Source organism: Macaca fascicularis, chromosome 1 (assembly GCF_037993035.2).
Source record: "Macaca fascicularis isolate 582-1 chromosome 1, T2T-MFA8v1.1".
Lineage (NCBI taxonomy): Eukaryota > Metazoa > Chordata > Mammalia > Primates > Cercopithecidae > Macaca > Macaca fascicularis.
Window position 1 is genome coordinate 194458222 of NC_088375.1, and position 72089 is coordinate 194530310.

A 72089-nucleotide genomic window follows, 5' to 3' on the forward strand; every position below is an offset into this window, starting at 1 on the left:
AGCCTCAGGAGTTTGAGGGTGTAGTGAGTTACTGCACTTCAGCCTGGGTAACAGAGTGAGACCCTGGCAAAAAAAAAAAAAAAAAAAAAAAAACAGAAGAAGGAAATATACTTCAACATTTTATGAACTCCTACTAAATCATGTTGTAATGATCCCAGTACTCTTGTGAACAAAGTATGCCTCAAGACTTTGGTGAAGGGAACGTCTTCAGGATCCTGCCAGGCAGGGATAGGTTGGGAAAAGGGATAACATAAACATATTTGGTAATTTGTTCCAGAATTCTCTTAAATTCCTTTCTCCACATTATACAAAGGCATTTCTGTCATCTCAGCTTTTAGAATAGATAGGCCAATATTATGTTCAGCTTTCTCTATGAAAAACATGCCCAGCTGCTAAACATAGGACATGAAATCCAAAATCTGTGGTAGGTGCATTCGTATCAATAAATACTGCCAGACCTTAAATGACACCTTTCTCTTCTTGATTGAACACTCAGTATTTTCCTAAGAATTCCTCATGTTTTTTCTGATGACTGTGTAAGTCTCCTCCTCTGTGTGCTTCCTGTTTGCTTCCTAGTGTGATATGATGTACCCAAAATAAACTGATAAATTATTGAGAAAAATATTTAACTTCAACCTAATCAAGTTTCCAGACCTAACTTCCAGCTTCCAGGAAGATTAAAAAACATAGAACTTTCTACCAACGAATTGGCTTGAGCCCCTCAAAAAGTCATTGTCACGAGGAAAAAAAAAAAAGTGAGAGACACTGTTCGAAACTAAAGGAAACCGAATAGACATAATAACCAAATGCAATGCATAAAGCTACACTGTATCTTGGTTTAAAAAGAAAAGCATCAAAAGACATTCTTGGGATAAATGGCAAAATTGAAAATGGACAGATTTTAGGTGATATAAAATTTCAGGGTGCAGGCTGGGTGCAGCGGCTCACGCCTGTAATCCCAGCACTTTGGGAGGCTGAGGTGGGCGGATTGCTTGAGGTCAGGAGTTTGAGACCAGCCTGGCCAACATGGTGAAACCTTGTCTCTACTAAAAATACAAAAATTAGCTGGACGTGGTGGCGCACACCTATAGTGCCAGCTACTCCGGAGGCTGAGGCAGGAGAATTGCTTGAACCTGGGAGGCAGAGGTTGCAATGAACTGAGATCGCCCCGCTGCACTCAAGCCTGGGCCCCTGAGCGAGACTCTGTCTCAAAAAAAAAAGAAAAGAAAAATGTTTTTCAATCTTCCTAGAAGTTGGAAGTTAGGTCTAGAAACTTGATTAGGTTGAGGTTAAATATTTTTGTTAAGAATGTCACAGTTTATTTTGGGTACAACGTATCACACTAGGAAGCAAACAGGAAGCACACAGAGGAGGAGACTTACACAGTCATCGGAAAAAACATGAGGAATTCTTAGGAAAATCCTGAGTGCTCAGTCAAGAAGGGAAAGATGTCATTTAAGGTCTGGTGGTATTTACTGATACGAATGCACCTACCACAGATTTTGGATTTAATGTCCTATGTTTAGCCACTGTGCCCGGTCAACTGTAGTTTGATCATTCCCATTACTGTATAGTATTCTATTGTAGGAATATACTATAATCTATCCATTTTCCTGCTGATGGGCATTTGGATTGTTTCCACTTTGGAGCTATTATGAATGCTTCCAGAACATTCTTGTGCATATCTTTTAATGCTCAAGTACATCTATTTCCACTTGGTATATACCTAGGAGCAGAATTGTTGGGTCATAGGGTTGTCTATCTAGCCAATGATACAATTAAACCATTCTCCAAGTAGTCATGTCAATTTACACTCTTACTAGTTTCTGTTGCTCCACATTCTTGCCAACACTTAGAATGATCTTTTATTTTAGCCATTCTGGTAGGTATTTCATGATGTCTCGTGTTTTGTTTTGTTTTGTTTTAATTTCCCTAACTACTAATGAGATTCAGCATTTCTTCAACGTTAGTCATTCTTCAAAGTCTTCAGTGTTAGTCTTCTTGAAGTGCCTATTCTGGTCTCTATTGCATATTTTTCTAATACATTGTCTTTTTCTTATTTTGCTGGCATTCTTCATATATTCTGGATACAATGCCTTTATCATATGTGTTTCAAATATCTTATCTTACTCTGTGGCAAGCCTTTCTGCTCTCTTAGTGGAATCATAAATGTTCTTAATTTTAATCTAATCAACTTTATCTATCTTTCCTGGAATCATAAATGTTCTTAATTTTAATCTAATCAACTTTATCTATCTTTCCTTTATGATTAGTGCTTTTTAATTCCTAAGGCTTCTCCACACGGGCATGAAGATAGTCTCTCCTATTATCTTTCAGGAGCTTAATTTTTTTAAGTTTCACGCTAGATCTACAATCTATGTAGAATTTATTTATTTATGTATTTTGTTGATTTATTGAGATGGAGTCTTGCTCTCTCGCCCAGGCTGGAGTGCAGTGGTGTGATCTCAGCTCACTGCAACCTCTGCTTCCTGGGTTTAAACGATCGTCTCGCCTCAGCCTCCTGAGTAGCTAGGATAACAGGTGCGTGCTACCACACCTGGCTAGTTTTTGTATTTTTAGTAGAGATGTGGTTTCACCATGTTGGCCAGATTGGTCTCAAATTCCTGGCCTCAAGTGATCCATCCTCCTTAGCCTCCCAAAGTGCTGGGATTACAAGCGTGAGCCACTGTGCCCGGCCTAGAATTCATTTATTGTTATGGTATGAGGTAGGGGTCAACTTTCACTTTTTCTCTATGCTTATCTAATGTCCCAGTGTCTGTTCTTAAAAAGACTACCCTTAATCTATTGCATTGCATTGCCCCCTTCATAAATCAATATGTGCCTGGGGCTGTTTCTGGGTCCTGTATTCTATTTCAGTGGTTTATATGTCTATCCTGCACTGATTCCACACTGTCTTAATTACTGTAGTTTCATAAGAAATTTTAAAATCTGGTAGTGTAATCCTTTCAAATGTATTCTTTTATTTATTTACGTATTTATTTATTTTTAGATGGAGTTTCGCTCTTGTTGCCCAGGCTGGATTGCAATGGTACCATCTTGGCTCACCGCAACCTCTGCCTCCCAGGTTCAAGCAATTCTCTTACCTCAGCCTCCCGAGTAGCTGGGATTACAGGCATGTGCCACCATGCCTGGCTAATTTTGTATTTTTAGTAGAAACGAGGTTTCTCCATGTTGGTCAGGCTAACCTCAAACTCCCGACCTCAGGTGATCCACCCGCCTCGACCTCCCAAAGTGCTGGGATTAGAGGTGTGAGCCACTGTGCCCTGCCCAAATTTATTCTTTCTTTTTCCAAGATTGTCATGGCTATTCTAGATCCTTTGCATTTCCATATAAATTTTGGAATCAGCTTTTGAATTTCCACACACAAAAAAAAAACCTGGTGGAGAATTTTCACACAATTATGATGGATTCTTTTTCCATGAAGTTCTATAAATTTGTACTATGAGGCTTTAAGAATGCATACTGGTTTAGAACTGTAATATTTTCCTTGTGCATTGAAGATTTTATTACTACATAGAGTTCTTTTCTAATACAGGATGAGTATCCCTTATCCAAAATGCTTGACCAGAAATGTTTCAGATTTTGGATTTTTTCATATTTAGGAATATTTACATATACATAATGATAATGAGATATCCTGGGAACAGGACACAAGTCTAAATATAAAATTCATTTATTTCATATACATCCTATACACATAGACTGAAGGTAATTTTATATAATGTTTTAAATAATTTTGTGCATGAAACAAAGTTTTGACTGTGACCCCATCACATGAGGTCAGGTGTGGAAGTTTTCACTTGTGGTGTCATGTTAGTGCTGATATTTTAGAGCATTTCGGATTTTGAGTTTTCAGGTTAGGATGCTCAACCTGTAATGCTTTTTGTCTGAAAGTCTATTTTGAAAATATAAATATAAATGATATAAAGGATCCCCATTTACTTTTGGTTTTGCATTTGCCTGATCTTGCTTGTTCCATTCCTTTATTTTAAACATTTTCCTATCCTTATGCTTCAGGAACAACTCAAAGAGACCTTCACTAAAGAAACTTCCAAAGGATCTACTTCAGGTGAAGGAAAGTGATCTTTTTTTTTTTTTTTTTTTTTTGAGACGGAGTCTCACGCTGTTGCCCAGGCTGGAGTGCAGTGGCGCGATCTCGGCTCACTGCAAGCTCCGCCTCCTGGGTTCACGCCATTCTCCTGCCTCAGCCTCCAGAGTAGCTAGGACTACAGGCGCCCGCCACCGCGCCCGGCTAATTTTTTGTATTTTTAGTAGAGACGGGGTTTCACTGTGGTCTCGATCTCCTGACCTTGTGATCCGCCCGCCTCGGCCTCCCAAAGTGCTGGGATTACAGGCTTGAGCCACCGCGCCCGGCCGGAAAGTGATCTTAAAGAAAGGTCGAGATGCCGGAAGGAATGGATTTTTACTTTATTTTAGTATTTTATTATTTTATTTTATTTTATTTATTTGAGATAAGGTCTCACTCTTTCACTCAGGCTGGAATGCAGTGGGGAGATCTCGGCTCATTGAAGCCACAACCTCTGGGCTCAAGCAATCCTCCCACCATAGCCTCCCAAGGAGCTGGGACCACAAGCACACGCCACCACATTCAGCTAACTTTTTTAGAGAATGGTTTTTGCCACGATGCCCAGGCTGGTCTCAAACTCCTAAGACTCAAGTGATTGGCCTGCCTCAGCCCCCCAAAGTGCTGGGATTACAGGTGTGAACCACTGCACCCGGCTAGGAATGGGTTTTTAAATTTAATTTTATTTTATTTTGGGACAGAGTCTCGCTCTGTCACCCAGGCTGGAGTGCAGTGGCGAGATCTTGGCTAACTGCAACGTCTGCCTCCCGGGTTCAAGCGATTCTCCTGCCTCAGCCTCCCGAGTAACTGGGACTACAGGCGAACACCACCCCGCATAGCAAATTTTTGTGGGTTTTTTTTTTTTTTTTTTTTGAGACGGAGTCTCGCTCTGTCGCCCAGGCTGGAGTGCAGTGGCGGATCTCAGCTCACTGCAAGCTCCGCCTCCCGGGTTCACGCCATTCTCCTGCCTCAGCCTCCCGAGTAGCTGGGACTACAGGCGCCCGCCACCCCGCCCGGCTAGCTTTTTGTATTTTTTTAGTAGAGACGGGGTTTCACCGTGTTAGCCAGGATGGTCTCGATCTCTTGACCTCGTGATCTACCCACCTCGGCCTCCCAAAGTCTGGGATTACTGGCCCGGCCTTTTTTATTTATTTACATTTATTTATTTTTTTATTTAAGATGGAGTTTCGCTCTTGTTGCCCAGGCTGGAGTGCAATGGTGCGATCTCGGCTCACTGCAACCTTCACCTCATGGGTTCAAGCGGTTCTCCTTTCTCAGCGTCCCGAGTAACTGGGACTACCACCTGCCACCACGCCTGGCTCATTTTTGTATTTTTAGTAGAGACAGGGTTTCACCATCTTGGCCAGGATGGTCTCAAACCTCTGACCTCATGATCCACCCGCCTCGGTCTCCCAAAGTGCTGGGATTACAGGCGTGACCCACCGCACACAGCTAGGAATGGATTTTAAAAGTGCAATCTGACAATGTCAGTATTCCAAATGTATTTATTCCATTTACATTGTATTTTTTGTATTTAGACTTGTTTCAATCATACTACTTTTTAATTCAGTTTAGTCCACTTTTCTGAGCTTTAAAAAAAAAAAAAAAATTATTACCCTGCCTTTTTCTTCGGGGACAAGAGGATGGTTGATATTTTTGCTTATTTGCATTTTCTAATTTTTCCCTCTTTATTGGCTTGGAATTTACGTACTCTGTTTCTGTTCTTAAATCTTACGAGGTATATTTAATTTTATAGCGCCTGTTTCTCTACTTTACAACTGCTTCAATTCACCCTTCAACTTGCTATAATCTGGTTTCTGGCCCTACCATTCCAACTGTAGTTTACCGTTTCCAAATGCTAAATTCAGTAGTCGTTTTACCAATCCTTATCTCTCTAGATTTTCCTGCTGATTTGATGTTTGTGATCATCCCTTTTCTAGATAGTATAGTTTCTAGGGTTCCTTGACATTGTACTTTCCTAGAGTTTTGTTTTGTTTTGCATAACTTTCTGACTATTGCTCCTCATCCCCATTCCACCTCCTCTCCTTCTTGGGCCTTTCCTCCTTAACTTCTATTAAAAATAAATATTTCCCCACAAATTGTCCCAGCCCACTGCTGTTATTTTACAAACCCACCTTATGTGATTCCCATCCATCTCCTATGGTATCAGTTACCACCTCCATGGGCTAACTCACAAATTAATTTCTCCAGCCTGCCCTCTTCCTTGAACTTCAGACTCTTAAATCCAATTTAAATCCAGGTCAGCCAGACCTGGATATAACACAGGCAACACAATTTCAACAAGCCTAAAACCAAACTCCTAATTATCTACTTCTTCCTTCCTAGAGAAAAGCCAGCTTCTCTTCCTTCTGTAAATTCTTTTACACAATCTAGAAACATGGGAGATTTGACTGCTTCCTCCCTCTCCATCCCACATCTTATCCAATACTGACACCTCCCAACTCTACCTCCTAAAGCACCTTGTCTAGCCCTCGGGCCACAGTCTGCATGCGGCCCAGGATGGCTTTGAATGAGGCCCAACACAAATTCATAAAACATTATGAGGGCCGGGCTTGGTGGCTCATGCCTGTAATCCTAACACTTTGGGAGGCTGAGGTGGGTGGATTGCCTGAGCTCAGGAGTTCGAGACCAGCCTGGGCAACACAGTGAAACCCTGTCTCTACTAAAATACAAAAGAAATTAGCCGGGTGTGGCGGCATGCGCCTGTAGTCCCAGCTACTCGGGAGGCTGAGGCAGGAGAATTGCTGGAACCCAGGAGGCAGAGGTTGCAGTGAGCCGAGAGTCAGCTGGGGCGACAGAGTGAGACTCCATCTCTACAAAACAAACAAACAAAACAACAACAACAAAAAATTATGTTTTTTTTTTTTCTTAGCTCATCAGATATCACATTTTATCAGTATTTTACATGTGGCCCAAGACAATTCTTCCAATGTGACCCAGGGAAGCCAAAAGATAGGACACTCCTGTCCTAAAGTATTCTGGTTGCTTTTCCCCAAATAGTATTCTATGGTTATTAGATATACCAGAGAAATTGACTCCATGGTAAAATAAGTATTGGTAAGTGCTAGAAAACTACGAAAAAAGTCTACTACAGGACTTTTCAAAGAGATTACTTTGTAGATATTATATTCTAGATATGAAGTGATATAACCTAGTCTTTTCTAAGACAAATAAAATGCTTATTTTATTTAGCATTTCTGTGGAACACCTTTTAGCATCTCACATGCCTCATGATCAATCATTAACTGCTGCTCTAAGCCCCTCCATTCTCCCCTACCCCCACCACCACAGCCCTAGGTCAGCTCTTGCCATTTCTGGTTCCCTACCTCTGGTCTTGTTTCCTCAAATGTGCTGTTCACAGTGATGCAAGAGTGAGCTATCTAAGACTCAAATCTACCAAGTCTCTCCACCACTTACACTTTGGGCTAAGCTCCTTCATAGGGTGTGGAAAGGCCCCCCAACCTAGTCCAGCTCCACCTCTCCCACAGCACACCACACTTACATCATACCCTAGAAATACGTTTGTACCTCTCAAAATGTTCCATGCTCTTGTAGGTTTCTATATCCTTATTCACATGACACTATTTGTCTGGAATATTCTTCTCCACACCAATTCACTGGTTAACTGCTACTTCTCCCTTTAAGACTCAGCTCAAGTGCCACTCTCTTTAGGAAGGTTTCCTGAATGGGCTAAGTCCCCCCTCACCTCAGCTCCCATTATCCACCTGTATAGGAAATTACAGGCCGGACACAGTGGCTCACGCCTGTAATCCCAGCACTATGGGAGGACAATGTGGGAGGATCACAGGAACTCGCCTGGGCAACATAGGGAGACCTTGTCTCTACAAAAAAATAAAATAAAATTAGCCCAGTGTGGTGGTGCACACCTTTGGTCCCAGCTACTTGGGGAGGCTGAAGTTGGGAGGATTGTGTAAGCCCAGGAGGTCAAGGCTGCAGTGAGCCATCATCACACCACTGCACTCTAGCTTGGGTGACAGAGTGAGACTCTGTCTCAAAAACAAAAATGGAAAAAAGAAATTATAAATTTGCTGCCCCATGAGACCAAGAGCTTCTTAACCAGAAACTATCTCAGATTCATCTTATTCATCCTTCTCAACCTCTAAACGCTGATGGGTTCCCAGACTCAGTTCTCTTCTATGTTCTCAAGTGACTTCAACCACTCTCATGGCTTTACATAACACCCGTATCCTCACGACTCCCAAACTAACGCCCCCAAACTATTTCCAACTCTTTCCAGATCTCTACGGACTGGCTGCGTATTCAGGTCTCAGTCCAAATGTAACCTTCTCGTGACCACTCCATCCAAATGGCCCCATACCCACTCTCTCCCCCTGTCTTATACTGTCTGAATTAGATCTATTTGTTTATTATCCATTTCTCCTACCACATTACCCTATGAGATTGGAGAGTTTTTATTCACTGCTTTGTCTCTAGAGCCTAAAACAGTGTTTGGCACATTACTGACACTTATTAAATGTTTGTCAAATGAGCTACTGCCTAACACAGATCTGGCATGCAATACCTGCTAATACCTGAGTGCTTACTAAGTGCCCAATAGTGTGCTAAATATACCACAGGAACTGCTTATTATCCTAACTATTACCATTGTCCCCATTTTACCCGGAGACACAGGAGTTCAGTAGTTTGCTCAGCGTAGGAAGGGATAGGAACACTGGCAGCCTGACCCAGAGCTGACTTTCCTAGTCACTGAGCTGTCCTCCCACTTACATCTGTAAGGACTCAAAGCGTGTACTCAAAGGAAAGAAGGGAGGAAGGGTCCAAAGATCACATCTGTTGAGAGCAGAAAGGGAGTCAAAGGGAGAGAAGGAAACAGACCAAAGACGGTCTTCTTCCTTTTGTATTTTGTACTGCCCCCAGGAATGAGTGTCCTGTTTCTCATTCCTGACACTAATTTGGAAAGCCCAGTTCCGATAGCTCAGAGAGGGGTGAGTTACCTTTACCAGCTAAAGCTACTGCTCTCTCGGCAGAGAGGAATTTCAACTCACTACTTAATTGCCATGGCATAGGGAAAGAACAAGGGGCTGGAAATCCAAACACTTGCGAGGCTACTGCCGGCTCTGCCCAGGGTTCCCTAGTGGACATCAGCCAACCATGTCCTTTCTCCGTGTCTCAGTTTCTCCATCTGTGGGGGAAAGGCATGCCACTCTGATGTTCTGACTCTAGCAGGTGCCGATCTTCGGAGTTCCCTCAGTTCACAGCTCTAGACGCCAGTGGAGAGAGGCCCCCTTTCTGACTGCTGGAGCCTGGGCCTCGCCCTTGGGTATGAGAAGTACAGAATTTTCCAAAATACAGTAAGTGAAAGAATTGCCTTTGGAAAACAGAAAACCTGAGTGTAACGCACCCTCCTCCAAGAGTGACGCACAGTAATGGCCAAGCAAACAGTCCTTCCCTGCAATATTTATTAAGGAATTTACACATACACAGGAGAAAGGCAGCCAGGAACTGTAGTTCCCACACATGAAATCTTTTAAGCAAAGTTTTCTTGTCTGAATTTTCAAGTGGGGTGAACAATGACTGAGAGGAAAGCTGTCCCGGCCTCTGCCTCGTACACCTGGGAACGGTGGGGAGACAGAGCACCCGGATACACAGGCATGAAAGAGTCATCAGCAGACTGGGAGAAGGGAGGGGAGAAAGGGAGTTATCAATGACATGGCATTTTTTAAACTGTAAGAAAAACACAACAGTTTTAGGCTGCTGATAAATTAACTCCTCTCTGTTGTAAACCTAAAACTAAACAAAAACAAAAATACCCAGAGCAGATGGGGAGAGGATGGGAGGCGGAACACACATACACACACACACACACACATACACACACTCTCACGTGCACACACAAGCAGTACACGTTAAGCTCTGCATTCCCACTCTAGGGGTTTGTCCTCCAGCCACGGAGCCAGATCCTACTGAAGGCAGGTGGGAGGCAGGAAGGGATGTGTGTCTGTGTGTGGGATCTTCATAAAGTCTTTGGTGCTAATAAAGGCTGACTGAAGCAGCAAGTCCTGAAGCCCCAGATCCGGAAAGCAACTCAGGGTGAAGAGAGTAGAATTTTTGCTCATCCTCATAGGAGGGGGCTTGCCTCACCCCGGGGCTAGGGTCAAACTGACCCAGGGCCCAGGGAGTATTTAGTTTGATTTCAGTACTTGCTTCATTCCCATAAATCATGAGAACATGATGCTTCCCCTTCAAATTTAAACACTTAGAAACAGCTTATTAACATATATAGAAGGACCTCTAAGCTTTCCCGTTTGCCTAATACACAACACCTACAGACCCTTCTGAGAGTCTGACAGGAGCTTTAACCTTGAGGGAAGGTACTCAAAGGTGTGCACGTTTCTCCCACAGTTTAAGTGCCTTCTGCCAACAACTTCTAAGGTGCTGGTGCCAGGAGAGGACTGGGGAGGACGTTGGGATGGCTACGGGGCATGTACAACATAAAGCAACAGAGAGGTCTTCATGTTTGGGAAGTGGCTGGGCAGGATGCCAAACCCCAAATGACTTATTGAGCAATTTCTAAACCAAACAGAGAGGTAGGAAAAGAGGATGGGGGTCAGGGGTGGAGGCTGTGGAAAGGGGAGAGCGAGGGCTGAAGAGAATGGCAGCCATACAGGTGTTTTGTTTTTATTTCCACATCTGAGGACTGAGAGTCTGATTTGCTGCCTGTCCACTTCCGCCGCTCATTGACTGTCCATAGTTCATCATGCCATTGGCTCCATAGAAGTTCATCCCAGCCATCTGCTGGGTCATCTGAAAGGGAGAGAGGAGACTTTCAGACCAGGCCGTGGGCATTCTGCCAATTAGTGCAAAAGGCAGAGTGGGAGTCCCTTTCTCTGCCAGGATGGGGAGAATGAGACAAAGGGAAACTGTTATGGACAGTAAACCCTGGACCTTCGCAGTCAGATCATTTCAAGGCCATGTACATGAACGACTGTTTGGGAGTGCAATGTTGACAGAGACTAGAGCTCAGGGAGGGAAAGAAGGCATCCTGGCATCTGGATCTAGTTGACAGAAAATCAGCATGAGTTCCTCTCTTTTTCCTTTCCAGTTCCTCATCGTAAATAAAAGGGGCCTATTGTTAACTTGCCTGGCCAATCCTAAAAGCTGAAAGGCAAGCCCCCTCCCCAGTGCTCCCGCCTCATCTTCAGTACAGCTATTACTGTCAGTGTCAGGGAAAGCGCTTGAGCAGCCTCTTTCATTTGCAGAAGGGGGAAAAAAGGAACAGGACTGTTCGCAATGAACAAAGGCAGGGGGTAAAAAAGACTAATGTGTCTTCGGTGTATGAGAAGGGAAGGAGCTGGAAGAAAAGTCAGTGGAATAAGGCCTCGGGCAGGATAGGGCGGGGGTCCTTCATGAATTTGATGGAAAGACTGGCCCCCTAGCAGTGAGCAGAAAAATACTTTATGGAGAAAAATGCCTTGAATTTCCTGAGCCTAGTACATTTTCTATATAAATTCTTTTTCTTTACCAACTTTTAAAGTAAATTTCAAACTTACATAAAAGTTGAAAGAATAGTACAATAAAACCCATATATCTTCTTCCTTAAATTCACCAACTGTTAACATTTGCCATATTTTCTCTCCCTCCTTATATAAAAACTTACATTTTTTTGATGAGCATCAAAAGCCGCAGATTAAAAAAAAAAAAAAAACTGCAGCTATCGCGACACTTCACTCCTAAGTCAGGAGACACTTCATAAGAATGAACACTTTAACAGAACCACAAAACCATGAACACACTCCAGAATTTTAACATTAACACAATATTCTAATGTACATGGCATTTCATTTCCAGATCTCTGTAGTTTCCTTTAATCTAGAACAGTTTCCCTACCACTTCCTCCCATTTCTTCCTGACACTGACATTTTTAAGAACCCAGGACAGTTATTTTGTAGCATATCCCACAATTTGGATTCATCTTCTCATAATTGGATCCAGGTTAAATATTTTTGGCAAGATTCTATGGAGGAGATACGATGTCTTTCTTAGTACAAAATATCAGGAAGCACATGGTATTACTTTGTTCCATTGCCAGTAATTTGATGTTTGATCACTTGGCTAAGGTAGTGGCTATATTTCTTTCATTATAATTAATAAATAATCTGAAGGGCATTTCTTTGCAAATGTGGGAATCCTTTGTTCTTTTTACAATTACTATCATTCTTCTGTAAAGAAAGCTTTTTCTCCTTCCATTCCACACCTGGTTTTTAAAAAATATCACCATGGACTCATGGGTTGTTTTTTGTTTTTTTTTTTTCCATTCAGTGTGTCATAATCCATTACTATTGTTACTCTTTTTGATGTTCAAAGTGTCTCACATTTGGCCAGTCAGAGCCATTGGAAGCTGGCTCATGTGTCTCTCTGACATATTCCCATCAGACTTACAGCATTCCATTACTTATGTAAATAAAAACGAAACAATGAAAATATGTGAATTAAAATCTCCACTACAAAAACTAGAAAATAACAAAGTAAACCCATAGAAAGCATATGGAAAGATACACCAAAAATTGAGGTAGAAAACAGAAAAATGTAGCACCAATAAATAAAAATCCTGGTTCTCTGAAAAAAATTAATGAGACTGCTTGGCGTAACTTTTGATAAATTTGAAAACCTCGGTGAAATGGAAAATCTAGGTAAATACAGTTTTCCAAAATTGACTTCCATAGAAGAAACAGAGAAATGTATCAAAGATTTGCTACAAAGGAAAGCAATAGGGACCACAAACTTCACACAGGAATTCCACAAAACCTTCAAAGACCAGTACTACGTAAATTATTCCAGACCACAGAGAAACAAAAACATAAAAATACTTTTTATAAATAAGTATAACCCTGATAAAGATAGCATATACATGCACATGTGCAGTACACATGCACCATACCACTTCTCTGGTATTACTTTGCCTGTCTCTTGGTTTTCACGTTAAATCACTTTGTATTTCTTTGTACCTAGTACAAAACTAGTGTTGCGTTGTGAACCAATTTGAACATCATTTTCTTTTTATAGACGAGTTGCCTACTGATATGACTGGTATGTTTGGTCTTTATTCCATCATATTATATTTTAACTGTGTTTATTGTATTTGCTGCACTTTGTTGTCTGTTTTTAAAAATTTTCAGTGGGGTGCAGTGGCTCATGTCTGTAATCCCAGCACTTTGAGAGGCCAATGCGGGTGGATCACCTGAGGTCAGGAGTTTGAGACTAGCCTGGCCATCATGGTGAAACCCCGTCTCTACTAAAAAATACAAAAAAATTAGCCAGGTGTGGTGGCAGGCACCTGCAATCCCAGCTACTTGGGAGGCTGAGGCAGGAGAATCACTTGAACCCGGGAAGTGGAGGTCGCAGTGAGCTGAGATTGTGCCACTGCACTCCAGCCTGGGCTACAGAGTGAGACTCTGTCTCAGAAAAGAAAAGAAAAAGGGAGAGGGGAGAGGGGAGAGGGGAGAGGGGAGGGAAGGGAAGGGAAAGGGAAGGTGAAAAGAAAAACGAAGGGGAAGGAAAGGGGAAGGGGAAGGGAAGGGGAAAGGGAAGGGGAAGGGGAAGGGAAGGGGAAAGGGAAGGGGAAGGGGAAGGGAAGGGGAAAGGGAAGGGGAAGGGGAAGGGGAAAGGGAAGGGGAAGGGGAGGGGGAAGGAGAAGGGGAAGGGGAAAGGGAAGGGGAAGGGAAGGGGAAGGGGAGGGGGAAGGGGAAGGGGAAGGGGAATATACTTGAGCATATACTTGAGCGTCTTTAAAATACTACTCTCCTTGTTGTTCTTTTTGTATTTTGCTATTAGGAAGTCTGATGTCAACCTGGGTATTTTTTGTTTGTTGTGACAGATTTTTGTGAGAAGGAGGTATGCAAAAGGTTGGAGCCCTAAACAATTTTTTTTTTTTTTGAGATGGAGTCTCGCTCTGTCACCCAGGCTGGAGTGTAGTGGCGCAATCTTGGCTCATTGCAAGCTCTGCCTCCCGGGTTCACATCATTCTCCTGCCTCAACCTCCCGAGTAGCTGGGTCTACAGGCACCCGCCACCACACCTGGCTAATTTTTTTGTACTTTTAGTAGCGACAGGGTTTCGCCATGTTAGCCAGGATGGTCTCAATCTCCTGACCTTGTGATCCGCCTGCCTTGGCCTCCCAAAGTGTTGGGATTACAGGTGTAAGCCACCGTGCCCAGCCACCCTAAACATTTTTAATGTTCTTTAAAGTCTGTAGGTTTACCAGGATATATTTTAGAGTTTACTATTCTGGGTCAATTTTCCCTGATACACAATGGGCTCTTCCCCTATTATATCCAAGTCTTTTATTACTAGAAAGTTTTCTGGTGTTGTAGTTTTAAATACATTAATTCTGTCCCATATTTTGTTTTATTTATTTTGTCTTTATTTCTTTGGGCATCTCCAAATATATTTATGTTAGGTTTTCTTTGCCTAACTTCTATATTAATTTCCATCTGATTCTTCTTACTCCTTTCTATGTTTAGTTTTTATTCTCTTAGCTGTTTCATGCCTTTCCTCAATGCCATATATATTTTCAGTTCAATCTATTGTTCTTTGGCTAACTTGTAACTCAGTCTTTATAAGAACATTTTGGCTTTTTCTTCAATTTCTTTTCTGAGTTCAGTAAACTTTCATTTCACAACATTCAGTTTTTTATCCATTTTGGCTTTAAGTTTTTGAATTTCTGATTTAAGGTGTTTTGTCTTATCTGCAAATGTTTGTTTAAGGACATTTAATTCAGGTTGATAAATAGTGTAATGATTTTCTTCTGCTTCATGACTGTTTTTTGAGGGAGAATATTCATTACGTGAAATGTTTTGATTTTCATTTTCTATTTTCTTCTTGTAGTAGTTTTGCACAAATGTCAGCTGCCATGTTTGGTTTATTTTGTAAGGTCGTATTTTTTTTCTCAATCAGCAATAATAGGTGTGAGGGTTTGGGGAGGCTTACTAAATTTCTTAGATTAAAAGCACCATCTTTTATTAGTGAAGTGGTTATTTTGGAAGAGGGAGGAAGGTGTATATTTGATTTTGTGGTTCTCATTTCCATTTCTCGTGTCTTTCTTTCCCTTCACCACCAGTCCTCCAAAGGGTACCTCCTCCTTTTAGGCCATGCCCATCTCCCCGAGAAGCAATGCTTTTCCAAGGTTACTACCTATACTCCTATATATCTCAAGTCTCCTATTTTTGATCCTCCAAGTAAACAGAGTTCTAATCTGCCACATCTCAGACCTGTTCTCAGGATGTCTTTGATGAGGGTAGGTCCTTCTCCTTCTGGGGAGTTACTTTATCTGTGGTATTACTGCTAGGCCCCTGCTCCATCTTCTGTTTTTACAGCCTCCTCTGTGATGCTGGCTCTGCTAGATTTGGTGTTTATATGCCCATTGCCAGGCCATTTGAACCTTGTCTACCAAATGAGATTGTTGTGAGAATATCTGCATTCATTGTTTGTATAGGGTTTTTTTGTGTGTTTGTTTTTGCTTTTGAGAATGTGTGGAGAGATTCAGATTTAGGCAGTTGCACTTATTCTACAGGAATTCTACAGAACTGAGGAGTTCTTCCTCAGAAAGGATGACTTTAGACAGACCTTCTAGGGGAAAAAAAAAAGCAAACCTAACAATATCTCTGGCATTATCTCATTTACATGGAAAGGACTCAAAGGATAGTGGAGAGGTACAAAGTGAAACAAACTTGAGGAAGGCTCAAAACTCTTGCTGCAAGTAAAATGGGATAGCTTACCTGAGTAAGGTTCCACTGCAGCTGCTGAGCTGGCTGGACCCCATACACAGTCTGGGGCATAGCTGCCATGCCTGCCATGTAGCCAGCCTGCTGGGTGGTCATCATTCCATTCGGCACACCCATCATTGATGCCTGCATGCCACCCATATAGCCTGCAGGCATGGCCATGGGGGCAACCATCCCAGAAGCTCCTGGCTGAGCTACCATGCCTACTGGTGGAGGCATCATGCTCCCCATTATGCTGTTAGGAGGTGTAACCCCAGGGAAGCTGGGGTAGGCTGTGGGATATGCCATCTGAGCGGGAGCCATGAACATTGCTGTCAAGACAACACACATACAGGTCTGTTAAAGAGTGAAAAACATAGTCAGCCCAAACTCTCCCTGGCTACCCCTTTCCAGCTGGAATTTCTCAGGATTACTCTACTCACAATGCTCTTTACACAGCAAAGTAGTCAGAGTCTCTACAAGGCCTGCTATGGCTTACCAATGGGCTGCTGACTGAGTCATTTTCCCTTTAGGGTCCAGATCCAGACCTTGAGTTAGACTTCACCGAAGTGTGACCCCAGACTCCACAGAAGTATGACTCTGAGTTACATTAATTTCTATCTGCTGATACTTTGGTCATGTTCAGGTTTGTTTGCTGTATGACATCCTGGTCCCCAAAGTATCTGTCCTCTGTCACAGTAAATAAATCCTGCATGGAAGCCCTCATGTCTCTATCTGGCACATGGCCATGATACCCAGGAAGTCTACCTTGAGTAGGCATTTGAGGCGTCTGGGATCCATATAGTGAAAGAATGGAGTCTTTAGAGAGCTGTTTCTTGCCTATTTCTTCTGATTTGCTCCCTGGCTCCGGAAACAGGTTCAGGTTTTCAGGAACAGAGCCAGCACTCCCTGCAGTTGGCATGGAACCTACAACCTTAGGGCAAAGAGGGCAGGGGAAGAATTGAAATGGTTCTCATGGGGGTCTCCTTAAGGATCTCCCTTCCCTCTCTGCTGTTCCTAACATCTGCAATAAGAATTCATGGTTCAAGTTACTAGCTTCCTGACATTTTTACCATTGAAATATCTGAAAACACCTGATAATTAAGCTCTGTTACAATTCTTTCCTTTCACCAAAACATGTGATTTGGTAGGAACAAACAAACAAAACAACCCACAAATGACGCAGCAGGGGGAATTGAGTTTAGATCCCAGTGTAGCCATTTACTAGTATAACCAGAGGCTAGTGACATAACTTTTATGAACTAATGTTTCCACACCTGTAAAATTCACACTTTGCAGGTTTGTGGTGAAGATGTGAAATTATTAATGAAATACACAAAATGATATACAAAAACCACCTCACACTGTGCCCGAGACATAGCAGGCATTTCACGAATGGTAGCCATTAAAGGTTTCAAATCTTCCTACCCACAATTCTCTGGCAGTAACTCAGGCCTAGGAGCTAGCCTCAAGTATCAGCCTTCACAATATCACACACTTTCCACAGAAGCAACTCAAAGGGCCCACTCTTTTTGAGCAGGAGAAAAAAATGGCATGAACAGCAATCTTAGATTGTGACAGAAATGACACAATGTTAAGGGAAGAATGAAGAATAAAGAAAACCAAAGTCCAACTCCACCAAGGAAGCATGACTTGGTTCTATAATTAAGATATCAAAATCACCCATTTCAGAATGTTCTTTAATCCTGAGGAGCCCACAAGACTCACCTTTCTGGAACCTGAAGAAGAAGGGGATGGAACAGAGGCCAAGAGATCTAAATCCTTCTCTAGGGTATTGCCGGTCTTACTATTTGCAATGGAGCAGGACACAGGAGCATCTAGAAAGAGAGATTGAAGTTAAGATGCAGCACTGCTTATTAAGCCCATGCCTTCCTTCTATTCTAGACAAAAAGCAAAGGTAGCCCATAATCTCACAGACCTAGAAATCTAGACTTCTAGAACCATCTAGCATGGATGGGGCTTCTCAAAAGAGGCTTCACCCCACATTCCCAGGGTGCTCTGGGAAAGCCTGTAGCCCAGCTATCAGGCACAGGGCAGCAGAAGCCCAGGCCTGAAGGCTATTTCAGCACCGCAGTGAGGGGCTGGCTGGCTCCCTTTTGGCTATTTAAAGGGCAAGGTATGAAGGGTTCATTTTCAGAGAGCAAGGAAAGGTACAGAAATTAGAAACCTAAGTAGCCAATAACTTAAGTGCAGAAGCAGATGGAAACAAAGTGCAACCATCAGTGCTGTGAAAGGCAGACAATAGGCTTTCTTTCTGAAACGGTAGAATCACTAGTTCAGAATTTCAAAGGTTTAGAGAAAAATGACCACAGGCCATCTCAGAAACAGCCTGCATCTGAAAAATGAAAAGAATGCAGGCAGGGAGTGGAGTACAGGGAAGTGACATGAGGCTCAAAGGTGCTGTTTAGCAAAATTGCTAACATTTATGGAGGGTTCAGTATGTACCAGGCATGGGGCTAAGAGCTTTAGAGGCATTATCTCATTTAATCCTTCCAACAACACCTTTGAAGTAGAGACTCATTCTCACTGCACAGATTAGGAAAGCAACATTAGAGGTTAAGTAAACTACCCAAGGTCACATAGACAGTGAGTAACACAGCGGGACACTGGCTCCAAAGGCCATGCTCTTAACCACTACACCATACTGTCGCTCTGAAAAGTGTCATGGTAAACACTTCCTTAGAGCAAATGTTCAGATATAAAACAGATCAGGAAGAGTGTGAGAGAACAGTCTTAGCAATGAAGACAAAACTGGAGAATCCCATCTTTACCTATCTTCCAGGGTCACTGAGAATTCATCAAAATTTGTAAGAACATGGAAGCTGAAAAGTCCAACTCTTACCAAGGCCCAACAAATCCATGACAGGCGCTGTGGATTTCGGGGAGCTTTTCCGAGGTAGCTGTGGGTCTTCTTTTTTCTGTGGCTAAGGTGAAAATATGTTATAGAAAGAAATAAGCAGGTGTTTTTGAACTCTTTATTCCCATCTCCACTGTAAAGCCATGGTGTTCTTGTGGGTAGGGCTACTGTTATTCAAAAAGAGTTACCAAAGAAATGAAACTCAGGAAGTGTCAGGTGAAAGAATCAAGTCAGGAGGCAGAAGTGCATAAACCAAACCTGAAGCGAAAAACAAAGATATCACCTGTGATTGTCTGGCGTCCTAAAGAGACAGATCTTTCTGAAACCAAGACAACCACAGAACAGGGGATCCAACAGAAGCAGCAGTTTTTGGTCCCAGGAAAAGCCAAGAATAAAGGTAGGTATCTGATGGTACAAGAGCCAAGAGCCAACAAATCTCCCAGTGGTTAGAAAACCTTTTACTTTAACACCGAAAGAGAGGTCGGTTTAAAGATTACCTAATTCACTCTGCCAATATCACTAGTGACTGTGTCCATAGACAATGTGATTCAGAATGATGATAAAAGACTCTTCCTTAAGCAATAGTAAGTAAAGTCCTCTCTCCCAAGATTCCAAGCTTTTATATTAGAGATTCTACTACTACAGCCACAATATGTCCTGTGGAAAAAGAAGCGTGTCTGTTTCAACATGACAAAGCAAGAATATAAGAAGGGATCATTTAAAATGGTCTAGTATGGCCTCACTTCTGGACTGTTCTTCATTGAAATCGGAAAATGGGGTACAGAAGGTCTAACAAGAGAAGCACTAATGTGGAAATAGCATCTGCTCAGAAGGTGTCCCACGGCCTTGGCATTCTGGCTTGGAACGTGCCTCTTGCTTAGACAGAACAGATGCACTTCCTGAGTTCCCATCTGACCCCAAAGAGAAGCTCTTACAGAGCAGATTTAGGCAGCAACTGGTAATGGGAGAGCAGAGGTGATAGCAGGCGATCCAATCCAGATGCAGAACCCTCTAGCCCCAGCTGTGATGGTGCAATGGTACTCACCACGAGGCCTCCTACTCTCCCTTTCACAAATATACACATACCTGAGGCTGTCCATACAGTGCAAATACTTCCCAACTTACCATTTTCACCTTCTCGAAAACAACAGGTTCCAACTTTTTTTCTGGAACTGGTTCGCTCCCTCTTTTCCACTTGTCATCTTTTTCTTTCTATAATGATTTAACAAGACAAAGAACACAGGGCCCAAGGTGACTAATAGTTTGATAAATCGTAATTCCAAGTGTCCGAAAAGGACAGCCCAAATCCCTACCGATTCTGATGCAAGCTTCAGGGCCGGGGTCTTGGTGTGGAGCATGAGAGTTGACCTCTTCCACATTAGCCTCAATGCTGTACGATGTGTCTTCCAAACACCTTAGGCACCCGCCCTCCTAACCCACTCATGACTCTTGATATTTGCAGTCGAGGCTATGTACAGATGCTAAAACATTTTACCAGTATGCTACCCATCTGTGCCCCAAATTTAATTTGCCCATGCTTTGAGAGGTCTCCCCTCATCTTGGTATACTAATGAATAAGTTCATCTTACTCAGCTTATGTCCTTTGTGATATCATAAATTCAATCATAGGTCCTCTCAATAGTCATTTCTTTTTTTAACAGTCAGAAAATAAACCTTAATTTCAAGTTTACAGATTAGAAGAACAAAAATTAAGTTTTAAAGTCAAATAAACATCTAAATGTAAAACAAAACCACAAAGTAATCTTAAGAATACAGAGTACAGCATACATATGAAAAACATGTTTGGTCTTGCCAGTGATAAAAAATGCAATTTAAAATGCACTTTATGCAGAGCGAAAGATCTTTCTACAATGTTGGTAGGGATGAAGTGAAACCAGTACTCTTATACAATGCTGAGGAGAGAGAGTCAAATGGTACAACTTCTGGAAAGTATATTGGCAAAACTAGGAAGAGACAAATGTTGAAATCCTTTGACCCAGATGATACCATATCTTGTAATGTATTTTACGAAAATAGTCCAAAATATGAAAAAGGTTAAATGCACCAAGAAGTTCACCCCAGAATTATTTATGCTAAAAAAACCTTAAATAACAACACTTATGCCACAGAGGGGAAATGGTAAAATAAATTATTACTTTCAGTGATTTAGCTACTCACTGAAAGATGATGCAACAATCAAAAATTATAAATACCATATAAGCGACATAGAAATATATGTTAAGTGGAATGAAGGCAGGAGAAGTCTATATAACTGTATTATAATTATGCCTCCAAAAAGAAACTATATAGAAAGAAAGAGGAAAACACCAAGAAGATAATTATTAGCAAAGATAGTGAGAGTATGCATGGATATTTCACTTTAATTTTCATTTTCTCTAAAATAATCTTATAATCAATACATGCAGCTTTTTCATATGAAGTGTATGTCTTTAATACAGACATTTCATTTAAGTTAAAAATGTTTTATCTGTCCATTATAAAAAGAATAGTTTTTAACAAAGCCAGTTTCTTTTCATTTGATATTAAATGTCTTCACTTAGCAAATATTAATTATTGGCATAAAAATCTTCACAAGAATATGAAAAAAATCTAAGTACATTAAATAACAAACTCTGAAATAGCTTTTTGGTAAATGGGAGGTTATTTCCTTCCTAAGAAAAACATCCAGTAACTGGGCTTGCTTTCATGGGTACAGGACACCAGCATCGTAATCATGAATACCCTGAGGGCAGAGCTGCTGTTTCTACAATAGCTGTGTACAAATAGCAACTCTACTCCTTCACCATCTGAATTATCTCAGATACCCTTGGCTGACCTCATCTGAGTTCATATCTTTAGCCACAATGAACAGAGCTGGGCAGACAGACCACAGTTTTCTACAGATAAAAGGAAATGTGTGTGCTTGGGTTCTAAACTGTTTTTGATGATGCCATCCAAGCTGTAGCTGCACACTGGGTTAATTCTTTCTTGGCACAGATATGATACTGACAAGTCCCTTTTCTGGATGACTGCAAGATAAGAGTCCTTCATACAAAGTTGAGAAGGAATCATTTTTACCTAACTATATGTATTACCTTACACTTACTTGCCTGTGTTGAAATTCACCTACCAGTTAAATGCCCCTTTCACATAGCTTCATAAGATCAATCTGAAGCGGATTCCAATTAGCTTAACTTTTAATTACCCAGAAGGGCTTAGAGCTCCACGCAAACAGTGATTTCACTGTCTATGATATCATTATTACATAACTAGAATAGATGATAGATAGGTAGGACCTGTGCTAGAAGTGAAGAATCCCTTACTCTCAATAATTCTGTGACTAGAGAAATAGCTAATTATTCCTAAGAGAATTTTCTGTAGAATCTTGTTAAAGGTTATTTAAAGGTCTAAATAGTCATATCTATTGGTTCTCCATTAGTTGTCATTAGTTAGGCATATTTTCCTCTTTCAGAAACCATGCTGTCGCTGTCTGTCCCCCATGTGTTATATTTGTTCTAGTTATCATACACTGTATTGCAGATTCTCAACATGCCTAGGGTGGAATGTGTTCTTGGAAACTGGTAGTCAGCCTCCCTCTGAAACCCTTCTCAGAAACAAGGGTCACATTGGCAATCAGTCCACCAACACACTGGTTATCCGCAGGTAATGCTGGAAATATACATTGGTCAAACTGAAGGAAACTGGTGATTTAATTACACCTACTTTTGTTGATTTCATTTACAGGAAAAAAGTATATATGTGTGTATATATCTATGTCGATAGACATATGTGTAGTACATATACACTTATATTGTTTTATTTGATCTACTATATGTAACATGTCCATCTCAAGAAATAATTCAAAACTGGGAATCATCAGTAACACCTTCTAACTACAGGTTAAGGCAAAGAATTCACTGATAGGCAGAAGTTTTTTTCATGATATCGCATGGTCTTGACTCAGTAACTGGCATTTTTTACTTTTGCTTAAATATTTATTTTGAGACAGGGTCAAACTCCGTTGCCTAGGCGGGAGTGAAGTGGTGCAATCATAGCTCACTGTAGCCTCAACCTCCCTGGCTCACGTGATCCTCCCACCTCAGCCTCCCAAGTAGCTGGTGACTACAGGCGTGTATACCACCATGCCTGGCTAATTTTTAAATTTTTTGTAGAAATGGGGGTCTTGCTTTGTTGCCCAGGCTGTTCTTAAACTCCTAGGCTCAAGTGATCCTCCCAGTTCAGCCTCCCAAAGTGATGGGATTAGGGGATGAGCCACCACACTTGGTCTACTTTTGCATTTTTTAAAAGACGGTTTTGGAATGTTTTGGTAGCAGTTCTTCAAAGTGTTCTCTGGCCTGATTTAATAAGCAAATTACTTATTATGGACAAAACTTGAAAGATGTATAACCAACCCTAAAGGCATTGATGTCCAGACTTCGGTCCATGTATTTCTTCTTCTCATATTTGTCTCGAATAAATCCTTCGACAGCTCTGCAAAAAGCTCATTAAGGATGAATCAAATAAGCCTCTCAAACAGTAAGAAGATAAAAGGTCAATTGTGTTCCATGGAGCATTGTTCTCCTCCTTCCCTCTTGCCTGGTTTCCCCACATGGCTCCTGCCTGTTCATAGGCAATTTCTCTGACCAAAGCCTTAAAATGCTTCCTTCACAGTTACAGCAGGGAATCCTCACGAAAATTTCTATGCTTTTCCTTCAGCATAATGATAGCAGCAAGTGGAATTAATCTACAAATTGACATTGGAGGTGGCTATACATCTGTGGCTGTTCTAGAATATAGGTAAAGCAGTCAAATGTCTATTTTAAAGCACTTAGGTCAATAGGCCTCAAACAAAGGCACGTAAGTACCCCTTGAAAACATAAACTCTTGTGCCCCACTGCCAAATTCTGACCAGTGGGTCTTCTGCAAGGCCCCAGATCTGCGTTTAACAGGTTCCACCTGAATCCATTAAAAAAAAAAAAGAACCTTAACAAGATGATCTATAAACTACATTTTGAGAAGCACTGCCTTTAGGGGATTTGGTTTTGTGTCCTAGGTGCTATCTCTGTTGAACAGATGGTGGAAGAAAGTTATTGGTTATTGATAAACTGGTAAACAACAGTTAATTCTTTCACCCAAGACATAAAAAGATGATAAAAATGAATGGCCATTTTGCTGACTGCCAGGGTTAACAGAGCACAATAAACTACTATTTTTAATTAAACAATAGTTTCAGAGATCCAAAATAAACTAGTGGAGATGTAACTTTATGGAAGAATACACAGTGAAATCACTGCAGTCTTAATTCCAGAGTGAGTCTTCTTCAAGTGACACCATATGACAATTCTGACATTCGCAAATACATGTGCTTTTTTGTGCATCTTGGTTGCAGGACAGAGGACAAGCAAGGACACTGACTAATCCACATAGAGATGACCCAGTCACATTACAGGACTGGAGTCTTGTTTGACTCTCCCCAAACATCAGAATACCACTCAGCCTTCTAAGTTGCTCCAGAAAAGATACGGGTCTATCTGAGGTCGCCGAAAGGTCTCAGGAAGATAGGCTTCATAAAGTCGGTTTGCCTTTCCATTTCCCATCTCTTGCATGCACTGTGACCAAAGAGAATGTAGAAACATGGCATGTCAGATCAAGAAAGAACTGAAAAACTTCTCACCCAATTCCACTACTGTACAATTGAAGAACCAACCTAGAGAGTGTCAGAACCAAGATTCTGATTTCCAATTCATGATTCTCTCTACCTTACTAGGAATTCCCAATCATTTGCCCCAAGCTGTCTTTCCCCCTACTCCATAGGTTCCTTTTACTGAAATACCTGTGTACCAAGATACATTTAATTCAGTAATAAATCAAGATCTCATTTGACAGTCTTAGATACACAGCTACCAATTAAAATGTCTACTTGGCAGGCAATGATCAGTGTTACCATTCTGAGTTTATACTATTAATCAATTCCAATAAATGTGTTTCCCATTAGGCTTTTAAGTAGACTCCTTAACACTTGTGAGGGATAAATCCCAAGAGCTTTTTAAGTCTCCAAATCCCCAAATATCTTCATGGCATACAATTTCCTTCATAAGACAGAGTAAAGTGTAACTGAAAAATCTAACTCACCTTTTTAGACCTTTAATACAACTATAAATACAGTCTAAAGCAATTTCTAAAGCCATTTTCTCGTTAAGAGTAACCTCTTTTTCCATTACCAACTTTAGCAACTGGATTTGGGGGGCGGGAGGGCTTCCCTTTTACTCCCAAGAAAGAAAAAATTAAAATTAAAGCTTTTCAATGTAGGAAGAGAATAAAAAATAATGAAGCTATATCAAGGTACAGCTCTTAGGTCAGCCAGACTCATTAACTTAGGAGTCTCACTCCAAGCCCACCAAGCTAACAGCATGCAAGATTCACATATGCATTCCAGCTGTTACAGCTTTTTTAAGATGATAACAATAAATATAATATATACATTGTCTTATTTAATATACTTTTAAGGTTAATTATGTTTAAATTTATTTAAAATTTTTGAAATTTTAAATGTTATCATCTAATTCCATGTTTGTATGTGTCTAAAGATATATTAACAATCACAGAAAAGATGAGTTCACAAAAATGATATCTTTTTAATATTATGTACCATTAAAATATTTTCCATGTCTAAAACAAAGATTCACGTATGCATTTTAGCAATAAAATATTTCCATAAGTCTATGATTTGGAGGTTTTTTTAAAAAGTGATTTTTTTTTTGAGACAGGGTCTCACTCTATTTCTAAGCCTAGAGTGCAATGGCATGATCATGGCTAACTGCAGCCTCCACTTCTGCAGAGGCTCAAGCAATCCTCCCACCTCAGCTTCCCAAACTGCTGGGATTACAGGTACATACCACCAGGCCCAGCTAACTTTTTAATTCTGTATTTTGCAGAGACAGGTGTCTCACTCTGTTGCCCAGGCTGGTCTTGAACTCCTGGAGTCAGGCGATCCACCCACCTCGGTCTTACAAAGTGCTGGGATTGAGCCACCGTGCCCGACCAAAAGTGAATATTCAAAACTATAAATTTTAGACCTGCAAGTGCTAAGAGTCTTAGAAAATCACCCAAAGATCCCTCTTAATACTTTTGTGGACCCATGGAGTCCTAGACCATAGACTATTTCTGTTTTTAAGGAGGTAAAATATAGGTAGAATAACTTGTATCTTAAATAGAAAGAATAAAAATTTCTGTTAAGGTACAAGAATTTGACATAAGTGTTTAACAACTAAATTTTCCTTTATCTTTGCCTTTGTGCCCGGTTTGACTGAAATTCATCTGGAATTCCTTTTACATGGATATATGGGAGCAGCTGACTCACTCTTGGGCTAAGTACCTGAATCTGTTCTTGAGTCCACTGGTCGAGGTTAACTGACTTTACCCTGGATATGTGCACCCCCAGATTCCTGTGGATTCCAGCACATCGAATGCAGATGAACACACCAATGTTCCAAGAGGCCCATCGCGGCCCTGTGAAAGTCAGGAACAGGGCAATAAAGCACAAATTACAACATTCAAGGCCTAAACTGCAATATTAGATTATCAGACATTTCTGCTAGAACGTAAGTGAAATAATTTTTACCATAACCACCTGTTTATTGACTCTACTCATTCCTCCACGTGTCAGCTTTTCTTTAGTTTAAAATTTTTAAGTGTACAATACAGTGGTTTTCAGTATATTCACATAGTTGTGCAATGATTACTATTATCTAATTCCAGAACATTTTCATTACTCCAAAAGAAATGCCAACCCATTAGCAGGCACTACCCATTTTCTCCCAACTCTTCCCTCTCAGCCCCTGGCAACTATGAATCTACTTTTTATCTCTATGGATTGCCAATTCTGGACATTTAATACAAACAGAATTATATAATATGTGGGCATTTGTGCATGGTACAATTTTTTTACAGTGTCTGCTAATATGAGTGTTGAAACGCAGATGTTACAAGACTGTTACTTATATTAAGAAAAATCCCAGGAGTGCAAAGCCATATCATATTCTATTTGGCTGAGCACCTTATATAAACAGTCCTCTCCCAAGAGACGTCTTAGTGGTGATGGGCCTGTATTCACCACTTTTTAGTGGTGGCCTATATTCGGTTTTCCTACCAGGAAGAAAGATAGATAAGGCATGATTGTCCACGGCTCAACCTGTAATTGAAACTGTGTTTATCCTCCCCCCAACCCCAGGCCTATAAAATATGCATTCGCATTAACTTAATAGGATCCTTTCCCCTTAGGTTGATGTCCCTACTTTACTCAACTACTGAAGTATCTCATTTCTAGATTGCCAAATAATAAAGATGCTTATAGCAACAAAAAAGAAATCTCAAATATGAATTTTAATTCAAAATGTTACAGAAGCTCCCATCCCCTGCCAGCTTTACTCATCCTAATAATCACTCTGAAAAATTATCACACTCCTCTTCATAATTTTCACCCAGGAAAAAAAAATGACTCATATGAAACCTGCCAAAAACTTACTGAAAACTCAGAAATATTTCCTTCTCTGTTATCCCACTTGGCAGAAATTTACCACATAAAATAAGTGTGACATAAAAATTAGAGGATGCAATAAAGAGGTGAAAAGACACCGATTTTCTATAGAGATAAACAGGACCTACGCTTGGAACGACAAGGAGCACAAGACTTCAGTTCTTTAGGACACAGACAATTATTTGGTTAGCCAGCAGGTTTTTCAATTTTTATTTTTAAAGGCAGTCTCGCTGTCACCCAGACAGGGAGTGCTGTGGCACCATCATAGCTCACTGCAGCCTCGTCTTCCTGGGCTCAGGCAATCCTCCTGCCTCAGCCTCTGGAGTAGCTGGGACTATAGGCGTGTGCCATTCTGCCTGGCTAATATGTTTATTTACTGCAGAGACAAGGTCTCACTATGTTGCCCAGGCTGGTCTTGAACTCCTGGCCTCAAACACTTCTCCCACTTCAGCCTCCCAAAGTGCTGGGATTACAGGTGTGAGCCACTGCGCCTGGCCAGCCTGAAGGTTTTGACAGCAGTTTTAATGAAGGAATGCTAGAATCATGTGGCAGAAAATTAGTTTTAGAAATTTGAATACATGATTATTACAAATAAGAATGTAATTTTTTGACAAAGATATCACTACTATGGCAAATACTGCAACAGAAAGCTCACATTCTCCTTATTACCACCAGGTGGTGCTCTCTGCCTGAAATTTTATCCCAATGCCTTATCGTTACCACAAGCTCAGATTTATCTTCTAAAACGATATTTAGTCCCTTCACATTCCTAGATGGATTTACATAGTTGGTCCACCATGTATCTTATAAACACAAAAACGATCTGCACACTTGTTTCAGGTGGGAGAGTGTCACGTCAAACACAAAATGAAAACCCTAAACTGACGTAAATGGGGTTTCTTAGCATGCTGTCTATCCATTTTAGGTTACAGTTTTCATAAAGGAACTTCAATAAGATCTAAGTTATATAAGATTTAAAATGGCACCAAGTTAATATTTCATGTTTCTTAAAGCATTTTTTCTTTGCTCTAGATTCCGGAGTCTAGAACTCATAAGACAGTTAAGATGTATTTGTTTACTAACAAAGTCAGAAGCCAAACGCATTCATTAAAAATTGAAAGTCAGCTGTGAAACGTTACACTGTGTGCTTCCTGGCCTTAAGATGAGAAAAGCCAATTCCCAATCATCTAAGCCACTGTCACAGCTCCCACTCCAGAGTACTTAAAGTCGTTTTGCTTCTGAGGAATGCAAGGCTAAGACTTCGAGCCTTGGGGTGACTCTGAAGCCACTGACAAGGCCTCAGTACAGAAATACAGGCAGCTGTATTTTCATGAAAAGCCAGAGAAGAGCCTCTTCTCCCCCGCAGATCCCCACCTGACATCCCTTCTGAAACCTTTTCCCAGTGAATATAGGGATAGTTATATCCCAGATACTCAGTCTCTTTTAGTTTTGAGACACTAGATTTATTAGTGAATAACTACATGTTCCACAAAAGATTCTGAAACTAGAGAAAAGAAAAATAAAAGAGACAAATGTTACTTATATGGCTGAAAACATGGGGAAATGGTGTAGTTACTTTTATTTCATTTTATTTTTTACAGACAGGGTCTCTCACTCTGTTGCCCAGGCTGTAGTGCAGAGGCAAGATCATGGCTCACTGTAACCTCAAACTCCTGGCCTCATGAGATTCTTCCACCTCAGCCTCCCATGTAGCTGGGACTACAGGCATGCACCACCATGCCTGGCTGATTTTCAAATTTTTTTAAAGACAAGGTCTCCCTATGTTGCTTAGGCTGGTTGTGAACTCCTGGCCTCAAGGAATCCTCTCACCTCAGCCTCCCAAAGCACTGGGATTATAGGTGTCAGCAACCATGCTCTGCCAGTTGTAGTTATTAAAAGTATAATCTTTGCTGCCAGTAAGGACTTAGGTTTGAGCGCAGTTCCTTCAATGATTACCTGTGTGACCTTCTGAGAGACGGAGCTTTAGTTTCCTCATCTATAAAATGGGTACCATAACATTCACCTCACAGTGCCTAAAACACAGAGGGACAATAACTGAGGACTATATATAAGGACATGGTATCGAATGAGGTTTCCAGAACCCACTTCCCATTCATCTTCCTGATATGAGCCAGTTAACTCATTCATATATGTAATATATACCTACACTCTGTGCAACACCACGGAGTGCTTCTTTTTATTTTAATTTTATTTTTTTGAGACAGAGTCTCGCTCTGTCACCCAGGCTGGAGTGCAGTGGTGTGATTTTGGCTCACTGCAACCTCTGCCTCCTGGGTTCAAGCAATTCTGTTCCCTCAGCTTCCTGAGTAGCTGGGACTATAGGCACATGCCACCACACCCAGCTAACTTTCATATTTTAATAGAGACAGGGTTTCGCCACATTGGCCAGGCTGGTCTCGAACTCCAGACCTCTGGTGATCCACTCGCCTTGGCCTCCCAAAGGGCTGGGATTACAGGTGTGAATCACCACGCTCAGCCAGAGTGCTTCTTTTTGGAAAGGAATATGAGTTCTGGTCCTAAAATACCAGAACCAAAATGAACTGAATATTAGAGAGAAGAAATTTACCCTAGACCCAATTTCAAAGTCTTCTAGAAAACATGAAATTTTAAGCAGCTTCCTTTATTGATCTTAAAATATTTCTTTTTTTTTTTTTTTTTTTTTGAGGCGGAGTCTTCACTCTGTCGCCCGGGCTGGAGTGCAGTGGCACCATCTCGGCTCACTGCAAGCTCCGCCTCCCGGGTTCGCGCCATTCTCCTGCCTCAGCCTCCCGAGTAGCTGGGACTACAGGCGCCCGCCACCGCGCCCGGCTAATTTTTTGTATTTTAGTAGAGACGTGGTTTCACCGTGTTAGCCAGGATGGTCTCCATCTATTGACCTCGTGATCCGCCCGCCTCGGCCTCCCAAAGTGCAGGGATTACAGGCGTGAGCCACTGCGCCCGGCCAAAATATTTCTTGAAAATGCACTTTTTAAACCCTCACCTGTTCCCTTTCTCTGCTACACACCCCCACCCTGCCCTTGTGCTTGCATATGCCCCCACTACACAGGCAAAGAAAGAAGGCCCAAGGCTGTCAGCCTAAGTGGTGGGTACTTGGATTCCACAGTACCTGGTATTGCTGCTGCAAGGCCAGCCTACTTTAATCTGGTAAACTTGCAAAAATGCAAGTGAAACCAATTGTTTTAACATAATGATCTCCAATTCCATCTGTGTTGCTGCAAATGTCAGTGAGTTTAAAAAAGGTGGATCTCATGAAGAGAGAGTAAATCGGTGTTCTAGAAGCCAGAAAGGGTAGGGGGATGGAGGATGAAGTGAGGTTGATTAATGGGTACAAAAATATAGTTAGCTAGCCTGGCCAACATGGTGAAACCCCATCTCTACTAATAATACAAAAAATTAGCCGGGCATGGTGGCACGTCTGTAATCCCAGCTACTGGGGAGGCTGAGGCAGGAGAATTGCTTGAATCCAGGAGTCAGAGGTTGCGACGAGCCAAGATCACACCACTGCACATCAGCCTGGGCGACAGAGCAAGACCCTGTCTCAAAAAACCCCAAAAATACAAAAATACAGTTAGAAGAAATAAGACCTAGTGTTCAATAAATCAGTTGAGTGACTATAGCAAACAATAATCTACCATATATCTCAAAATAGGTAGAAGAGAATAATTCAAATGTTCCCAGCATAAAGATAAATGTTTAAGGTGATGGATATACCATTATCATGATTTGGTTATTACACATTATGTGAATGTATCAAAATAATCATGAAAATATGTGTATCTATTATGTATCAATAAAGAGAGATAAACCAATTGTTCAATACATATTGGTCATGGTAATCAAGGAAAAAATATAAAAGATACCATTTTGAAATGTAAAATGAAAATAGATGCTGAGAGGCAATATGCCAAACAATTTTGAAAGCAAAGAGGATAGGCAAGTGATGTAAACTGGTAGTGACTGACACAACACAAGAACAAGGTCACAGATAAGTGAACATATTCAACAGGAGCCTAAGAGCAGGCTTGGGCAGCATTAAGCAATACTAAAACTAACATAGAATCACTCTGTAATAAGCGATCAGGGAAAATGAAAAAAGTAGATGGAAATGGATTTGGTTGATCAGTCAAGAAATCAACTGTCCTAAGTACCAGCTCAGTATGGGAAAAACCTGGGTTTACATGGACCTGTTGCATGTATTTTGACAAGTTTCTTTAGGGCTTATGTCTCCATTTGTAAAATGGAAAGCATACAGGTAACATCCAACTTATATTCAACTTCTGGACAGCTTCTACATACTGAGTAACTACTGCTGCAAATTCCTCTTGCTGCTGAAACTTTCCCCACCATCAAACGCCAGGATTAGAAAGGCTCTGGAAGACAGAAAACTCAGCAGACAGAAAACGGGAACTAGAGTGATGGAGGGCTTCAAGCTACTATTAATATTATAATAATTACCTCATTGAGTTCTAATCTATGGAGTTCCAAACAAATAAATGTTGAGGATAAAAAAAAATTGATAAATTGATGGCTACCTATATTTAGACCTGCTGGCATAATGGACCTGTCAAAAAGTTCAACGGCAGGGTAAGAGAAGGGACAGAAAAATCTCTCCCATCTTCCATCCAAATCCTGTTGAATCTATCTTGGAAACTTTTCCACAATCTATCCATTTCTACCTAGACCTTCTCATCTCTCACCTATAAGCATTCTTTTTTTGTTTTTTTGTGGTTTTTTTTTGTTTTTTTTTTTTTGAGACAGTCTCGCTCTGTCGCCCAGGCTGGAGTGCAGTGGCGCAATCTCGACTCACTGCAAGCTCCGCCTCCCGGGTTCACGCCATTCTCCTACCTCAGCCTCCCAAGTAGCTGGGTGTACAGGCGCCCGCCACCGCGCCCGCCACCCCGCCCGCCTAATTTTGTTTTTGTATTTTTAGTAGAGACGGGGTGTCACCGTGGTAACCAGGATGGTCTCATCTCCTGACCTTGTGATCCGCCCGCCTCAGCCTCCCAAAGTGCTGGGATTACAGGAGTGAGCCACCGCGCCTGGCCAGCATTCATTCTCTTAACATTATTTATTGTGTACCTATGTGCCAAGCACTTTGTCTGCTAAGTACTGGGGATACAAAGGCAGAGAAAATAAAGATGAGATACCTCAATTCAAAAACCTCACAGACTAACAAGCAATTAGTCTCCAGAATCCCACTAGAATAATCTTTCTAAAACACAAATCTGTACAGATCAGACCTCTAAATATAAATACCTTCCATGTAGTCTTATACACAGAGGTAAATATGTAAATTGGTGCACATTTTCTGAATAGCATATTCCAAACTAAGCTCTCAATCTCTTGCTACAAAATCTCTTCCTTTTTCCTTCATCTTAGTCAACTACACCTCCATCCATTCCATTGCGTCAGCCAGAAACTTATGCATCATAAAACCTCTCTCTCCTTCAGCCCCCACATCACCAAGCCAAAAATATCTGTCAAATCAGTATCTCTTCTCTCCATCTGTATAACTATTTCTGTAATCTAAAACCACCAGACTCTTTTGGACCACTGCAATAACCTCCTAATAGCTCTCTCTCCACTTTTACATTCTCTTCTCCCTCGAGCCCAAACCAAAACCATTCTCCACCAGCAGCCAACTTGAGCTCTTAAAGAAGCAGAGCCACCTCGTGCTACTTAAAATTATTCTATTACTATTGGATTAAAAAACAAAATCTTTAACATGGTTTCCAAGGTCTTAAAGGTCTAGCCCATGCCTCCTTCCGCAGCCTCTCAATTCCTATGACAGCAGCCTTCTTTCATTTCCTCAAGGCACCAACATGTTCCTTCCTCAGGGCTTGCCAGCCTTTGAACATGCTGCTCCTGCTGCCTAAAAAACTCCCTAACTGCCAAATGCCCCTTGCAGCCTGGCCAACTCCTATACATCACGAGGGTCTAGATAGTAATAGACCCTCTGAAATGCTTCTTCCTCAAAGGAGCTGAAATGCTTCTTCCTCAAAGGAGTCTTTCCTTGGCTCCCCAGTCTAAACACGACTATAATCTCTCTTCTACCCTTTCTTTTGGCTTTTACCTTATAGAAAATTTCAAACAAACAAAAGCAGAGCATAATTAACCATGGGCTTCAGCAATTATCAACTCCTAGCCAATTTTGTTTCAGCTATACTCCCACCCACTGCCCCTCGACTCCAACCTTGGATTATTCTGAAGCAAGTCCTAAATATCATACCATTTCATCTGTGTATACTTCAGCATATATCTCTAAAAGATAAGGACTTTTTTTAAAGGCTATGAACTTTCATTTACCCTTTACTCTTTCTTTCCTTTCTTTTTTTTCTTTGCTCTCTCTCTTTTTTTTTTTTTGAGACAGGGTCTTGCTCTGTCACCCAGGCTGGAGTGCAGAGGCACGATCATAACTCATAGCAGCCTTGGGCTGTTGGGCTCAGGCAATCCTCCCACCTCAGTCTCCCAAGTAGCGGGGACCACAGGCATGAGCCACCACACTCAGCTGAATTTTTTATTTTTGTAGAGATGGGTCATTGAGTGCTGTAAAGAGTCAGGAGAAAAAAAAAAAAGTAAAGAAAAAAAAAAAGAAATAGGCCAGGTGCGATGGCTCATGCCTGTAATCCCAACACTTTGGGAGGCCAAGGCGGGCGGATCACCTGAGGTCAGGAGTTTGAGACCAGCCTGGCCAACATGGTGAAACTCCATCTCTACTAAAAATACGAAAAAAAAAAAAAAAAATAGCCAGACATGGTGGCACGTGCCTGTAGTCCTAGCTACTTGGGAGGCTGAGGCAGGAGAATCACACGAGCCCAGGAAGCGGAGGTTACAGTGAGCCGAGATCCTGCCACTGCACTCCAGCCAGGGTGACAAAGCAAGGCTCCATCTGAAAAAAATAAACTAAAAATAAATAAATGAAATAAAAAAGAGACAGGGTCTCACTATGTTGCCCAGGCTGGTCTTGAACTCCTGGCCTCAAACGATTTTCCTACTTTGGCCTCCCAAAGCACTGAGATTACAGGAGTAAGCCCCTGTGCCTGGCCACCCTTTACTTTTTCTAAATCATACCCCATTTTGTTACTATCTAATTATTTGATTAAGATTCTTTCCCACTAATGTGTGCCACAAGAGCTGACACCAGACCTGTGACATTCACTATCATATACCCACAGCATAGCACGCTTCCTTGAACACAGCAGGAAGGCAACATTTGTTTAAAAATTAATTAAAACTAAGTGTGCTAGGTGCAGTGGCACATGTCTGTAGTCCCAGCTATTCAGGAGGCTGAGGTTGGAGGATCACTTGAGCCCAGGAGTTTGAGGACAGCCTGGGCAACATATTGACGCCCTAACTCAAAAAAACAAAAGAACTAAGTAAATCCTTTGACCCCACTTGTAAGAATTCATCAGGGAAAAAACAGGTCAAGTACACAAAGAAATATGTTAAGAATGTTCATTATTACATCTTTATAAAGATTAGAAACATCAATAGGTTACATTAAGGAATTATGGTATCACCATTTAATGGGGAAAAATTTTGGAGCCTCTATTTGATACAAAAGTATCTCCATGATACAGTAATTTTTAAAATCCAGTATTAAAAGAGTATACATGAAACAATTCCATTTTTGTTTAAAATATGAATAAATGAGCTGGGTGTGGTGGCATGCCTCTGTAGTCCTAGCTACTTGGGAGGCTGAGGTGGGAGTACTGCTTGAGCCCAAGGATTTAAGGCTGCAATGAGCTATGATTGCACCATGGCACTCCATCCTAGGGAACAGAGCAAGACCTTGTCAAAAAAAAGAATAGAAAAGAAAAAAGAATAAATGTACAGGTATGCACAGAAAAAACATCTAGAAGAATGTATGTAAATTATTACTATATCTGGATAATGGGATTGTGAAACATCTATTTTCTTCTCTATATATACTCTCTGGATTGTTTGCAATGAACTTTCTATTAAGTTTGCAGTGGGAAAAACCAGTACAGATATCATAAAAACAAAACAATGCGAGCATCCAGGGCTCCTTACTGGCTGTAGGATAAGTTGAAACTCCTTAACATGATATATAAAGTCTGTTGAGAGCCTTGTGCTTTACACGTGCTGAGGAAGTCATAATTCTGAAATATGCGACACACTCAAATCTCTTTGACTACACCATTCTTTCTACCTGGAATGGCTTTCTCCCTCATTCCCTGCTTGACAAACTTAAAAATCCACTTCATCTGTGACGCCCTCCAGTGGAATAAACCTTAACTTTCTCTATCGCTAATAGCCCAGATAATAGCTTTGTTCTTCTAATACTTAATATCTTGTTCGAGTTGCTTACAGGTCTCTCTTGTCCTCAACAGACTATGAGCTCTGGAAGGCAATGACCATGTTCCTTCATCGTTTATCCCAAACACTTGACACAATGCTAGCAAACAGAAGATGGTACACAATAAATGTCTGTTAAATGAGTTAATCAACAAGCAACATAAATGTATATATTCTTCCTGTTTTGCAAAATGAAGGGAGAAGAAGTTTTCACATGCCTTAAAGGATAGGCTATAACACAGAAAACGGATTAGGCTACTTTGGAGAGGCTTCAAAAGCAGAACTGGCATTAAGGAATAGAAGTTGATTTTAGCACACTCTAGGGAAAAATTTTCTAACAATTAAGGTTGTGTAAAAACAAATGCAGCATATCCAGAAACTGTAAAATCCCAGTTAGTGCAGTGTTCAAACAGAGGCTTGGTAATCAGTTCTCAGGGATGGTGGAGAAATGATCCCCATGTGGTGAATTGGGTGAACAACGAGCCCTACGGTTCTTTCTACTACTACAGTCCTACTACTACAGTAGATGGTTTGCAGTAATTTTTAGGTCCCTTCCTGCTTACCATTCAATGGTTCTGAAAATGTAAAATGAAATAAACAATTTATGAAGATGTTAGGTCTTGAGGAACCTAAAACACAAATCAAATTCAGTTCCTGGAGCCTACAGTAGGCACTGAAAACTGGTTAAATACAACATACACATGAGGAAGAACCTAAATCAACAAACTTGGATTTTATAAGAGATTAATTCTACATGACGTAGCTTGTCATTAACTCTGACCTAAAATTTGGAAGTCAAAGTAAAAAAGCAGCAGTATTTGTTTTAAAAACAAATCTAGTGCCAGTTACCTCAGTTCCACTCATTATATCCTTCCATTCTCTGATTCACTGAAAAGGAAGAATACACAGAAACACCAGTGGGATCTTGGAAAAATTATGTAGGGCTGCTGAGAGGTATGTTTACCTCTATGTTTTCATCTACACAAAAAAGAGTTCATCAAGTTCCTTATTCCAAAATAACAATAAACAGTAACTTTGAACTTCTGTAAGTACAAACATTTTAAGGAACCATGAGACCAAAATAAAGGCTTATGCAATCAACCTCTGCTTTCAGAACGCTTGCAAGAGAAGTCCCTTTCCATCTGGGCCATCTTGCAAGAATGTTGTTTCCGTTTGTCAAAAAGAAACACTGTCCACATTTGTACAGTTGAAAAAAGAGCATAAGTTAAGCTTAAAAATGTCTGAGACAAAATTAAAACATGTCTGAGACTGATTAGAGAATAAAGGTAAATCCTACACCAAGAAATTTAAAATGAGAACATCAGAGGTGGAAAGAACTTTAGAAGTCCTCTTGGGTCCAACTTCCCACTGAATGCACCCTCCTTGTAAGGGTGACCACCTGCTTTGTCCAACGCTAAGTCAGTTATGTACCATTTCAAAAGGTAGTCGGTTTGTCCATTAGACAGCATTGACTAGCAGAGAGGCCTTCCTTATACTGAGTCCGATTAATCTGTCTTCCTACCATTTTGATATCCTGGTGCTGCTTTTTACTCCCCCCATACTTATATATCGAAGTATGCAAGATAAAGATGGAGGTTTAGAGATTCTAGCAGAAGAAAGCAGCCACTTATATACTCAACCAAAATACAAGCCCACTGAACCAACTTGATCCAGGAGCTCAATGATAGAACAGGCGTAGCAATTAGACAGACTGCTGTGATTATCAATGGAGATGAAGCAAAGCAACATTATCTTCCTAACAGGTAACCGGAAAAAGGAGGTTAAGGGAAGTAGAACACTGCTAAGTACTCACTAATGAAATGATTAGTCAATCTATATCTAAAGCTAATTCAGTAGTTAACTTAAAATGGCTTTTCTCAAAAAACATTAAAGCCTGTAACACAAAGAAATCAACAGGGAAGCAGACTGAGGTCTACTAGGACAAAGGAAGGAGTCATTCTTCATCTTTCTCATGTTATTTAACTGGCCCTTCTTATCTACAGAGCTAAGGATACGGATTATCTAAACTACAGCACTAATTTCCTGTGTGACTTTAGACAAGTCAATACACCTCTCTGACAAATCAATATACCTTAACAAGATTATCTCAAATCTACCTCTTCCGAAAGACAGTAACTTTATCTCAAAAATTAATTAAACTACTCCAAAAAGGTTGAAGGGAAGGCAATTAACTTTTAGTAAATCTGGCTCCACATAATCTTACTGGCTTGGTATTATTATTATTATTATTATTATTATTTTGTAGAGGTGAGGTCTTGCTATGTTGCCCAGGCTGGTTTTGAACTCCTGGGCTCAAGTGATCTTCCCACCTTGGCTTCCCAAAGTACTGGGATTACAGGAAATGAGCCACTGGGCCTGGCCATTGGTTTATTATTAACAGGTAGGGATTTACTGTCACTCTTCCTTGTTGTCTCTCCCACCAGTGGAAGGTAACTAGTTTCTACTTGGGTGATGTTTCTGGGAATAAAGAAATATCAATCAGTCATCCCGTATCATTATTATCAACTCAATTCCCCAGGTGACTTCAGGAGGGAAAGAATGGGATCCTAGTTTGGACCTTGTTGGCTTTGAAAAGGACATTTTGCCAACATATATTCTGATAATGTCATCACCTCATTCAAAGCTATGTCAGTGGACCCCCCACCATCAACTGAACTCCAAACTTCAAAGTATGGCTTAAATTTTCCCGGGATCTGGGTCTTTCTTTAATTCTCATTACTCCTCTTCTCACTTCTATATACCAACAATGACATCACTTCCTCTTAAAACTGTGTGTAGAGATGCCACTTGTCATGTTCCTGACTCACAGAGAAATCTGAGAGAGTGAATCCTACCCACAGAGACCCACAGGCCTTTTTCTGATTTGGGGATGGGATACAGACAGAGGGACTCTTGGGTGTGGTGAGTCCCTGTTCCAATTAGAGGACCTCCTGACTGCCACAAAAATCAATGTACATATATGTCAAAACACCACATTGTATACTGTAAACATATACAATTTTCATTTGTCAATTATATCATCATAAAAAAAATTTATTTCCAGTTGGTCCTGGGAAAGCTATGCAGAGATCTTGGTAGTTATGTCTGAGAGCTGAGACAAGGCCCAAGTCTTTGGGGGTTTCCCTAGGAGATTCTGGTATGTGCTGCTATGATTGTTTTTATAGTAAAGAGCCAACGTATTTTAAGGAGGGAGAAAGAGCCAGCCAAGAGATTTTCCGACAGTATTGAAGAACCCTGTAAAGTCAGTGAGATGAGACTGATTACATAAGCCAATGAGGCCCCCCAGTTGCTTCCATTAGAGGCCAGTCCCTTGATGCTACAAACACTGAATAAGACAAAACTTTAAAATCTGATCAGGTTCACCTCCTTCTTTGAGGACAATAGACTTTTTCAAAAAAGAGCAAAAGTGGACCCCCTTAAGCTTTCATTTCATGGAGTGAACTGATGATGGCTAACCTTCAAGACATGGTCACTTGAAGATCCATCAGAATCCTTCCAATCCCTAGTGACTGGTGCCCCAAACACCCTAAACACACCCCATAAGAAGAGAACAACTTCTGAGGAAAATGGTAGATGGTGTGGTTGAAACACTTATCTTAAGAAAGCTTAGAACTGTGCTCCCAAGAAACCACAGGATGGAAGCAAAGAGTTCTGGAACTGAAGGAAAAAATTCTTGAACACTGGAACATATGAATGAACTCAGTTGCAAATGATAAAGAGAGCCAGCTAAAAATCTATGATCAAAACTGCTGGAGAAGATAGATTTGCTTGCTCTCTTTAGAGTCAATTACATGGATAATGGCAATTTGGAATTGGAAAAAAGGGTGAATCAGAAATGGAGACCACTTAGACTACTGTCAGAAGTCAATTTGAAGAACCTCATTGGTTCTGTTCACGCAAATACTCCTTAAAAATGTTAGAAGAGGCCGGGCGTGGTATGTCATGCCTGTAATGCCAGCACTTTGGGATGCTAAGGCCGGTGGATCACCTGAGGTCAGGGGTTCAAGACCAGCCTAGCCAACATGCTAAAACCCCATCTCTACTAAAAATACAAAAATTAGCCAGGCGTTGTGGCTCACGCCTGTAATTCTAGCTATTTGGGAGGCTGAGGCAGGGGAATTGCTTGAACCTGGGAGGCGGAGGTTGCAGTGAGCTAAGATTGAGCCACTGCACTCCAGCCTGGGTGACAGAGCAAGACTCTGTCCCCCCCCCAAAAAAAAGGGAGAAGAACTACTTACACTTTGTTGATCAACTTATAATCTCTCACAAATAGCTTTACAGGGCCTATTTCCTCTATTTGCAAAACATCTTTTTGTGCAAATCTTGCTCTGCCCACTTTCCCCTTGAAGCTTTTTCTCCTTCCTATTCCAACTCCCACAGCACTCTGCTGCCTCTCCTGCTGCACTCACTGATTTGTGGTTGTTCTGTTGTTGGGTTTTTTGTTTGTTCTTCTAAGATAGGGTTTTGCTTTGTTGCCCAAGCTAGAGTGCAGTGCAGCCTTAATCTCCTGCGCTCAAGCAATCCTCCCACCTCAGCTTCTTGAGTAGCTGGGACTACAGGCATGTGCTACCATGCCTGGCCAGCTTTTATTTTTGAGAGCTCCTTTAGGTAACAACAACAAATAAAAGTATACTAATTTAGTATACTTTTTTTTTTTTTTTTTTAAGACGGATTCACGCTCTGTCGCCCAGGCTGGAGTGCAGTGGCATAATCTTGGCTCACTGCAAATTCCGCCTCCAGGGTCCACGCCATTCTCCTGCCTCAGCCTCCCAAGTACCTGGGACTACAGGCACATGCCTACCATGCCTGGCTAATTTTTTGTATTTTTAGTAGAGACGGCGGGGTTTCACCACGTTAGTCAGGATGGTCTTGATCTCCTGACCTAGTGATGCGCTCACCTCGGCCTCCCCAAGTGCTGGGATTACAGGCGTGAACCACGGTGCCCGGCCTAATTTAGTATACTTTTTTAAAACCTAGTATGAGTATTTTGCTTATGTGGATTTAAGTTTTTAGATCGCTTATTACAGAAAATCACACAAAGGTAATTTAAATACCCTAAATAGAAAGTCAAGGGAAAGGGTGTCCTTAATGCTCCTTGTCTCCTGGTTAGCCTATGATATTTCAGCTCTAGCCAATTTCCTTTACACAAAGACCCTGCTTAAAGCATTTATGAATAAGCTGGAAGAGTGGTGGATGAGACATGGCTTCTCTGAATAGGGGAGGGAGGACACAAAAAATAGCTGCTTTCATTGAGGGCAGGAAAGAGATTATTTCATTAGGAGCCAAACAGTGAGACTATCTCAGTACAAACAATTGTTTGGCTTGAAGACTCCATGTGGGTAATTACTCCAGCAAAGGCTCAGCTGGAATGGAACACGGAGCCTGCCAGGACCTAAGGATAGGGACTGACACAGGCTTAAGTGTCTGAATCATGGCTTTGGAATCCCAGAGCATCCCAGCAAAGATGCTCACCCTAATCAGCGAGAAGCACCATTCTGCACCCGACCGAGTGAAGAATGTGAATTTAAAACAGATGAGAAAAACTAGGGGTACTGGGAGCAAATTCAAAGTTATTAAAACTAAACTGATATTTTATAGCAAATGTAGCAAGTCCAAAGATTAGATTTCTTGGGAAATTGAATGCATTTCAATCACCACTTCAATGGCTAATAACAGGCTGGGTGGAGTTGGTGTGCAGGGAGGGACTGCTGAGCTAACAGCTGGGCAAATCATTTCAAAGTCAGCCAGGTGGACCTGATATTTTAAAACTTGATATTATAATTAAACCAATTTCCTAGTGACCTCACTTCAGGTAATATATGCAAACTTGGTTCTCAAGTTACTGTCTTCATCTCCTGGGGACATTTAGTTCTTTACATTTTTAGGTTACTTCAGGTTAACTTCCTCTTTGCAACAACCAGTATCTACTCATATATTTAAAAACAAAAACAAAACAAAAAACTAAAGCTGCAAAGTGAGCCTGCCCGCTGCGGGAGGGAAGGGGCCTGTGTTTAGAAGAAGCTACTCAAAAGGGTGATATGGTCATTGTCCAGTGAGATTGCTCTTCAACCTCCATCCCTAGGATAGACTCCCCACCCCACCACATTGACGAGGGATTTTTTTCCCCTAGAAAGCTGAAGGGATAACTATCATAATACTAGGTTCTGGATGCACACGACCCAGTCCCAATCCATAACTCACAATCCCAGGGCCTTCCTAAGTTGCTACCTGATAGCCTTTGCGAGTAAATGCTTTCATACATTTCTTTTTTTTTTTTTTTTTTTTTTTTGAGGCGGAGTCTCGCTCTGTCGCCCAGGCTGGAGTGCAGTGGCCGGATCTCGGCTCACTGCAAGCTCCGCCTCCCGGATTTACGCCATTCTCCTGCCTCAGCCTCCTGAGTAGCTGGGACTACAGGCGCCCGCCACCTCGCCCGGCTAGTTTTTTGTATTTTTTAGTAGAGACGGGGTTTCACTGTGTTAGCCAGGATGGTCTCGATCTCCTGACCTCGTGATCCGCCCGTCTCGGCCTCCCAAAGTGCTGGGATTACAGGCTTGAGCCACCGCGCCCGGCCTACTTTCATACATTTCAATCATTACCCTGACCAAGGCTAACAGCAGGCTGGTGGGTGTAGGCGTATAGGGACTGCAGAGCTAACAGCTGGGCAATCATTTCAAAGTTGGCCAGGTGGACTCAACATTTATAAATCTGACATGGTCATTAAAGTCACTCATAATCAAGTGTCGGCTCGGTGTATAGTACACACTTGATACATGCTTACTGATTAAACAGGGAATAAGCAATAGTAGAACAATATGAAAACTGGTATTAAAAACAGCCCATATTCAAATAGTCTCATCTTTGTCCCTCTAGACCAATGGCTCCCAACAGAAACAATTTCCCCTCAAGGGGCAATGCTGATGTCTAGAGACACTTTTGGTTGTCACAACTGGCAGAGGGGTGGGGAAGTGCTACTGGCATCTAGTGGGCAGAGGACAGGAATGCTGGCTTCTAAACATTCTAAAATGCCCTGGACAGTGCCCACAACAAGGAATTACCCAAAATGTCAATAGTCTGAGGTTGAGAAATCCTGCTCTAGAGGAACCATTTTTAAGCCATTTAGTTTGAAGTGAGACATAAGAATATGTCAGTTTTGTGGACAGGCCTCTTCTCTTGTTCTATAACAAACAGATACACATTTAGAGTATAAAATTCTAAAATTGTAACAAACCTTAGGAATGATCTAGTCTAAGCACAGTTGGAGAAACTAAGGCCTAGAGAGGTCAAGCCAGTTGCCCAAGTTCACAGAAGAAAGGATCCTCTGGACCAAACTTAGAATCACCTTTACACACCCAAACGTGTGTTATACATAGTAGATGCTCAATAATGGTCACGAAATTGATATCTTGTTCTTTAGGTGTTCTTTTTTTTTTTTTTTTAAGTTACAACATACAATTCACTCTGCTCCTGGGAATCTGAGACTGTTTGTGAAGACGAAGTTCCTCCCATCCACACTCCCCTTCCTCAAAAAGAAGCCCAGAAGGGAAAAACAGTGTAACGTACTAGAGCTCAAGACAGAGTGGCTGGCAGCAAATGTTTTTCCATTGTTTCCAGGGAAGCTCATGTCTTTCACCCAGGCAGAGGCTCTACACAAAACCTTCTAAGTGAGCAAATGAGCCCTTGTACAAGACCATGGACATGCGAATTTCTCTTTGCAACTCAGCACAGCAGCTTTCCTAACACACTGGGGAAGTCCCAACCAACGGCAAACAGATGGAAAATCAGTGCCAGTTTCACTGAATCACAACCACATCCAAACAAGCTAGAGAGCTTCCAGTTCTAAACAAACAGCAGAATCAAAATGAATTCTGGGATCAAAGTACAGATGGTTGGTTAGTCCAGTGGGTGCTGAATATCAGTCATCAAAACAGCCCTGGCTTAAGGGAGGAGAGCAAAAGATGGAGATTTGCCCTTTGAAAAGGAAAACATTCACCACGATGTTTCAAAACCTAGGGGTTTCAGAATAGAATACAATGAGGTAGAGGTCAAAGATATGGCACAAGGGGGTGGGGCAAAGATACCAGCCATGTGAATAGAAAGATCCTGCAAAGGGAACATTAGGCAGATGAACCCAGGGAAAGTCTGGCGGGGCAGGGCAGGGGAAAGGCAGGGGGAGGGGTATCACAATTTCAAAAAAGCCCAAGTAAGATTCTTTAAATTAAACAAACCTGTTCCATTGGGCACAAGGAGAGTTTCTAAAACTGCTGCAAGGCTATTAAATTCCACAGCACCTGAGAACAATGTCTAAATATTTACTCCCATCCCACAAAAGGGCTAAAGGGCTGCTATTTCAGCCTCCTGTTTCACTCTTCATGCTACATTTTTCCCAAGACGATGTGTCACACCAAAACCTCCTACTGAGAGGGCAGAGGATTCACTTCATGTCTAGCTCCAGCTTTCAAAGCAGCACAGGTGGCAGAAGCACAGAAATGAAATGGCACAAAGAAGCAATTACCACAAAGCAACCATGAGATTCACCTGTTCAGCTTCTTGGACTGTCACAGATCTTCAGCTATCTGGGCTAATAGTATGAGGGTGACTATCAAAAAACAAAACAAAGTAGATGACCTGAACACACATTAATAGAATAATGCTGCTCATAACAGTGACACAGACACTATGTGCCAGACACTGTGCATTAGGTATGCAGATAGATGTGAAAACACAGTCCCTGTCTTCATTTCCAGTCTAAGGCCCTTCTTCAAAAGAAATAATAATGCAGTAGCTGTTACCTCCTTTCTACTAATGTAGGACCTCTAATCCATCTTCCTAGAGGACTAAGTTTAAGTCAATGAGGACTATATGAACAACCTAAGATGCTAGTCATTGGCACAAGGGTATTTCTGCACATCAGGTATATAATGTGAAAGTGCCGGCCCATCTTGCTGTGATATGACCCATAAAGCTGTTCTTTATGCTCCTTATGTCCCTTATGTTCCTTACGTCCCTTCTGGAGAAACGAGGGTTCTCCCAAGTTCCCCATTCCTTGCCTTAGCAGACATCTACTGCAATGAAGCAGTTCAGAATAACGCCCAGAGCAAAGCCGTCTCTACGTGGGCTCAACCCAGAGAATCCCCCTGGTAACTTTTTCAATTAGAGGGCCCACTTGACTACTCAAATCTGAACACATAAATAACCCATCACTCTAACACCACCACAAAAATTTATACTTCCTTATTTGTATTGTTGAAAAGTTGAAAACTCAAATATTAACAATTGGGCAAGAGATAATAATGACATATTCTAATGATGGGATACAAAAAAGGTATTTAAATGTTTTTAACATCATGAAATAAGCTTATAATAAATGTTAAGCAAAAACGAATGATATAAAATCATTATGGTATAAGCTTAAGTAAATGGGTGATAAAAATTATGAAAAATAAGGCTGGGTGTGATGGTTGACGCCTGTAATCCCGGCACTCTGGCAGGCCAAGGCAGGCAGATGATGTGAGCTCAGGAGTTCGAGACTAGCCTGGGCAACATGGCAAAACCCTGTCTGTACTAAAAATACAAAAATTAGCTGGGCGTGGTGGTGTGCACCTGTAGTCCCAGCTACTCGGAAGGCTTAGCCAGAAGAACTGCTTGAGCCTGGTAGACAGAGGTTGCAGTGAGCTGAGATTGTGCCACTGTACTCCAGCTTGGGTGACGGAGCGAGAGACCTTGTCTCAAAAAAAAAAAGAATTATGAAAAATACCTTCAGCATCATTATATTTTTCATACTTTCCAGTGATTTTTATCATGGGGTATAGGTTTCATAATCATAAAAGATAAAGTTGTTGTTGTTGTTTCAAAAAAACAACCAGCATTTACTGATTATAAGCACAGGGATCCTCCCATCTCCCCAGCTCCTAAAATCCCGTAAGACAGAAAACAACTATGGCAACAAATCTTTCTTTCCTTAAATGTATGAGAAGTCTAATGAAACTGGGACCTATTTTTACTCTGCCCATAATATGGACCCTTGATCTGAGCCACTTGTGTCAGGCTACTTCTGTTGAGACTAGACTCAGAACAAGTTAGAATGCTCAGAGGAGCCAAGCTGGAGTCTTCCTGATTCCAATGTTGCATTTAATGAAGCTTCCTTTCTCTTTCATATAATCTGGGAATATTAATACTGTAGTCACACTACAGGCAAGACCTTTCCTCAAGTTTCTCCTCCATCTGTAACAGTTCCTCTAACCGAACTCTTCATGCCTACTTTCAGAGAGACAAAGTCAATCCCTGTTCCAAACAGCTAATCTTTCAGTAAAAATGATTTCAACATAGCAGAAGCACCTGCATCTCTTAATTCTTTCCTTCTCAAATCAGCTGTCACACTCAAATTGGTTTCCGTCAGCTCTGCTGTTTTCAGCTATTTTGAACAAAAGCATCATGGTAAGAACAGGGAGTTTCCTTCCTGTTTCTCTTCTCAGGGTTTGTGTCAGTTACAAGGAGTGATAAAGTGTCAACAACAACAAAAATACACCGATGCCCCCTTCTCTACAAGCTTTACACTACAGCATATGATGTCACCAGTTCACACAGAAAATCCTGTACAAAATTATTTTTGAAGGCATAGAACAAAAACAACCACCTAAATAATATTCAGACAAAATTTCCTTAACTCAAAACTAGAAACACTAGAGAACTATTTTCTAAATCCACACATTTGGGGACTTCCAGTTAGACAAGAAAAGAGGAAGTTAAACAACAAAATATACTGTGTGCGCACTTCAGACCAATGAGGTGAAGTAACACTGCAGGATTAACATGTAAACCCACATCTAAAGATGTAAGCTCTGTGGTAGACAGAGCCTGGGGATTTATGGTCTTCCATCACCAGCAACTGCTGCAAAAGACAGCATGGCTATTTGAAGAAAAGGAAAAGAAAAGGTGCTCTAATTGCTCAAATCACCATGCTAGGACACGCTTATCAGCTACAGCTGAGAGTAGGTCTCTCCCCCTCTCGCATTTGCTTCACTGTTTCAACACATCATAAAATGAGAGCATTACACATTTGGTTTGTGGGTGAGGGGAAATGACATGAGGCCTGAGGAACCCAGTTCTCGTTGTTTCAGATTAAGAAATTTCTTCTTGGAAGCTTCGACCTGAAATTTTTTTTTTAAAAAAAGCATTTTCCAAGTGAGCTTATGAAATCCAGAACTTAAAAAAACTGTATTCTATATGTGTTTAAAAGCAAACCAGAATTCCTACAGGAAATCTGTAAACTGAGGGGAAAAGAGGGCTATGGTCAACAAAACTTGTCAGAGAATCACTTAACATTAATTGAAAATGAAAAGAAGCAACAATAATAAAATTCTACTACTACCCAGTGACATGCTACAAAGGAGGGATTCCAGGGCAAGCTTCAGCCACACATGAGGGAGGATGGGGGATAAGGGGAAGAGCTGGACAAACTGAAGACGACCCCCAGAGCAACCTTACGCTGACGGATGGCCACAGCTGAGGCAGATCTGGCTCATCTCTGGGGCTGTCCACTGGGGAGAGACCTGCAGTTCAGCCATCAGTGGACCGGCATTCACAAAGCCTGTGGGGAAACACAGGATCCAGAAGAGTGGGGTAGGGAAGGAGAAAGTGTAGGAAACGGAATAGTCAAACATAGCAGTGAAATATTATGTTTATTAAATGTGAAGCTTCAAAAATGCATAGATGGATCTCTTAAGTTGAAATGGACCAGTTGAAAAGAACCGGTACTCTGGAAAGCAGTCTGATATGCTTTTTCAAATCCCAAATTACATTTTCATTACACCTGTGAATTATAGTAACCGCCTGCCAAGAGGAAATGAGTTTTTTGGAGAAAAGAAAGAAACAAGGAAACCTATGCAATTGTTACAGTTGGTAACTTCACTCAAACAATGAGAGTCCTTTATCTGTGGCCTCTGTGGGAAGTAACAGCCTAAAAGCAAACATACTCACACTGCACTGAAAACTCTGCTGGCCTAGTTCCACCAATTCCATTAATATAGCAAGGGCCCAAATGCAGGTGACCTGATTGACAAAAAAAGCACTTCTAGAAAGGGCTGAACTTGTCTCATATAACTCATTAGACACTTTTATAATCAAGAAGAAAACAAGTAGCCACAACTTGGAAAGCTCTGCCCTTAAATGGAGCAGCAGCAACATTCCTTACAAGACAAAATATTTTTTCAGGTCAGGGTAGAAGAAAACAGACCCAGTGATCTTGCCTGCCTCACCCAGTGCAAACTTATCTGAAGTTGTGGGGTAAAACAAACAAATCAGTAAGACTAGTCAAACTGACATGCAGCACAAGATAAAACAGCCACACCGCAGTCACCTTAACTATAAAGAAAAGACTGAGCTGAGGCCTGGGCTTGGTGGCTCACGTCTGCAATCCCAGCACTTTGGGAGGCCAAGGAGGGTGGATCACTTGAGGCCAGGAGTTTGAGACCAGCCTGGCCAATGTGGTGAGACCCTGTCTCTACTCTAAAAATACAAATAATTAGCTGAGCATGGAGGCACACACTTATAATCCCAGCTACCTGGAAGGCTGAGGCATGAAAATCACTTGAACCCGGGAGTCAGAGATGGCAGTGAGCTGAGACGGCATCAAAGTACTCCAGCCTTGGCAACAGAGCAAGACTCTGTCTCCAAAAAAACGAAAGAAAAAAAAAAAAAAAAAAAGAGTGAGCTGTACCATGTTTTAAGGCTGCAATCTTCAACATTCTCTGTGTATGGCTTCTGTGTTATTAATTCAAGCTGTCCAGTTGTAGATGTACTCAATGTGGATACACCATACCTAAGACTTCTCAGAATTGACAGGGTGGGAACTTATTTTCTGAGTAACCTAAGTTGCTCCTGGCAGCAGCCAACAGTCAAATACATTTCAATATAGGAGCCAATTTGCCTAGTCATACCCCCTAAGTATATAAACTATGACTGAGTTGTTACATTACTTGCTGGGACTAATAATTGTTTCACCAACAGTCAAGATCCTTTAGAAGCACTCAATGTTGTATCCGCCGGAAAACCTTCTGTTCTCTTGTCCAAAATAATTCAAATACTATAAGGGGAAAGAAATTACATCTTGGAGAATTCAGTGCCTTTGTGTCTTTGCCTGTTTGCGCTGGGATCACAGGGAACTACATCTCCCAGGCTCCCTTTGCCAACTGATTTCGGGATAAGTTCCATCAACGGGAGGCACTGACGAGGATAAGAGGCAGGAGCAGGGAGCAGCCAGGGTAATACACTCTCTCACTCGGCCTAGTTCCAGCTCTCACCAGACAGCTCCTCTTTCCATGCTTCCGCTCACACCAGACCACAGGGACTTCCAGCCCTTGGTGACACCAGTGCACCGTCTATTTTCCTTGTGGGCACAGTAGTTCCCAGGCATTGCTAATCGATGGGGTGCCTCACCAGCCCGTTTAGCTTCTTGGCTTTTCTAGCAACCGTGTAACCTATTCCCTATTTTAAATTCCCTCTGCTTATAAGACCAACAGTGGCTTCTGTTCCTGACTGGTCCTTGACTGACATAGGGCCTTCCAAACATATTTCAAAACTTATTTTTCAGAAAATTAATAGCTTTCCTAAGAATTAAAACAATTATTCAGATAACCTAGAAAAGGTATCTTCTAATATGAAACAAAACATTTACAGATGACAAAATCAATTCATGCATTCAAACAAATATTTACTGAGAGCTTGGTCTGTGCCAAGCACTGTTCTAGGTACTGGGAATACTACAGTGAACAAAACAGGTATAGACCCCTATCCCCTAGCTTACATTCTAGGGACGGGTAAAGTGTGGCACATTACAATTTTTAAAATTAGCCAATACAGGACTGTTGCTTTAACAATAGAGGAATTTGATAACAGTGGATTAACTTTAAGGTGTTCTACTCTACAAAGACTTGGTTCTTACCTTTTCAATGTGGTATGAACTGTCACATTCCAGGGGCCAATACAGAACTTCTTTAAAGCTAGTATCTAGTTAAACTGGCCACTTGATCAAAGAGGAGTACAACTGTGATAAGGATTTAAACAGACACAATAACAAAAGATAGGCACTGTGTGCTTACAGTGTAAAGCATATGTATGTTTTATGCAGATTCTTGCTTGGCATCATTTTTACAGGAAATACCATTTGGAGGAACTGAGTCTGACTCAATTTAATAAGTCACTTTATTCCTTCTCTGTAGCGCAAGTAGAGTCCATCAACATAACATATACAGCCAGTGGCAATGTACATAACAAGTAGAATGTTGCAGTCACTGATTGCATGACACAATTTCCAAGATGGAATTTTCAGGCAGAAGAACAGAAACAGACAATGACTCATGTGGTGAACAGTTATATAGACAACTGTGCCCAAGAAAGCTGCCACCTACATACCATAATGACATCAGATGAAAAATGCAGAAAGAAGGTAGTTTTCTAATTTATCTAGAAAAAAAAAGATTTGCTGAAAAGTATATATACTGAGAGATGAGACTGCTGCTACCTGTTTATGCATCCTAAGCACTGAGCAACCAGGAGCACACATCAGGTATTCCAAATATGACCTGCTTGAGCCTAAGAGCATGTTCAGCCTCAAAAATCAACATCATGAGCTCCAGAAATAACATAATATCTACTTCTGGCACTTCACTAGACTTATGCTAAAATAATTTAACGTACCCACAAAGGTACATTTCAATGGAGAATTTATGGGCACCGTGCTCAGACCTTTCTTACTATTCAGCGATTAGGAAGCGTTTCATGCCTGCAATATTTATAACCCCATGTGAATAGCAGGTGGACCTACAATACTATGGGCTTCTTATACAACAGGAAGTCTAAAGCATAGTGCATATTCAAAATCTCTATGTCACGGAGCAAGTCAACCACAGAGCTCAGGTTTTAACCTTACAGGATCCTAACTACCTATCAAACTCTACTCCTCATTACTCCTCAAAATGCAGTCAAAATATACTAAAGAATCCCCCACACACACACACACACAAAACAGTGCACCTCGGAGGCTTTACACATTCTGTTCCCTCTTCCTAGAATGCAAAGTTCCCTAAATTCACTAGGCAAGTCATGCTTATCCTTTAAGACACAGCCTACTTTTCTCTTTGAAGCCATGACTTCCTGAGGAAGACTTATTTGCCTTCTTCGGTGCTTTCATTTCTCCCTGTATACCATGCCACAATAATTTCTATATTGCATCATTTATATTTGTACACATCTGCTTCCCCATTTGACCGTAAAATCCTTGAGACCAAAAACCCTTTCTTTTAATCTATATATCCTGGTACAATGTCTGAGAAAAAGTAGGTAGTAAGTGCTTAAGAAACATTTTCTGAATGACTATATGTAGTAGGGGATCTCAGGCTTGCGAAGTTCCCCTAAAAGATATTACATTTTCTATTCTTCATCTCACTGGCACCAAATGATATTTAAAGGGCAAGGAGAACAAATACGAAAGTATCTCTCAGGGAACAGGTTTAATACGTTGACATTAAAAGACAATCTAATGGGGATTTTGATAAATCACTTTCAGTAAAACTGTATCAATCTAAGCATGACTGTCAAGAGTTACAGTGCACTAGCTGTAAAAACCCAGAAATGTATGTGATCTTGGCTAGAGAAAGGCATTTAACAATTAGAAATGGAAGCAGAACTCCTTCTGTTGTTTAGCTCCATTGGAATTTTTACTTTTTAAAAGGTGCCACAGACTGAACGTGGTGGCTCACGCCTGTAATCCCAGCACTTTGAGAGGCTAAGGTGGGCGGATCACCTGAGGTCAGGGGTTCGAGACCAGTCTGGCCAATATGATGAAACTCTGTCTCTACTAAAAATACAAAATATTAGCTGGGTGTGGTGGAAGGAGCCTGTAATCCCAGCTACTCGGGAGGCTGAGGCAGGAGAATTGCTTGAACCCGGGAAGTGGAGGTTGCAGTGAGCCAAGACTGCGCCACTGCACTCCAGCCTGGGCAACAGAGCGAGACTCCATCTCAAAAGAAAAAAAAAGTGCCACAGATACAGCTGAAATAATTTAAAATTGATAGGAAAGTTCATTTCTAAGGAATATTTAATAAGCAATGACTTGGCTATCAACAGAAAACAAATGTAAAGCAAAGCTAAAGATTAATGTACATGAGTTGAAATTTAAGACAACTATGAGAAAATTTCTACACAAAGAAATTCCCTGGTCTAATCTTCCATACGAGTTTGAAATCAGGAAACATCCAGAGACCATCCTCAAGGGTACCATAAAGCACATTTTTGCAAAAATGCCAGAACTCCATATATAGAAAATGGTTTTGGCTTAAAGACTAGGGAATTACTGGGTGAGTCATTCTAACTGTGGCTTCCAGTAACCAGACTATCTTAAGGGAATAAAGTCAAACGTAAAACTAATAAAATCAAGATAAAAAAATTTATGATCAGCAATGGTGAAAATAAATAATGCAGACATTTGTGTAACACATTAGCTTACAAAGCACTTTCGTTTTTCAAACTAGGAAAATTAAACTGAGAAAGTTAGGTGTATGTGGAATCAGGTCACCAAGCTGCAATAGGCAAAGTAAAGGAGTTTAACTAGCTGTTTCAACACGAAGTCTACAGACTCTTCCATTATTCTGCCTCTCTGCCATCTTAACGGTAGGCTTATATGTGTCTATGGGCCTAGGACACTTTCTAAGATGCCTTCAAAGAGAACAGAGTCCACTGGGCGTGGTGGCTTGTGCCTGTAATCCCAGCATTTTGGGAGGCCAAGGTGGGCAGATCACTTGAGGTCAGGAGTTCGAGACCAGCCTTGACAACATGGTGAAACCTTGTCTCTGCTAAAAATATAAAAGTTAGTCAGGTGCCTGTAATCCCCACTACTCAGGAGGCTGAGGCAGGAGAACTTGACCCCAGGAGGTGGAGTTTGCAGTGAGCCAAAATAGCGCCATTGCACTTAGCAAGACTCCGTCTCAAAAAAAAGAGAGAGAGAGAGCAGTGTCTTCCAAATCATTTAAGAATATCTTTCAACTTAATCAAGATAACTTGGTCGTAGCCTTAGAAAACACCTTCAAAGAGCAAAGCACTCCTCAATGTGCATGGAAAGTGAATGCTCTCCATGTTCTATTGATTGAAGAATGCAGATGTCAAGAGCTGTGGGTAATATGCTACCGTTTGCATAAAAGCACTGCAAAGAAACATATTTAAATGTTGTTGTTTGTCTACGCATATATTATCTCTTAAAAGTCACGTAAGAAATTGCCAACAATGGGCTAGGTATGGTGGTTCACACCTGTAATCCCAGCACTTTGTGAGGCCGAGGCGAGTCGATCACCCGAGGTCAGGAGGTCGAGGCCAGCCTGACCAACATGGTGAAACCCCATCTCTATTAAAAATAGAGGGCGCCCAGCTACTTGGGAGGCTGAGGCAGGAGAATCACTTGAACCCGGGAGGAAGAGGTTACAGTGAGCCAAGATCTCGCCGTTGCACTCCAGCCTGGGCGACAAAAGCAAAACTCTGTCTCACACACACACACACACAAAAAAAAAAAAAAAAAGGAAAAGAAAAGAAATTGCCAACAATGGTTACTTCCAGGGAGGGAAAATGGTGGCTCAGAGATGAGGGACAGGAGAATGATTTTATACTGTACATATTCCCCTTTGGACCTTTTGAATTTTGAACTACATGAAAGTGCTACTTTTTTCAAAAAGTAAATTTAAATGTAAATTTAAAAATATACAATAGAAGTTGGAACACAGGCAGTGTTGGGTGGGGTGAAACATTTCAGAGATAGGATGTAGCAGAAGAAGGGAAAAGCAAAAACTTATTACACTTTCTGTCAGACTCTAGAATTTCATATGGTGTTTCAGTCTGAGGTAAATATTCCTCAAGATGATCAAATGTCTTGTACTTTTAACTCTTTGCTCTGCCGGGTATGATGTGTCACACCTGTAATCCCAGCACTTTGGGAGGCTGAGACGGGAGGACTCCTTGAGCCCAGGAGTTAGAACCAGCCTGAGAAACATAGTGAGACCCTGTCTCAATTGCAGACAATCCAGTAAATGAATAAATACATCTTTGCCCATCAAACAGCTCTTAATTTCTCACAAACCTTGACACTAAGAAAGGAGTGTCCCAATAGTGGACAAAAATATTTAGGTCATCAGAAAGTTATAGTCAGCCCTCTGTTAGAAATGGATTCTGCAACTGTGGATTCAACCAACTGCAGATTGAAAATATTCGAAAACATGGCTGGGTCCTGTGGCACATGCCTGTAGTCCCAGCACTTTGGAAGGCTAAGTGGGAGGATAGATTGAGTCTGAGGCTACAGTGAGCTATAATTGCACCACTGCACTCCAGCCTGGGCGGCAGAGCAAGACCCTGTCTCAAAAAAAAAAAAAAAAAGAAAATATTCAGTAAAAAATGGATGGTTGCATCTGTACAGAACATGTGCAGACTTTTTTCCTTGTCATTATTCCCTAAATGATACAGAGTAACAACTACTGGCATAGCATTAACATTGTATTAGGTATTATAAGTAATCTAGAGATGATTTAAAGTATAAGGGAGGATGTGTAAAAGTTATATGCAAGCACTACGCCATTTGTATCAGGGACTCGAGCATCTGTGGATTTCAATACCCCAGAAGGTTCCTGGAGCCTTTCCCCCATGGATGCCAAAGGACAACTGTAGATCCTTTCATAGTAAATAAGACAGTGTCCAGTTTAAAACATAGTCTCTGAAGGGGTGGCTTAGCAGTTATTCCTGACACACCGATAAAATCTGGAACTGCAGAGCTAGAAGTTAAATCTTGGACCAGTATGACCCTAAGTACAAAGGAAGTATGATCCATATCCAAAAATGGAACCCAGCCTCAATAAATCAGCCAGAGTAACCATTCACATATCTGGAATTTTCAGTAGTTTTGTCCTCTGTTCTATCACTACCTAAGTCAATTCAAAAGCTCACCCTAAAAGTCACGTTAACCCCAGGGCTTTGGGTAATGAAGAAATCACATCTTGAGCCTAGAGCAAATCATAGCATTTCTTAAAAAGGCAGCACCAAAGAAGTTTCCTTTCCCACACTGAAATTACTGGAATGGCTTCGTGGCCCCAGAAACTGGTGAGACTCGTGCCCAAGCAAGTTAAAAACCCCAGGATCAACAAAACTTGTACAAAGTAAAAAGAACACATGCTTGTTCTCTATTCTGATGCTTATTTGTTTTGTTTTGTTTTGTTTTTGAGACGGGGTCTTGCTCTCTTTCCCAGGCTGGAGCGCAGTGGCACTCGATCATGACTCACTGCAGCTTCGACCTCCTGGGCTCAGGTGCCCAGGTGATCCTCCTGCCTCAGCCTCCTGAGTAGCTGGGACCACAGATGCGCACCACCATACCCAACTAATTTCTAAATTATTTGTAGCGACAAGGTCACACTATGTTGCCCAGACTGGTCTTGAACTCCTGGACTCAACTGATCCTCCATCCTCGGCCTCTCAAAGTGCTGGGATTACAGGTTTGAGCCACCACACCCAGCCTCTATTCTGAAGTTTAAATCACATACCTTAAAAGTCAACTAATAAGTGTTTCTAAATAAGTATAGGAATTTAAAAATAAAAGTCATTGCCAAAGAGTTATATTTTGGAACACTGCAAAAATGCCTGCTCATAGCTCTACAGTCTATGCCACATCATCTAACTGGATATTAATAGATGAGCAATCACTCACCATATCCTATACAGTTAACTTCCAATTTTTCAGGAAAGGACACAGGAATACAGGTAAATAAACTGAAACCCAATTCTCATTTTAGCCAACACTTTTTAAATTCCTCCTCCAATGAAATGTATTTTTTTATCAGCACTAACAGGTAACAATTTATTGATCCAAACATCTTTTCCTTCAACAATGTGATAGTTGTCCAAATGATCATTATGACAACCGAAATTAGAAAATAGTAGGGGAAAAAGAGTGAGAGGGCTTTGAGGGGTGGAATGGGATAGATAATTCATAAATTGGATAAACAGAGGCCCCAACAAATGCCTATTTGTCATAGTCGAAAGATAACTGACCCATTATCATCTCATTTTTAATACAATGACCAAGTCACTGAAGCCACCCGGTAAAATGTAAAACGAACTTTTGAAAAGAAATTGTTTGAGGATCCAGGAGTCTACCATCAACAGTAGTTAATAAAGTTTACAAGCCAGCAGTTACTAGTTCTCATTAAGAATTAACTGATATTTCATAACCTGATCCCCAGTAAGCTTATTAATAAAAAGCAATGGAAATTTGGGGCTGGGTGTGGTGACTCACGCCTGTAATCCCAGCACTTTGGGAGGCCGAGACGGGTAGATGACCTGAGGTCAGGAGTTCGAGACCAACCTGGCCAACATGGTGAAACCCTGTCTCTACTAAAAATACAAAAATCAGCTGAGCATGGTGGTGGGCACCTGTAATCTCAGGTACTGGGGAGGCTCAGGCAGGAGAGTCCCTTGAACCCCTGAGGCGGAGTTTGCAGTGAGCCGAGATTACGCCATTGCACTCCACCCTGGGCGACAAGAGTGAAAATCTGTCTCAAAAAAATAAAAATAAAAAATAAAATAAATAAAAAGCAATGGAAATTTGGAGGAAGAAGTAGTGAATCAGCCTCTCTCTTCTATATGCTGTATTTTATTGGAATATGAGTAAGTACAAGGGTAATATGAGAAATGGCGGGGGGGTTCTAGTCACCAAAATGGCATCTGACTCTCCAAATGCAGCAATGCTCATTCCAGTGGGTGCTTCACTGTGACTCAAGATTTGTCACATGAGGACATAAGGGAATTTGAATAAAGCCAAGATACGCTCCTAAAATCAATCGACTCTTCCAATAGATTTAACAGAAGATCTAACAGTAATCAACCTATAAGACACTAACCTACTCAACATAAATTGATTCTAAAATACTTTTTAAAATGAATTATTGCTAATGCAAAAAGTCATGAAATAAGTCTAGGAATTTGTTTTCCTAATGGCACTTCCATTTATGTATTGGTAGAGGTCACCAAAACACATTACTAGGTGTCCATGTATCATTCCCCTGTTCTCCTTTTATAACCTTATTCTTCAAAAATAAAAGGTAATTAAGTGAAAGCATCAATTAAGTATTTCCTTCCTTTCTCAAAACATATAAATACAAATATAACTGAATCTTTGTTTTATAGTATATGCCACTACGCTATACGGCAAACAACCCTGGCAAATCCACTGCATAGTCGCCCTCAAATTATAACTATTCATTTCTCCCCAACCAAAGGGAAAATAATTTTCCCAACTCCTCCAATTATATGCCAAAAGAATTAGAAAATACGGAAAAAAAGATTCACAGCGGCTTGTATAAGTGTCAAGTGCCAACATTTCACTAATAACCAAGATTTCCTATTGTACAGACTTTTAATTGTATCAAATCATGTATCTTCTAGGGCACAGAAAACAAAGACTAAATGGTTCTGCCAATTTACAATGATCATATTTCACCTTTAGAAGTGTAATCACCATAGAAGCAACGAACTCATCGAATTCATCTTTCTGTCTCCACTGATTAAACGGATCCTGCACTACAGGCATAATCGGCTAGTTTCTGCCACCACTCATACATAGGCCTCCAAAGCACTCTACAAGCCAGGGCTAGGCTGTCTAGAAATCCGCACTGTGTCACTGCATAAGGCAGTTTCCCACTGCACACATCCAGGAGGAATAAAACCACCTAAGCACTCTTGTCAGATCTTAGCAAGGCTGCAAAATGACAGGAGTTGCTAACCAAAGAGCAGGCAGCAACAATCATCACCTTTAAAAATCATTTAAGCAGTTTTCCTCTCCGCCATCTCACTTCCCTCCTCCTCGTCGTCATTCTCTCTCTTTCACACACACACACACACACACACACACACACACACACACACACGCACGCACTGCAGTTCATCCCCAGCTTTGCAAGTGACATGCTGGGAGCTCTGGACTGACAGCCGGCCCAGAACTCATTCAGGGCCCTCAAATAGAGACATTCTCACCTGAACACGCCAGGCAACTTCCACCCGCACCATCACTTCCATCCTCCCCGACACACACACACTCGCCCTCGCAAGCTCTCCCCACACCAATCCCCGAGCAGCAGAAAGCCCAGCAGGCTCATTGCAAGCGCAGCACGCGTTACCACTTATAAGCCGAGTTGGGCGGCCTAAGCTCCAGAAACCTCTTCAAGCAGCCCACCCCCACCACCCCGACGCGGCTGGACCCCTGGCCCGCCAGGTGGGATGCGCTACCTTTGGACTGGCAATCCGCACAAAACTTGTTATCCTCCTCCAGCAGCAGGTTGGCCAGGACAGCCTGGTACCGATCCACGTCCTTCACCGACTTGCCTGTCATGGCCAGGGTGCCGGCGGGGGCAGAGGGCGACGCGCCCTCCTCGCCCCCAGAGACCCCTGCCTCAGTCCGGGGGTGAGGACTCCCGGTCCCCCGCCCAGGGGCAAATCCTGAGCGGGGAGAGCCCTCTCCTCTGGCCCCGCCGGACGCCCCTTCCCGGGTCGGCGGCGTCCGTCCCCCACTCCGCAGCCCCTCGGCGCGGCGCCCCTTGGCGGGCTTAGGGACAGGCCCGCGTCCAGGAGAGGCTGCGGGGCCAGAGACCCTCAGCCCAGGAAAAGGCAGACCACGAGCCTCCTGGGTGCCGGACGCAGAAATGACCCTCTGGCCGGTCTGTCTGCTGGCCTTGCGTCCCGCGCCTCGGTTTCCCTGGCAGCTGCCGTCAGCTCCGCTACCACCTCCGCCGCCTACTTCCGGCAGCTCTTCCTCCCCACCTCCACCCTGCCCAGCCCGCGCATGCGCCCCGCCCCCACCGCGCCGCACTGGGCTCTTCCTTCAGCTCCGCCTCTCGGCAACCAATCGGTGGAGAAGCGGGGGGCGGGGCTTGGGTGGGGGCGGAGGGAAGGGGTGGGCACGCCTCCTGCGTGTCCTTGGAAGAGAATGAATGGAGCCTGGTAGAAAGGGAGTGGAGGGAATGGAAGAAAGTGAAGGAAGACAACAACTAACACTTACTGAGCTCTTACTATGCGCTAGGCACTGTGTTAAGCGCTTTACATGAATTATCCCAATATAATCCTCACAACAACCCTATGAATTACTTATCATCCTTATGTAACCTAAGGGTTGTGGATACCCCAAAGTCCTCCAGCTTGTTTTTTCCAACAGCCAACTAAAAGAGTCCAAGCCCCTAACCCAGGATATAAGAACGTCACCCCCTCCCCAGATTTTCAGAGGACTCTGGTCGCCTCTCACTTGGAATACGTGCTCCCACTAATACTCATTAGCTCTCCTCTGTGACTCCTGCCTTTTTGGATATTGTTTGGCCTGGTGCCCAGACATTTCTTTCTTCTTCCATTTCTTAAATTCTCACAAAACAGCGAGCTTTGTGTGGCAGACTTTTACTGAATGTTATTTGGGAAGGGTGGAGGACAGTGATTAAAGCATAGCACAGAACAGGCAACTCCTTAAAAATGATTATTAAACATCATCGTACAAAGCCACCCTTGCTACAGATAATTTCTCATTGGCTGTCCTTTTCCTTAGGGATCCACCTGCCATCTGGCTTGTGTTTTCATTCACTCATTCATTCATTCACTGAGCACAATGTTAATGAGAAATTTCTAAGTATCAGGCACTGTACTAGGGGAAAAGGAAACACCATGATCCGATTTGTGGTTTTAAAAGGTCACTCTGGCTTCCATGGAAATAATTAATCAGGGAAGATGGTAAGCAGATGCTAAGAGTTATCTAAACTCTAGTGAAACCCTCTCCTCCATTTCTTTACTTTCTCCCAAGACCAGGATCCCTCAAAGCTTTCATCTCATCAGAGGAAAATTAAACATTTCTATTACTTTATTAATCACAACAATTAAATTTTCTGGCTAAGTCTCTTCCCTCCTAGCCATGCCTAGGGGACTTGACTTTTAAAAACACACAAGTTCATTGGGGTGTTTTTCCTGAGAAAACCCATCCAAATAGGTATTACCGTAACAATTTTTCAGTTGAAATAGTCAAGATTAACCAGTTACTGGGTGTGGTGCCACATACCTGTAGTCCTAGCTACTCAGGATGCCAAGCCAGAGCATCACTTGAGCCCAGGAGTTGGAATCCAGCCTGGGCAACACAGTAAGAACCACCCCTCCAACCTCCAATGTACCCTGTTACCCTGTCTCAAAACAACAACAACAACAACAACAACAACAACAACAAACCAGTTAATTGCGATGAGTGGTGATTGTACCTCAGTTCAAGCCCTCCCCATCTTCATCTCCTCACTCTGCAAATAGCCTTCTGGCCTTAGTCTAAATCTGGTTAAATTAATCCTTCACCGTGCTCTCTAGAGGGAGCTTTTAAATGCCAAATCTGATTGACTCACACTCTCCTGCTTAAAAAATCATTTAGTGGCTCTCCATTGCCTGTGGCAGGGTTTCTCAAATTTTTCCACCTAGTGAGAGATATCATGGCTTTGTGGTTAAGCACACAGACTCTGGGGCAAGAATGCTTAGGTTTAAATCCTCAGCTTTTCCCATCTATTATCTATGTGACTTTGAGCAGGTTACTTAGCCTCTTGGTGCCTCAGTTATTTCATCTATAAAATGGGAATGATGATAACATTAATAGTACCTATTTCACAAGATTATTATGAGACTTAGCTGAAATAATTCCTGTCATATAATTAGAACAGCCCTTGGCACATAGTGAATGATAGACCATTCGTGCTCTTCACTAAATATTTCTGGTGTTCTGCCTTCTGAGCACATGGCAGGATTTTATTTCCTAGTTTTCAAGTGATTGGGAAAGACCAATGGGTTTGAGCAGAAAGAATGGATCGCTTTGTCTCTGAAGCATTTATTTGCTGCTTTGAGACTCTTCTGCTTCTCTTTCCCTCTGCCATGGCAACCATCGATGCTGAAGATGTTGGTTGCTCTATTAGCCTGGATTTCTGTGTAGCTGATAAACAAGAGCTCTCTGCCAGCCCATAGAGGATAACTTAGCATAAGCAAGAAATAAGCATTGTGTTGCCATTGAGTTTTGTTTGTTTGTTTACCACTGTATAAGCTAGCCTATCCTAACAGATACATCAAGTATTAGCTTTTTTTAATTATCATTACTAATAGCAGAGTAAAGTGAGAGCATAGCCCAGGGTCTGAGGGTATAAACAAAGCAAATTGCTCTTCACGAGTACACATTTTTGTTTGAAATCCTGAATTTTGCTTTGACAAGTCTTGCAAAAATGTTCACTCTGTTCCATCATGCACATGTTATCTTATATAAAACTGTTTCACATTAGTTATAGAATTTTCTTTTTCTTTTTTTTTTTTTTTTTTTTTTTGAGACTGGGTCTCGCTCTTTCACCAGGCTGGAGTGCAGTGGTGCGATCCTGCCTCACTGAAACCTCCGCCTCCCAGGTTCAAGCAATTCTCCTGCCTCAGCCTCCCAAGTAGCTGGGACTACAGGCACGTGCCACCATGCCTGGCTAATTTTTTGTATTTTAATGGAGACGGGGTTTCACCCTGTTAGCCAGGATGGTCTCAATCTCCTGACCTCGTGATCTGCCCACCTCGGCCTCCCAAAGTGCTAGGATTACAGCCATGAGCCACTGTGCCCAGCCAGTTATAGAATTTTCTATCTGTCCCAGTGGCTACTGAGCACAGTTTGGTTGCACTGTATCTAATGGATTTCAGAAAATTGGAATGAATTGAAGAATCCTGACACCACATTTCATAGTCAGCTTCCAGATAATTTCTCTTCTTTATTGTTTTTGTTTTGTTTTGTTTTTGTTTTTGTTTTGGTGGCAGTAGAATTTATTAGAATGTGCCTTTTAAATAATTATTTGAAATAGAAATGGAGTCTTGCTTTGTTGCTTGGGATGGTCTTGAATTCATAGCCTAAGGCAATCCTCACACCTTGGCCTCCCAAAGTGATGAGGTTACAGGCATGAGCCTAGAATGTGGCTTAATACAGGGGCCTGGGCTTGCCCACATTGCTCTCAATATATAAAGCTCGAATGTCTTGGCAATTTTTCTTGAGTAATGACACTAGGAAGTTGACAGCCAGGTGCATGTTATGTACAAGCTCATCGTCTGTCATCTTCACATGGCCAACAGCCACAGCCAGACATAACACCTTCTTCATCTGAAACTTGGTTGTGGACTTCATCTCATCCACTCTGGCCACCATGTTTTTGTTGTGTGTCAGCAGGGAAGGGAACTCACCCACCTTATTTAGGCCTGGGCCAAGGATTCATGGGATCTGCTTGATCAGAGACTCTGAGGCTAAAAAGACATCATACTTCTTTGACAGCTGTTTGACCAGTTATTATTCTTACTGAGCTTTTCAGCACCTTGATATCCCTGTGGAGGATATCCACAGTCTTGGACTATTTTTTTTGTTTGTTTGTTTTGGAGACAGGGTCTCACTTTGTCACCCAGGCTGGAGTGCAGTGGTTCCAACATAGCTCACTGCAACCTCGACTTCCCAGGCTCAAGCAGTCCTCCCATCTCAGCCTCCTGAGTAGCTGGGACTACAGGCGTACGCCACCATGTCCAGCTAATTTTGGGTATTTTTTGTAAAGACAGGGTTTCACCATGTTGCCCAGGTTGGTCCTGAGCTCCTGGAATCAAGCAATCCTCCTGCCTTGGCCTCCTAAAGTGTTGGGATTACAGGCATGAATCACTAGTGCCTGGTCCATCTTATTTTTCTTTAAAGAATTATTTTCTGTTTGTAGAAATAGGATCTGGCTATGTTGCCCAAGCTGGTCTCAAACTCCTGGCCTCAAATGATCCTCCCCACTCAGCCTCTCTAAGTGCTAGGATTACAGGTGTGAGCCACCATGCTCGGCCTCTTTTTTTTCTTTAAATCAGAGTATTTTGAAACCCCAACTCACATAAATAAGAACAAAATAAAAACCATTATATTAGAGAAGCCACAGTAGCAAAATGCCCAGATTACTATCAAGAAAGAGGTATGGTGAACATTTTTGGACTATTGCCACAGGAAACTTTCATTAGTGTATCTTATAGCTAAGAGATCAAAATCTCTTAAGCCATATGTTAATCAGTTTCTGATTCACTGGCCAGTCACTTTACCTATTCCGGATAACATTCATAGAATGACTTGTTCATTTAGAAAACTGGATAATTATGCTCCCTGTTTTACTGTGAGCTCTGTGTTATTCATCACATGCAAATAAGCTTAGTGAGACTAAGCTTAGTGAGCTTTATGATTCCCCTCTGGCTATGGCTGGTCTAAATGCTGCCTCTGGCGGCACCAGCTGAGTTCTGCCTGGGGTTGCTTTCCACTGTGACAAGGCAGCACTGAGTTCTAATGCAAAGTCCCACAATTATTGCACTCTCCTTCCCCCAAGCACGCCAGTTCTCTCTCTGATCAACACAGCTGCTGGTGGGGAATGGGGGAGGAGTGGCATCAGCAATTCAAGACTCTTTTGTACTCTCTTCAGTGTCTCTTTCTGTAATATGAAATTAAAACCAAGTACTGTGATTACTCACCGTATTTTTGATTCATATGAAGATGATTTTTTGAGTGGATAGTTGTTCAATTTGGTGTTCCTGTTGGGAGGACAATTGGTGAGGTCTTCTGTTTTTGGCCATCTTGCTCTGCCTTCCGATATATTAGATATTTTTTTTAAGTTTTAAATCAAAGTAAAACATGCACATAGTTTTAAAAGTCAAGAAATTATACAAGGTGTATAATGAAAAACAGTAATCTTCTGCCCCATCTCTGCCCACACCGGTCCCTACTCCTCTGAGACAACCATTTTCCACTCTTATAGCTGTTTCTTGTATAATTTATGTATTGCCCAGATAACATGCTTATACCACCATGATTTACCTTCCCAGCTCTGTTTATTCACTTCCTGATATGGAAGATGAGGATTTAGATTTCTTCATATATACTCCCGCAGACTTCCTTTCCCACATTCTCCTAGTATAGTTAAATAACAATATTTTGTTAAATTAATGCTCAATGTTTATAATATTATGACTTAATATTATTGACAGTTGTGCTTTGTACTCATTGATTACATTTTTTTCCTGGTTAAACTTTTTGTTTTTCCTGGAGTCAATAATTGCTCCACTTTGAAGTGCTTAATTTTCTATGAATCTATGATTAATTCATCTCCCAATCCTCTGACAGAAGAGAATTTCCTCTTAGTAAGTTCTAACACATCAGCTAAGCTATAAATTTCATTATTCTTGGCACTGTCCATCCTGAAGCTTCTGCCCTGCCGCTCCAAGCTGGAGGAGGCTCCTGCTGCTTAATCATCACCCTGAAATTCCCCTTCACTATTATCCTGGGAATAGCCTTCCTCTTTTTCCTGTATTGAATGCTCTGTTTTCTGGATTTCATGCTTACGAGGGACTGAGCAAGTATAACTGACCAAGGCCTACTGCAAGAACTCTGTAGTATAATGATAGGAAATTGCCCCACACCAGAGCATATCAATGTGAAATTGCAGAACACTGGGGGAAAAGGCAAGATCTGTAGTTTCCAGAGAGGAAAAACAAATCACATGAAAAAGAATCAGGAATGAGAATAGCATGGAGTTCTCAACAGTAGCACTGGAAGCCAGAGGGCAATGAAATTTTGCCTCCAAAATTCTGAGAAAAAAAAAAGAGTTGCCAACCCAGAATTCTGTACCAGCCAAACTGCTATTCTAGAGGCAGTGTTGAATAAAGACAGTTTCACATACTGTAGATTTCAAAATCTTTCCTCCTGTGCTGGTTGTGTTCCATTGGCTTCCATGTCCTCTCTCGGCCCTTCACCTGGCTCTGAGGTCCAAGAGACAACTTTGATGGGCGGCATCAACCTGGCTCCTCTGCACACCAGCTTCTGGTTGTGTTCAACCAATGGGAAGAACAGTGGGAAATCAGAAGGCAGGAGGAGAGAGAAGTCGAGTTATTTATTTTCTCCTCTTTCTCCCTGCTGGCAGAGCTACTGCCCCCCTCCACGGACAGCCGAAGTGTCTGCAACAGTGGCCCTCGTGCCTGTGATAGTGGCTCTCTCCTACAGCGAGGGTTCACATCACATTCTGGTCATACTCTCTCCCATGGCCTCTTTAGGCTTTGAGGGCAACAGCCATCTGCACTTGCTCGCCCCAAGGTACATGCCCTCGGTTGATTTTCTTTTTTTTTTTTTTTTTTTGAGACAGAGTCTCCCTCTGTCGCCCAGGCTGGAGTGCAGTGGCCGGATCTCAACTCACTACAAGCTCCACCTCTGGGGTTTACGCCATTCTCCTGCCTCAGCCTCCCAAGTAGCTGGGACTACAGGCGCCCACCACCTCGCCCGGCTAGTTTTTTGTATTTTTTTTTAGTAGAGACGGGGTTTCACCGTGTTAGCCAGGATGGTCTCGATCTCCTGACCTCATGATCCGCCCATCTCGGCCTCCCAAAGTGCCCTCGGTTGATTTTCTTTCACCCTTCTCACACTTTACAAAATGGTCCCTTCTTTAAACTCTCCTCACTGGCCTCTTTTGCACTGGCCATAGACTTCCTATTGGAATCCTAACCAGTTCACCTCCCATGGACACTTTGTCAAAAATGACAGCATAATCAAGCTGGGAGTCAGAAGCCTTAGGAATCTACCTGGTGCTCTCTTCTATAGCAGCTGAGCTGGCACCCAAGCCACAAGGCAAAGTCCTTCCCCCTCTTCCTTTCCCTTTGCTCAAGCAGAGGAGTCTCTCCCTGTGGTCACCAGTGCCCCAGGCCCACGGCAAGTACTGCCTGGCTTCTGTTGATGTTCATTCAAGGCCTAAGGGCTCTTCAGTCAGCTTGTGGTGAATGCTGCGAGGTGTGGGACTCTCCCTTCAGGGCAGTGGGCTTCCCTCTGGCCCAGGGAAGGTTCAGAAATGCCATCTAAGAGCCAAGGTCTGGAATTGAGGACCTCAAGGGCCCACTTGGTCAATCTGGTACCTAAGCTGCAGGACAAAGTTCCCTTTACTCTTCCCTCTTTTTTACAAGCAGAAGGAGTCCATTCCTGTAGCCACCACAGCTGGGAATGTGCCGGGTCACACATTAAGCCAGCACATCTCTGAGTCTCATGCAAGGCCCATGGTGAGTCCTGCCTGGGTACTGCTTCTGATTATTCGGGGCCCAAGTGCTCTTGAGTGAACTGGGTTCTTCCATTCAAGGCAGTGGGTTCCCTTCTGACCCACGGTGTGTCTAGATATATCATCCAAAACCTAGGGCCTGGAATAGGGGCCTCAAGACTCTGCCTGGTGCCTTGTCCTACTGTGGCTGAACTGGTATCCAAGTTGCAAGACAAAGCCCTCTTTTCTCTCTCCTCTCCTGTGGAAGAAAGGACTTTCTCCTGGAACTGCAAGCTATGCTGCCTGCGGTTGGGGAAGGGATGGCGCAAGCACTACCTTGGCAGCCCTAGCTGGTGTCTCACTGGGTCATGTGTCCCCCATGTCCACTGGCTTCAAGCCCAGTATAGCATCAGGACTTTCCCCAGAATTGCAGTCCTCATGGCCTTGACTGCCTTTCAAGTTTACTTAGTATTCCAGAGCACTTTGGCCTGGGGTGTTGAGACTACTGTGAACTGTTTCCAACCACTGGTATGGACAATTCCCCTCTGGCGAGGGTTGATCTAAATGCTCCCTCTGGGGCACTGGCTGAGTTCTGCCCAGGGTTGTTTTCCACTGTGACAAGGCAGCACTGAGTTCTAATGCAAAGTCCCACAATCACTGTGCTCTCCTTCCCCCAAGCACACTGATTCTCTCTCTGAGCCACACAGCTGCTGCTGGGGAATGGGGGAGCAGTGCCATCAGCAATTCAAGACTGTCCTTTGAACTGGGTGCAGTGGCTCATGCCTACAATTCCAGCACTTTGGGAGGCCAAGGCAGGCAGATCACCTGAGGTCAGGAGTTTGAGACCAGCCTGGTCAACATGGCAAAATGCTGACTCTACTAAAAATACAAAAATTAGCCAGGTGTGGTAGTGGGTACCTGTAATCCCAGCTACTCAGGAGGCTGAGGCAGGAGAATCACTTGAACCTGGGAGGCAGAGGTTGCAGTGAGCCAAGATCTTGCCACTGCACTCCAGCCTGGGCAACAGAGTAAGACTTTATTTCAAAAAGAAGAAGAAGAAGAAGGAGAAGGAGAAAGAGAAGGAGAAGAAGAAGGAGAAGAAGAACTGTCTTTTGTACTCTCTTCAGTGCCTCTTTCTGTAATACAAAGTTAAAAGCAGGTACTGTGATTGTTTATCGATAACTACAACTTTTCAAGACATAGACAGTCCAATGAGATATAGACAGAAACAACAAAAATTTAAAAAGGAGGGGAATAAAATGTTGCATTTTTATTAGTTTTTTTCTTTGCTTGTTTGTTTATGCAATCAGTGTTAAGTTGTCATCAGTTTAAAATAATGGGTTATAAGAGATGATTTGCAGTCCTCATGGTAACCTCAAATAAAAAAAAACAACAGATAAACAAAAAATAAAAAGCAAAAAAGTAAAGTGTACCACCAGAGAAAACCACCTTCACTAAAAGGAAGACAAGTAGAAAGGAAAGAAGGAAGAGAAGACTGCAAAACAACCAGAAAACAAATAACAAGTGGCAGGCATAAGTCCTTACTTACCAATAGTAACACTGAATGTAAATGGACTAAACTCTCCATGAAAAGACATAGAGAGACTGAACGGATGAAAAAACAAGACCCGGTGATCTGTTGCACACAAGAAACTTACTTATAAAGACACACATAGGGGTGCAGTGGCTCATGCTAGTAATCCCAGCAATTTGGGAGGCCGAGGTGGGTGGGTCACCTGAGGTCAGGAGTTCGAGACCAGCCTGGACAACATGGGGAAACCCTGTCTCTACTAAAAATACAAAAATTAACTGGGCATGGTGGCATGCACTTGTACTTCCAGCTACTTGGGAGGCTAAGGCAGGAGAATGCTTGAACCTGGGAGGCAGAGGTTGCAGTGAGCTGAGATTGTGCCACTGCACTCCAACCTGGGCAACAAAGCAAGGTTTCGTCTCAAACAAACAAACAAAAAGATACACAAAGACTGAAAATAAAGGAATGGAAAAAGATACTCCATGTCAATGAAAACGAAAAAGAACAGAAGCAACTATATTTATATCAGACAAAATAGATTTCAAGACACAAACTATAAAAAGAGATAAAGAAGGTCATTATATAATGATAAAGGAATCAATTCAGCAAGAAGATGTATGTATCTGCATCCAACACTGGAGCACCCAAATATATAAAGGAAATATTATTAGAGCTGAAGAGAGAAATAGATCCCAATACATTAGTAGCTGGAGACTCCAGCACCCTACTTTCAACATTGGACAAATCATCCAGATAGAAAATCAACAAAGAAACATCAGACTTAATCTACACTAAAGATCAAATGAACCAATAGATACAAAACATTTCATACAACAGCTGCAGAATACATATTCTTCTCCTCAGCACATGGATCATTCTCAAGGATAGAGCATATGTTAGGCCATAAAATAAGTCTTTAAAAATTCAAGACCAGGTGCAGTGGCTCATGCCTGTAATCCCAGCACTTTGTGTGTGTTTTTTTGTTTTGTTTTGTTTTGAGAAGGAGTCTTGCTCTGTCACCCAGGCTGGAGTGCAACGGTACAATCTTGGCTTACTACAACCTCTGCTCCCTGGGTTCAAGCAATTCTTCTGCCTCAGCCTCCCAAATAGCTGGGATTACAGGTGTCCACCACCACGCCCAGCTAATTTTTTGTATTTTTAGCAGAGACAGGGTTTCACCATGTTGGCCAGGCTGGTCTTGAACTCCTGACCTCAAGTAATCTGCCTACTTTGGCCTCCCAAAGTTCTGGGATAACAGGTGTGAGCCACTGCACCCAGCCAAAAATCAGTAGCATTTCTGTATGTCAACAGCAAACAATCTGAAAAAGAAATCAAGAAAGTAATCCCATTTACAATAGCTACAAATAAAGTAAAATACATAAGAACTAACCAAAGAAGTGAAGGATCTCAACAATAAAAAGTATAAAACATTGATGAAATAAATCAGGAGGACACAAAAAATGGAAACGTATTCCATGTTCATCGATTGGAAGAATAAATATTGTTAAAATATTCATATTGCCCAAAGCAATGTACAGATTTAATGCAATCCCTATAAAAAAAAAAAATTCCTCACAGAAAAAGGAAAAACAATCCTAAAATTTATATGAAACCACAAAAGACCCAGTATATCTAAAGCTGTGCTGAGCAAAAAGAACAAAGATGGAGGAATCACATTACCTGACTTAATTATACTACAGAGCTGTAGTAACCAAAACAGCATGGCATTGGCACAAAAATAGACATATAGACAAATGGAACAAAATGAAGACCCCTGAAACAAATCCATAAACCTACAGTGAACTCTTTTTGAGCAAAGATGCCAAGAATATTCACTGGGGAAAAAACAGTCTCTTCAATAAATGGTGCTAGGAAAGCTGCATATCTATATGTAGAAGAATGAAACTAGACCCTTCTCACCATATATGAAAATCAAACCAAAATTTGATCTAAGACTTAAATCTAAGACTTCAAACTATGAAACTACTAAAAGAAAACACTGGGGAAACTCTCTGGGACATTGGACTGGGCAAAGATTTCCTTTTTTTATTTTTATTTTGTTGTTGTTGTTGTTTGTTTGTTTTTGAGACAGAATCTCACTCTGTGGCCCAGGCTGGAGTGCAGTGGTGTGATCGTGGCTCACTGCAACCTCTGCCTCCCAGGTTCAAGGAGTTCTCCTGCCTCAGCCTCCTGAGTAGCTAGGACTACAGGCACACGTCACCATGCCTGGCTAATATTTGTATTTTAAGTAGAGATTTGGGGTTTCACCATGTTGGCCAGGCTGGTCTCGAACTCGTGACCTCAGGTGATCCAAAATTTCTTAAGTAATACCTCACAAGCACAGGAAACCAAAGCAAAAATGGAAAACGGGGGCCATTGGAAATACTCAACAATCCAAAGGAAATAATCAACAAAATGAAGAGACAACCCACAGAATGAGAGAAAAAATGTGCAAACCATTCATCTGACAAGCGCTTAATAAACAGAATATACAAGGAGCTCAAAAAACTCAATAGGAAAATGTCTAATAATCTGATTTTAAAATGGGCAAAAAATCTGAACAGACATTTCTCCAAAGAAGACACACAAAGGTCAAACAGGTATATGAAAAGTTGCTCAACATCACTGCTCATAAGAGAAATGCAAATCAAAACTACAATGATATATTATCTCACCCCAGTTAAAGTGGCTTTTATCCAAAAGACAGGCAATAACAAACACTAGAGAGGTTGTGAAGAAAAGGGAACCCTCGCACACTGTTGTTAGGAATGTAAATTAAGACAGCCACTATGGAGAACAGTTTGGAGGTTCCTCAAAAAACTGAAAATAGGGGCCGGGCATGGTGGCTCACACCTGTAATCCCAGCACTTGGGGAGGCCGAGGTGGGCGGCTCACAATATCAGGAGATCGAGACCATCCTGGCTAACACGGTGAAACCCCGTCTGTACTAAAAATACAAAAAATTAGCCAGTCGTGGTGGCGGGCACCTGTAATCCCAGCTACTCGGGAGGCTGAGGCAGGAGAATGGTGAGAACCTGGGAGGTGGAGGTTGCAGTGAGCCGAGATCACACCAGTGCACTCCAGCCTGGGCGACAGAGCGAGACTCCATCTCAAAAAAAAAAAAAGAATTAAAAATAGAACAGCCATATGATCCAGCAATCCCATTGCTAGGTGTATATCCAAAAGAAAGGAAATCAGTATATCGAGGGGATATCTGCACTGTCATGTTTATTGCAGCGCGGTTCACTATAGCCAGGACTTAGAAGCAACCTAAGTGTCTGTCAACAGACAAAAGGATAGAGAAAATGTGGCACATACATACAATGGAGTACTATTCAGCCATAAGAAAGAGTGAGATCCTCTAGTTTGCAACAAGAATGGAACTAGAGGTCATTATGTTAGTGAAATAAGCCAGGCACAGAAAGACAAACTTCACGTGTTCTCACTCATTTGTGGCAGCTAAAAATTAAAACAATTGAACTCATGGAGATAGAGAGTAGAATGATGGTTACCAGAGGCGGGGAACGGTAGAAACTCATGGAGATAGAGAGTAGAATGATGGTTACCAGAGGCAGGGTGGGGGAAAGTGGGAATGGTTAATGGGTGCAAAAATATAGTTAGATAGAATGAATTAGGTCTAGTATTTGCTGGGTGCCGTGGCTCACACCTATAACCGCAGCATTTTGGGAGGCTGAGGCAGGTGGGTCGTTTGAGCCCAGGAGTTGTAGAGCAACCTTAGCAACATAGTGAGACCTCATCTGTCCAAAAAAATTTAAAAATTAGCACATGCTTATAGTTCCAGATACTTGGGGGGCTGAGAAGGGAGGATCACTTGAGCCCGGGAGGTCAAGGGTGCACAGTGAGCCCTGACGGTGCCACTGCACTCCAGCCTGGGCAACAAAGTGATACTCTATTGCAAAAAAAAAAAAAAAAAAAAAATCTAGTATTAGATAGTACAACAGGGTGACTATAGTAAAAAATAATTTATTGTATATTTTAAAATAGCTTAAAGAGTATAATTGAATTGTTTGTAACATGAAGAATAAATGCTTGAGACACCTCATTTACCCTGATGTGATTATTATGCATTGTATGCTTGTATCAAAATATCTCATGTACCCCATAAGTACATACACCTACTATGTACCCACAAAAATTAAAAATTAAAAATAAACAATTATGAATACATATTGAAAGTATAATAGCATAGTGATAATGAGGAATAAGCAAAAAAGAGACCAAAACAAAAAAGCTTAGTAAACAGGCACTGATACTCATCATTCTCTTTGAAAACTAGTCAGAGGCAAAAGCACCACTGTCATACCCTGAGTAGAGGCTGGAAGAGTGTTGAAGGTGGCAAAGCAAGAATAGAACTCTGGTCAGTTTCTATTAGTGGCCATTAATTTTAATGGCAAAAACCACAATTACTTTTGCATTAACCTAATATTACTATGTTTAACTCAGCAACATTTTCCCCAACTATTTTTATATTCTACTTCAGTATGGGAAACATAACTGCATGAGACAAATCTCTTTATCAGTATCGTCATAAAATGATCTGTAAAACCTTCAAATGAGGCCAGGTGCACCTCAGGCCTCACTTTGAGAGGGTGAGGCGGGCAGATCACTTGAGGCCAGGAGTTTGAGACCAGCCTGACAAACATGGTGAAACCCCATCTTTACTAAAAATACAAAAATTAGCTGGGTTTGGTGGTGGGTGCCTATAATTCCAGCTACTTGGGAGACTGAGGCGGGAGAATCACTTGAACCTGGGAGGTGGAGATTGGAGTGAGCTGAGGGCCGAGAT

General features: G+C 41.8%; 1 protein-coding gene across 4 annotated transcripts; it reads right to left on the reverse strand.

Annotated features, from left to right (window-relative positions):
- Positions 1-9549: 9549 nt before the first annotated feature.
- On the reverse strand, positions 9550-58445 carry SMAP2 (small ArfGAP2). Of its 4 annotated transcripts, none has more exons than XM_005543835.5 (10): positions 57947-58445; positions 26120-26253; positions 24268-24353; positions 23157-23235; positions 19870-19956; positions 18730-18811; positions 17595-17704; positions 16635-16800; positions 15882-16198; positions 9550-10912 (listed from the first exon to the last, which is right to left on the reverse strand). In XM_005543835.5, the coding sequence occupies exons 1-10, from the start codon at positions 58047-58049 to the stop codon at positions 10787-10789; spliced, it is 1290 nt and encodes a 429-aa protein (XP_005543892.1). In that variant the 5' UTR covers positions 58050-58445; the 3' UTR covers positions 9550-10786. The 4 variants fall into 4 exon arrangements, with proteins under 4 accessions (XP_005543892.1, XP_065380642.1, XP_045229586.1 ...); XM_065524570.2 differs by lacking the exon at positions 57947-58445 and adding an exon at positions 57472-57754; XM_045373651.3 differs by lacking the exon at positions 26120-26253.
- Positions 58446-72089: the final 13644 nt, after the last annotated feature.

Coding starts and splice junctions, on each gene's coding strand:
- SMAP2 (XM_005543835.5), bottom strand. CDS start 58,049: ATGACAGGCAAGTCGGTGAAGGACGTGGATCGGTACCAGGCTGTCCTG. Junction 24,354..26,119: donor GGACTCAAGAACAGATTCAG/GTACTTAGCCCA, acceptor CTTTGGTCACAG/TGCATGCAAGAGATGGGAAA. Junction 16,801..17,594: donor CTTCTTCAGGTTCCAGAAAG/GTGAGTCTTGTG, acceptor CTTTGCCCTAAG/GTTGTAGGTTCCATGCCAAC.